Genomic DNA, 72089 nt, shown 5'->3' with positions numbered 1-72089 from the left:
TCTAGCACAGGTTCAGATTAATTATGACAATTTAGACACCATCCTTTTGTAATTAAACATTTGCTCAAAACATTAGCCAGAGTGCACAACTGTGTCAGACAACCGGTTGTCCTTTATTTAGAAAGATATGATTTTGTTTTCCAGCTCTTTGGAAGTTCAAGAATCTTTATGGCTGAGTTCAGAGGCAGGGTCAGCATCTGTTTGCTCCCACCAGTCATCTCACCAGCCCAACTGGGAGGCGGCTGCATAAGGTGTCCTCCTGACACCCTCTCCTACCCGAGAGGTCCTACGCTCCATTTGCTGACCCGTACCTGTAGGCCTGTGTGCAAACATCCCAGTACCAGGAGAAACAGAGAAGTAAAAATGCAGTCAGGTATTTTGGAGAGCATCCATTGACTTTGCCACAGATAACATCACAGAAGGGTGATGATGAGGTGATTCAGGGTTAAGAGTAAGAGTCCTGGCCTTTGTGCTTTTCCCTGCTTTCCATCAGTAGCTACTCATGTGCAGTAGTATCTGTGATCCTCACAATCTTTACCATACCCTATAGGTTAGGCTGTATTTAGGCATTACTTTGATTAAGCAAAGGTTGTTGCCTTATCCTGCCAGACAACAGAACTCCTGGAGCATAATGGACTCCTGACCTCACTTGGAGTACTGTGTGCAGTTCTGGTGTCCTCAACATAAGAAGGACATGGAGCTGTTGGAACAAGTCCAGAGGAGGGCCACGAGGATGATCAGGGGACTGGAGCACCCCCATATGAAGATAGGCTGAGAAAGTTGGGGCTGTTCAGCCTGGAGAAGAGAAGGCTGCGTGGAGACCTCATAGCAGCCTTCCAGTATCTGAAGGGGGCCTACAAGGATGCTGGGGATGGACTCTTCATCAGGGACTGTAGTGACAGGACAAGGGGTAACGGGTTCAAACTTAAACAGGGGAAGTTCAGATTGGATATAAGGAGGAAGTTCTTTAGTGTGAGGGTGGTGAGGCACTGGAATGGGTTGCCCAGGGAGGTTGTGAATGCTCCATCCCTGGCGGTGTTCAAGGCCAGGTTGGACAGAGCCTTGGGTGGCATGGTTTAGTGTGAGGTGTGCCCATGGCAGGGGGTTGGAACTTGATGATCTTAAGGTCCTTTCCAACCCTAACTATTCTATGATTCTATGATTCTAATCTTTTCAGGTTAAAAATTAAGCTTCTTCCAGAAGAAGACTATGTTAATTGTATAACATTCAACTTAATGACAAAGTGTGACCTAGCATGTGAAAACTCAGGAAGGATTTGAGAAGGCAGGGCTGCTTGGGTTTTGTTCTTTACAGAACAAATTAGCAAGTCTCTATTTGTTTTTTTTTTTTTTGCTTTAGAAAAAGTTTAAAATTTGCTGTGGTAAATTTGCTTTATCCTCTGAATCACCCACTCTTCTGAAGATGACCACCCCACTCCAAAGGCCACTGCCAAAGGAGAGGAGCCCCAGTGGTGAAGGTTGGTCTTGTTATTACTTGCTTTGCTAGGAACATGGGAGCTGATTAGCTGTAGCACAAATGTGGTTGCTAGAAAAGGCAACATTTTCCCTCGACTAAATTAAAGGCAGAACCATGAGAGCTTCTGAGCTCATCATTTGCACTGTCCTTTCTTGGCTTTCCAGAAGACATTTGGTCCCAGTAACATTCTGCTCTGTTATTAGAACCACTTTCCGTGCAAAATTGATACATGTCACATGCAGGTTTTGTCTTCCATTCTATTTCAGCCTATGAGAGAGGAATCCCAGCTGGCTTTTGGGTGTTGATCCTGAAAGGTGCACACCTCTAGGGTTCAAGCTCCACAACTATAGCCCCATGTCCAGGTCTGGGGGACTTCAAGTAGCATGAGAATCCTGCACTTATGCAGCTGAATTGGTATCAAGAAGTCAAAACACTGAAATAACTTTGGACACTCAGGGACTTCATACGACACCATAGGATATCAACATCACCTTAATTCATTATATTCCTATGAAGTCCAAAGCATGTCAGTTTTGAAAGACAAGACACAAACTCAGAATTTGCCAAAAATAAATATGAAGGTTTAAATAATTCCATTAAACTGTTTGCTATTGAAATTTTTTCCTTTTCCTGTGAAATACTAGAAAATCATAGAATCAGAGAATCACAGAATGGTTTGGGTTCGAAGGGACCTTACAGATCATCTAGTTCCAACCCCCTGCCACAGGCAGGGACAATTTTCACTAGACCAGGTTGCTCAAAGCCCCATCCAACCTGACCTTGCACTTGGAGACATAGATAAGACCGTGTTTTCTGGTGGAAAAGTCTCCTACTGACAGGCAGCTCCCTTCACAAGTATACTTCAGGCAAATAGTGACATCTCAGTACCTTGCAGCAGGTGTTTTTTGGCTTTGTTCTCATAGTAGCTTGGAAGATTCCTTGAGATTTACTTCGAGGCTTAGAACTTTTTTTGGAAATTCATTTGCTAAAGCACATTTTCTCAACTACCTGAGAAGATTCAAGGTTCTTTTGTGTAAACAGCGGAAAATGACAGCAAGGCACTGCATGGGTCAATTCGCAATCCTTTTCTAGTCAACAGGAGGTTTACAGTTGACTTCAATAGAAGCAAACTTAAACCTTTTAAATCAATATCCCAGTTTGCCATGGACTAAGTACAAATAAAGCCTTATTAAATTGTAAAAGGAATTTAGTTAATTTAATCAATTCACTAAGTTAAATGATAAAAAATGTAATCAGAAGAGATATCTTTTTAAAAAGCATTATTTAAATATATGAACTTCTTTTGGAGCCTGTTTCATATAAGCAAAGATTTATCAATATTAATCAATGATATATTCACCTATGATGACTGTGAATAATGTGATGTTTAATATTCCCTAAATTTTTTAGATAACCTTAGTGAAAAGTCATTAATTATAATATTTATCTGTTACTTGAGAAAGAACATGATATAAAATGACAACTCAATTTTCCTCTTTGACATTTCAAATACAACTAGGTCACATTAATCAATCAATAATGTGCTTATCATACACTGTGGTCAATTATACCCCAACTATCAGTGACAGTTTTCTGGCTTGCAATCTGGGCACATATACTGTCATGACAACTGCATTCTTTTTAGCCCTTTTGTATTTTACAACCAGAGCTATTGCTTAAGGCACATCGTAAATGTGTGAAAAGGGCATCAGATACTTCAAAATCCCAATTGCACTTTGGTACTATTAGTGTATTTCCAAAGAATAAACTTTCAGTGCACTGAAATCCAAAAAAAACGTGTAAGATCCCATTCACTGAAGAGAAAGTTACATGTAAAATAAAACTGGCATTACCACAAGTAGAGCACTTGCATTTGCTGAATGCAGGGTTGCAATTACAGCTCATGATTTTAGTGAAGTCATAAAGTCATGAAGTTATAGTTGAGCTTACTTCTTCGGTTTATTGCATCATGAGAATCTTTTGGGGGAGTTGTAACCATATAAACTATAATTATTAATGGTATCTTTATGAAAGACATTATAAATACTGTTTGCCAGGATATTATTTATATTCTGGGCTGTCTGTAAAGATGAGTCAGTATCTCCCATATGAACTTTGACACAGTTTAAAATATAACTTCTCACCTTCAGACAAGTCATATAAATCGTGACATTCCTGGGTTCATTAAAATTATTCTGAATGAATGACACAGTCATAACTGTTATGATAAAGTATTTCTCCATTGGAAAATGCTGGTTGACCAGTAGTGAAATTGCTTATTTCAACAATGCCTTACTCTAATTTCCCTTGAAAAATATTTTCTGATAAGGAGCAAAAGAACATGTGAGATTTTTTCAAGGGGACTATTTCATTTTTCTTTTTAAAAAGAACTTCTATCAAAATATCGAAAGTGAGTTATTAACACAACATGAAGGATAATGATGGGAGAAGCAACTGCAAAATATATTATCCAGAATTCTTATTTTAATTTCATTTCACATTAGTGAAATCTGAAAACACTTTTAGAAATACTTGCTCAGAATAGGACTTGTTTTAAATTGCAGAATTTCCCATGAAACAAAATATGCAGTTTTTATGAGGCCACAGGCTCAGTCAGGCTAAAGACACAAGTACTGGTTATGAATCTTATCCCTCCTGCAGAGACGATGGCTTCTGCGGTGCTGCCCTTCATGATTACCTGAAAATACAAGAGAATGTGGCCTTTCCTATATATATATATTTTTTTTTCCATCTTTCTGGGGAAAAATCCTGTTTGCTCCAACTGGAGCACTGAGAAAGAAGGAGATGTGTGAGTTCTCAGCCTTTCCAAGTGTGTGTGAGACACATTTCACATCTTCTTTTGTTAGTGCCAGCAGCAGAATAAGAAAACAAGATGAGAGTAAATTTGAATATCAAAAGTCATTCTCTGGTTTAGCCACTATTAAAGCCTGTCACACCAGTTTCCCAGCAGTAATTGGCTACCCTGTTCCAATTCAAAAGGAAGAGTATCTCATAGGTGGTTGAATGACGATCCTATCAGTTGCGAACTATTCAGGATAAAAATAAGGAAAAAGGAAGAACAAAATGTTGTACACATTTAGCAGTTCAATAGTTGTTGTTTACATTGTTTTTACGTAGCATTTTGATGTTGTTATACTCATTGGGACATTTAAAGGGTAATATAGTAATAATTTATGAAATAAGAGAGTCTGATATGCAACAGTATTCCTAGTGGTGCATTTCGTATCATATTAGCAATACAAAAACCATAAAAAGCTGACGGTGGCAGTGAGTTCCCACTGGGACATACCCCATTGCAGTAATATCCATGTCAGCATTTTTGCTTTTTAATCACAGCCTTAACATTCAGTGTTTTTCTTTTAAAAATCATATAGGTCTTCACTCAGGAGCCCAAATCATTTAGACGGTATTCCTTCTCCTACGTTAAAGCCAAATAATGGAAGAAGTGTCCTTAGTGCAGCTAACTTTCATTGATGAAGACTGATGTACCAACATTATCTCTATGTGCAGTCTGTAAAGAAAAAGTCTGTTCTTAAGCCATAGCTTGAGTCCTAGTTGATGCTGCAATGGGACACAAGAAAGGCTAGGAAGCATTCTGATGGCAATCTGAACATATATTTCTTTTGCTCTCAGAAACATGATGTTATGCTGCCAGTGCACACATATACATGAAAATCGCTAACAAAACTTGGCCTTTCAATATTCACTTGATTTAGTATACCCAAAGCAAATTTTGGCAAGACCCAGAAATTTCGAGCTATTCTTAAAAAGCTGGAAGTGAAAATGTTGATGAGAAGGGTATGCTGAGTGCTCAGCTTGCAGGATTGGACTTAGTGAAAAATGGTCTTCCAATCCCCAGAAAAAATGTCTTCAGAGTTCAATGTTTTCCTCATCAATTGTAAAATTCACTCTGGTTAAGTCTCTGAGACTCAGCATTGCCTGAAGTGTGGTCAGACTGCCAGTCACAGCTCTTGAGCTGGGGGGCAGAAACCTTCACATACAAAGCCCTGTTCTGACTTCAGCCATGCTTTGAAGGAGAGACATAGTATGCCCATAGGAGCAAAGTGCAGGAGTAGGGCTTTAGTAGGTAGGTGATGCACAGTAGTATTGGCTGTGCTTCAGAACTGCCTTATTTTCTCCAACAATGTCTTTACAATTTAATCATCCTGGATCTAAAAAATAACTGATTGTACTGTTGAATCTTCAGTTTCATTTTTTACACCATTCTCAGATTTCCATTATATTACCATCTCCCATCAGAGAGATCATCTTTGTCAAGGTAAACCTAAACCCACTGGTCATGACAAAAAAGAATTCCTATTAACAAGTCATCATCTAATCATATTAGGATCTTTGTATCCTATTATCAGCTTTCTTATGAAATACCATTTCTTAATGACAGGGATTTGACTAATACTTTGTGAACTCTATTAACATAATTTGAAAGCTACTACCAAGTGTATATTTATAGAATAATGTGTCATCATTTTCATGCTTACACATAATTCTAGCTTGTGATTTGATCAGATGTGAATGTTGAAAGTTAATTTTCATCATATCAACTGACAAAGGTGGGATAGAGTTATCAGCACTTTGCACTGCATTAGAACATATTGTCACTGAATTCAGTGGGGCCCCAAAGGGAGTCAAATTTCTTTTCTCTGTGCCCACAAAATTTGTTTTCTGAATGACAGCGGCAATCCATCCATTTAGCATTTTCTTTGAGGGCAGTGGTACAGCTTGTATATGCAATGCGTAACCTTTACTGTATTTCAGCTGGTTTCATGGAAGCAGCAGGAAGACCCCAGGCCCCTTCAGTCCCAGTTTCAAACTCAATGCCATTTATCCCCTTCCTGGTGATGATCTTCCTAACACCTTTCCCTCCTCCCTAAAAGAACAAAAAACATTCATTTATTTTTAGAAATAGTATGGGAAATGGTATGGGAAATTTGTATAGGATATAGTAATTTTGGAGCTATTTAAAAGATATATATAAATTCTGCTAAAGAGTAGATACCAACTCACAGAAACAGAATTCTAGACTACCTTTTCATAGGTGGACTGACACCGTGATTCTGAATGAAGGAAACAATTGATTTAGTAGGTTTTTCCCAGTTTGAAGAACGAATGTGGACATGTCTATCTGAAATACTATACACAGACTCTCAGAACTTCAGAGAAAAATTTATAGTCGACAGACTGTGCAAAAGACAAACTCACACTGGCAGAATGCTGAGCACTAAGGTCAGGGACTGTCCTTTTGGTTTGTGTTTGTACAGCATTTACCATGGGCTAAGATCAATGGCTGATGTTCTTAGATCTACTATCACAGAAATAGCAATATATTTTTACCAAGTACAATGCCACAGAGTGAAATAGGTAATATCATAAATTACAGCAAATAGAGTAAAATTGTCAAAATAAGTAAGTTATCTATTGTGCTTCACTATCATTGCCATCTTTGTTATGGAAATCCATGTAAGGGGATAATGCAAGCACAGTAACATCAATGGAAGTCTTTACTTTGATTTCCATGAGCTTTGCATCACGTTTTTACTTCCTAATTTGCAACATCTGATAATCCACAATACAGCCCACAGAGTTACTAGCTTGAATTAGTGAACTTCTCCTACCTGATTGGTTTTAAACCAGTTTATATAGGCTTGTCCTTTTAAGCTGTTAATACCGTTGAAGATTACTATGGTATTACTACAGTCCACAGTATTTCAAAGCTTACAGCGATCTTTCTCACCAAATCCTTGAAAAGGATTTGACATTTTCAACACCACTTCTAGGTGTCTAAGAACTATCACTTGTGAAACAAGTCCCTGAAAGCCTGGACTAACTGTGCTAAGTGTCAGAAAACCGTGTTTAGTCTGCTGAAAGAGCTAAAGCAGGAATTCAACTATGCAGCATAAAAAGGGGGAATGCTACCCAACTTCAGGTAGCTGGATAAACATTTCAGTTAATTAAGCTGTGAAACTGTTTTCTTGATGTAGAGGTTCTGGTAGTGTCACTGAGTTCATTGCTTAAACTCAACCTGCATTTTCTTTTGCAATTCATTGACTTTAGTAAAGAGTTACCTTTTTGAAACAAATAGTGGTTTTTTTTAGCACACATGAAAAGAACCCCTTTAATAAGTCTGTGTTTTGCTCTAACTGCACAGGGAAGATAGATTAGTGTTATAAATTAGTCTGCACAAACAGAATTTATACTTTCTTGCTCCTTAAAACAAAATCAGTGCATGGCTAAGGAAATAGTCTCTGAAAGGGTGCAGCTCCAATTGCTCAGCCAGTGCAAAAGGGATTATTCATAATCCCAGGTCTTGCTTTGAAGAGTTTAGCTAATGACAGTAGTCTGTGTGAGCAGAAAGGGAAGCAGAGCACCATCTGCTGTACAGCCCTGCAAACGTTTCAGAGCAAAAAACGCAAAAAAAACCCAGCCCTACCTTAAGCTTTCCAAATAGTCAGGACATAAGGAAGGCCACCATCATCTAAAATTGCATGACCATGAGCTTGAGATGGACACAGGCTAAAACTGAAGACATGAAGAGCCAGGGTTCAGAGTTAGCCATCAAAAGCTATAGGAAGGAAACAAAGTAAGAAGCGTTGTTTCTTCATAGAGATAGGCATGGCTCTGATTTTTAGAAGTACAGAATTGACTGCCTATATATACATGCTACTATACTGACATTCTGTTTGGCAGACTTGCTAGCTCAGGCTAAAGCACCACTGCAAGAAAATGCCCAGAAGTGTTAGTATGCCTATACCTCAGGAAAAAGGAAAATTGTTATGCTCAGGGGCCACTGTCAGAATCTTTGTGCCATTTCCCATCATTTATAAGCAGCTGGCAGCCATTTGAAGGTCAGCCTTTTGGGGGGCTTTTATTTGGGAAAGTTTAAGTTCTTTGCGGGGATCTCAAAAAGCAGATCAGGTTTGGGCATGCCTATCACACTCTGCAGAAGATGCAAGTGTTAAGAGAAGAGATGCCAGTGACTCCAGAAGCACCCAGCAAGCCTGAGGGCAACCTGCCATCCAGCACATCCAACATGAGCCACTGTTAAATGCAAGAGTGATGGAAAGTGATTGATTTCTGTCCTATGAATTACAGAATCATAGAATCATTAGATTTGGAAAGGACCTTAAAATCATCTAGTTCCAAAACCGCTGCCATGGGAGGGACACCTCACACTAAACCATGCCACCCAAGGCTCTGTCCAACCTCACCTTGAAAACTGCCAGGGATGGAGCATTCACAGCTTCTTTGAGCAGCCCATCCAGTGCCTCACCACCCTCACAGTAAAGAATTTCTTCATTATATCCAATCTAAACTTCCCCTGTTTCAGTTTGAACCCTTTAGCCCTTGTCCTGTCACTACAGTCCCTAATAAATAGTCCCACCTCAGCATCCCTATAGCCCCCTTCAGATACTGGAAGGCTGCTATGAGGTCTCCACGCAGCCTTCTCTTCTCCAGGCTGAACAGCCCCAGCTTTCTCAGCCTCTCTTCATACGGGAGGTGCTCCAGTCCCCTGATCATCCTCACAGCCCCCCTTTTCACTTGCTCCAACAGCTCCATGTCCTTCTTATGCTGAGGACACCAGAACTGCACACAATACTCCAAGTGGGGTCTCATGAGAGCAGAATAAAAATACTCAGCAGAGGTTCAATTTTTCTTCCTGAAGCAGGGGGAGGACTCATTATTAATGCATGGGTAGGAACTTCTTAGCCTCAGCAGTGAACTTCACATGGCTCTTATTTGTAGGCAGCAGCTCAGGACCTTCAGGCTAGAAGATCGACAGCACAGCAGTGGTACTCACAGCTTGTGGCTGGCCCAGGCAGGGCACACTTTCAAAAAACGAGCCCAAAAAGTGTTACACTTTGAGAAAGATTAAGAAACCGTGAGACCAGAAGTCATAGGTCGTTTCTTAGCAGGTGAATCCAGAGATAAGTCATAAACACACAGGCTACTCAGACAAGCATCTAGAGTATTAGCTCTGAGCAATGAGTAACCCATCAATTTGAGTGAGGAAAGCTCCAGACCCAGAACTGCTGACCCAATCACAGAACACCATTGTTGACCCACCCTGCCAAGAAGCCAATGTAAAATACACCTGGACTGATGTCCAGCATGCATCCAGCTCCACACTTGCCTGACTTCATCATCTGGCAGAGCAGAAAGTGTTACTCCAAGGGCACACCCAGAACCTCTCTGGAAGGACAGCCTACAACTAGACAATTTGCTTCACTATTTGTGTTCTGCTGTTAGGATTAAGAAAATTAAATTCCCTGTGAAAAGCTGCAGAAATCCACTGCAAACATCCTGCCTCATATTTAATTTTGTGGCGGGGGGAATTTCCAGCCCTCTGCTTCTCAGAGCTGCAACAAACATGAAGCCCAGCTGCCAGTAGCGGGCAGCCAGATGTGCTGCCTATTTTCAGCCCACGCCTGCTCAGAACCATGGAGATTTAATATGGAAGCCAATATACAATATATATATATTGTATAAAGAAGCCAATATACGCTCATATACGAGTGTCATAGCAACTGTTCTACTTCTTTCACCTTTCTGTGACCTGGTGGAAAAGGCAGGCAGTGCTCTGGTCACTTCAGCCCTGCAGCTCACTTAGAGTGGTTTCAGTGATCCTATGAGAAAGGCTGATTCAACTTTCCCTACTTTTAAGAGCAGCAGAAATGTTTTGATTGTTTTCACTGAGCACTAAATCACATCCTTGATGGGCAAGGGTAGTTTATTGCATTGACCAGCCAGAAGAAACATGAGGCACTTCAGACTCCTACTCCCAGCAGAAAAACTGTGCTTTGTCACTGTCTGAGACCTTCTACAGGCCTCTGTAAATACAAAATTAGAGTTCCTCGCATAACTTATTTCATATCAATCATCAGCAAGTCAGGCAGCTCTAATAATAGCCCAAAGTGATCTACAACCCACAGCTCGGTCCAGTTTACAAAAGCGCCTTGATAAAACCCTAGAATGGGAAGGTAGTCACAGCCTGGAGGGCACCCTTCACATGATGGAGCTGCAATCACCATCCCAATTTGGATGGAGCCGCTTTTGTGCCATTTCCATTTCCTTTGTGGGCTGCTGCTGTTTCAAGATACTATGTACATGATGGTTGGTTTTACTCAGAATTGAGTCAGCCTAGCATCTGAGATTGTACAAAGCAGTAAAAAAGTTGTCTTTTGCCATGAAGAACTGGCAAGCGAGGTTGATGGCAATGCACAGGGAGAGGCTGAAACAAATGAAGAGCAGAGGTGCTGGCCCACGGGACAGGACAGCAGGTCTGGGGATCATGCTGGGGCTGCAGCCACACACAGACCACACTGGGGAAGCCACAGGTGAAGGGGTCAGGCAGGCAGAGAGCACTGAAGATGCTGGCAGGGGGGGAAGGGCCTCCGAAAGTCCAAAAGGAGCAACCCAATGTGGAAGTGGCTCAGTCAGCAGTACCTCAAGTGGGTCAGAGGTGACAAGGGAATATGTAGTTAAATCCAGAGAGATTAAAAGGAAAAGCAGCCTAAGACAAGCAGTCAAGGGAAGACTAACTGCTGGATTTCACTTTAACAGTTCATCCGTCAGTGGTTGTAGCAAAGATAACTAGAAAAAAAGAAAAGCACCAAAACCAGCAAATTTCACCCTAAAACTGAGACTCCAACATGTGAAGCAAGGAGAACATTTCAGCACCCTTCTGTCTCTCCCTCTTCACAGAGTCCCTTCTTGGGGCTCATTAAGTCCCAGAGGGAATACAGGAAAAGCCATTCTTCTTCCCCAGGGAAATGCAGCATTGTGATCAGTCACACCAGTCTGGGAATTTGGATTAAAACCTTTTTCCCCTTTGTTCAGGTAACCAAATCAAAGTATTATCGTTCAGTTCAGCCTGTAGCTATAGAGGCTAGAGAGGGCTAGAAACTTCTTCTTTCTCATCGCTGTTGAATTGCCATTGGTGTCATTTTTCTTAGTTTGTATCCCCTCACTGGAGTCACTGACCAGTTGGAACTGTGCTCCGCTTTACCAAATGCTTTATGGGAAAAAAACCCCACTGTGAAAACCTTCTTTAGCAAAATGAAGTCTTTGGGCATCAAAAAATACGCTCATGCTCCTTCTGTTTTATTCCAGACCACAGGAATGTGTTAATTTCATGAAATAACAGACCTAATATTATGTAAAATTCATACGTGTTTCTATAGGAAACTCAATCTCGGACCAACTAACCTCTCTTCAAAATACAGATGAAAGAGGAGTTCAAAGAACACAACTTGTAGCAGTACTCTTAATAAAACAAATTTAGAAGGCATTTAGAAGGCCTGAGATAAACACACATCTGATGCTGCTGAAGTTGCACTGTTGTGCTCTCTTTCCCCTGGGCTTTTACTGAATCTAGAGCTCCTCGGTGACTGTAGCAGTAATGGTGTCTTAAAATTAAGACCAAATGTGAAAGGAATGCAAAATAGTTTGTGAGTTCTTCCTGCCTGCAGAACCCATTGCATTATTAAAGGCTGCCAAACAGTCTGTATTTAATTCCTGTTCAAGATTTCACCACCTCCCAAAAACCAAAATTCTGTTCCTTTTTCAACTAGTGCCCAAGAGACATTTAAGAACAAAACTGCTTGAAAACTGAAGGAGTCATCGGGGGCTTTATGAGAGGCATGCCACTTAATTTCCTTAATTCCGCCTATTTCTCAAAAGAGCACAACATCTAATCCTTCGCCTCTCCCATGTTCTGTACCGTTCACAAATGTACCCCATTGATTTTCAGTCTGCAGAGTGCAGGGTAAAGATAAACAATAACATTATATAGAAAATATTGATTTTAAAGCATTGATCCAAAGCCCTAGGGTATCAAGAGATTAGTTACTTGTAAAGAAAGTACTAAAGGTGACTTTTGGCTACTTCATTATTGAGAAATGCAAAGTAAATAAACCCTGCTATTCAAAGCAGCAAGGTACCAATACAAAATAAGCCAGTTTGGCAAACAAGAGAACAACAGAAAGAGACCCAAATAGGCATTGCCAGCAACTGTTAGTGACAAAATATAAATGCTACATCTCCCTGAGAAAAGAAGGAAGAAAAACCTCACACTTAAAACTGAGTGTTTTATTGTAATCTCCAGATGAAAAGGGAACAGCTCAGAATAAAGCTTCGTGATGTGAGATCCCACAAGGATGTCTTCAAGCATATGATGGACCAGATAAATAGGACCATGGGGCTACAGTCTGGTGGGCATCACTGCCTCCTCCTGAAGTCACCAGGAGCTGGGGACCCTCTGCACTTACTGGTGTCAGCCCTGGGGAGAAAAAAACACCTGACAGAGCCAAAGGAAAAACAACCTTTAATTGACCAAAAAACTACTTCCACAATCCCCTTATAAAACTCAGGACTGGAAATAGTGAGGAAGGGCTACTGCAACTAGACCTTGTTATCCTTTAACATAGCATGGCGGGTTGACCCTGCACCAGGTGCCCACCAAAGCTGCTCTGCCACTGCCCTCCTCTACTGGACAGGGGAGAGAAAATACAACAAAAGGCTCATGGGTTAAGGTAAGGCCAGGGAGAGATCACTCATCAATTGCCATCATGGGCAAAACCAAACTCTGCTTGGAGAAGTTAGTTTATTGCCAACTGAGTCAGAGTAGGGTAAGGAGAAATAAAACCAAATTTTAAAAACACCTTTCCCCCACCCCTTCCTTCTTCCCAGACTCAACTTTACATCTGATTTTTCATCCTTCTGCCCACCAGCAGTGCAGGGGGACAAGGAATGGGAGCTGTGGTCAGTTGCTCCTTCCTCTTCAGGGGAGGACTCCTCACACTCTTATCCTGCTCCAGTGTGGGTCCCCCGTGAGGTCATGGGTCCTGCCATGAGCCTGCTCCAGCATGGGTCTCCCACAAGGTCACAGCCTCCTTTGGGCATCCCCCTGCTCCATTGTGGGGTCCTCCATGGGCTGCAGGTGGAGATTTGCTCCACCACAGACCTCCATGGGCTGCAGGTGAAGATCTGCTCCTCCATGGGCTGCAGAGGCACAGCTGCCTCACTATGGGCTGCCCCATGGGCTGCAGGGGAATCTCTGCTCCGGTGCCTGGAGCACCTCCTGCCCTCCTTCTGCACTGACCTGGGTGTCTGCAGAGCCACTTCTCTCACATATTCTCACTTCTCTCTCCAGCTACAATTGCTCCTGTGCATTATCTTTTTTTCCTTCTTAATATGTTATCCCAGAGGTGCTATGACTGTCACTGATGGGCTTGGCTTTCGCTGTGAGCAAGGCCATCTTGGAGCCGGCTGCATTGGCTCTATCAGATACAGGGGAGCTTCTAGCAGCTTCTTGCAGAAGCCACCCCTGTAGCTCCCTGCCCTGCAACCACAACCTTGCCATGCAAAACCCAAAAGGCATCTGCTTGTTCAGTTTTGTCCTGGGTTAAACCACAGCAAGTTTTAATGAGTCTTGCTTTTTCAAGATTTCCCCTTTTTTTTAGGCCCATACTGATGTCAGAAAGAAGTTCCAGATTTCAGCTGCAAAGTGAATGTGCGACAAGAAGAAAAATGACCAGAACAAAAGCAGCCTGTGGTAGAGTGTAATCTCTTATCAAAACATGCCTTTCCTTCACATACAGCAACCTCAACAGCATTTCTGTCTCTTTCAGTTGAGTCCTTTAAGTGATGGAAAATGAAGATAGTTTACCCCTAAACAGATGCTCTTCACAGTCTATTTGTTGTTTATATTCACATCCACAGTGTGCCAACAGTACAGTCATGCTTAAACTCAGAAACCTTTAAACATCTCATTCTCCCTGCACATGGCATAATTCTCCCCCACGTGGCATAAACTGGTGGGAGAACCTGCCAACGTTGGCCCAACAAACAATGCTGAAAGCAAGGTCAGAGCTGGGAGCGGGCAGATGCTGAAGGTAATTACACAAAGTGCGCTATCAAGATTATACAGTTACTGCTAAGAAACGTTCCTCTCGTCCTCCATCAACTATTCACAAGCAGGTTAATGCTGGGAACAGCAGTTCATGAAGCCCAGAAAACTGGGGAAAACAAGACTGGACCAACCTCCTGTCTAAAAAATTCCAGCTGAACAACTGTGCTCAAACAGCACTCTGTCCAGCAGCGTTACAAATCTGCTATAAATCTTTATGTACAGAGCCTGTGCCAGGTTACAAACATGGACTATACAAGCAGGTTCCACCTTTGCTGTGTCACTGCAAGTGTGATTCACTGCCATGTGTGATTCAGGAGGATGGCCTTAGACAACCTGCTAAAATCAAAGCCGTTTCTGTGGCAGAAGCAATGAAAACTCATTTTACAGGAGCAAGGAGTCCAAGGAACTTTTAATATTCAATACATGTAATGTCTTCCGCTGGGGCGTGGGAAGAAACATGGAAGGACCATCCTTCAGGAAGAATAGCATTCATACAACCATGGATGAGGTTTTATCCTCAAACTTTATCCTAGAAAAATACAACATACAAGAGATTAGCCACAAGAGTCCCCTTCAGCTTTTTCCTTCAGACCCTGAATTCAGATTTCACAGTGGTTCAGGATTTCTAAACCCAAGAGCAGATGCCTTTGAGCAAACGTACTACAGAAGCATGGAAGAGAATAAAACTGTTTCCACAGGCAGGCACAAAGCCAACAATGACCGCCAAAATAACTTCTACAAAGTCACTGGAAAAGGTCCAAGTTTTTAGATTTTACATACATCTTAAATCAACATGGTGAAGGTTTCCCCGGGGACAACAGATCTCTGCCCAGACACTAAGCCAAAAACTTAGATCACGTTTTATCTATGTGCACCAGTGTTTCTCTTGCTACTGACACAGGTATTTCTCGCCGCAAGTGAACAAAACCACTCCAATTACTTGGACCATCCTGTAACCCCTCTACAGTATGAAGATGCTTTAGTTTCAGGGACAAGACATTAGAGACTGCTATGAAAAGGCAGAAATTGTGATGATTACACAGAAAAAAAGAGGAGGTAGAAGAAAGAACATCATGGACACACAGGGCATTTAGGATACTTAATTCCTCACCTTCTGTAACACCCTCAGGCTGAGAGACTGGGTGGAAGCTTGTGTCAGAGAGTCTCATCCTAGAATCAGGAAAGTGCCTGAGAAGTCTCAAAGACAACCACAGGCAAAAGGACCTTAACATACCAGCTTAGAGAGAAACTGAGATGAGGTCACCCCCATATGGAAAATCATCTTTAGAACATTGTTTCATTACCCATTGATGATCTGATGGTGTAAAACATCCCTGCTCCTCACAGGACTATCTAAAACTAAACCGTATGACTAAGAGTGTTGTCCAGATGCCCCTTCAACTCCAACAGGCTTGGGGCCATGACCACTTCCCTGGGGAGCCGGTTCCAGTGACCAACCAGTCTCCCAGTGAAGAGCCTTTTCCTAATGCTCAGTCTGAACTTTTGTGATCATTGTTAGATCACCTTAAGGGTTAGTAACAAGAGTAACTAACACAGAGTGGATTTTTAAGATATATTAGCTAGTAAAAAAAATATACTTATATTTATACTTGCATCAGAAACCCTATCACAGGATGTTTTCCTGCTCAGTCAGGAAAGAGAACACATATCATTTACTACCTAGTGATTTCCCTTAGACTAACTACAGATCAACACATAGCGATTAAATTATTCAAGCAATAATTTCAAAGAAATATGTTTCAGAAAAAAAAACAACTTTCTTTCCTGGACATGTTCACAGGTAGTTGGAACAGCAAGGAATAAACCTTAAATAGATCCAGCTTTGACTGGGATTCACGTCAAAGAAGTCCACATTGTGACACTTGCTTCTGACCTAACATCCCAGGTTCTATCAATAGTGAAAGAAAGACTACTTTTAGAGTACAATTTATTTGATTTACATTACATGCCTACCTTAGAATGAGATGAATCATGTTGCAGAATTCTGTAAATCCTGATTTTTCTTTCATTTAAATGGCAGTCTACCATCATTAATTCAGAGAAGCTGGATGCTATGAATGCAATATAGGTCTTCAGTAAAGAAACTATAACATTTCCTTATGCATAGACTCCTTTATTATGTAGCACCAAAGAATATATGAAAAGCAATACCTGACATATTGTAGAAATAACAGCCAAAAAAATTTTTCTTCCATTAAAAAGTTATGAGTGCCAATACTACTGGAGAAAAAAGAATTGAGTGGTAGCTAAATTTTACATGGAAAGAACAGAAATAACCGTAGGCTACCTCAGAACAGGTTATCCAATATAAATATACATAAGACATTAGGAATAATTACATATTTCTGTATCAATACAAGGTTGCAATTTAAGGAATTGTCATGTCAAAAGTAATCTTGTACAGGCCAGTTCAAGGACACCACAGGCAAAAGCTAGGGTGTCTGATGTAAAGAACTCTCTGACTGCACCATTATCTGGATTTTTTATTTCACTGCAGGAGAAATGTTTGTATGGAAGGAACACTTCCATTCTTCCAAAGTTCATCATCTGTAATTTGCTGAGATATCATAATTAAACTGTTAACTTTAAGGAGAAAATAAAACTGCAAGACACAAACTCTGCTCTGATGCAGGAACTGCCTGTCCAGCAATGTTTGTCCGGGTTGCAGTCTGAAGAGAATGGGCATCAGGTTCATTCTCTGAAGCAGTTTGGGTTTTCAACAGTTTTAACAAGAGGCAACGAGCACAAACTGAAAGGAGGTTCCCTCTGAACATCAGGGACCTTTTTTACTGTGAGGGTGACTGAGCACTGGCACAAGTTACCCAGAGAGGTTGTGCAGTCTCCATCTTGGAGATGTTCAAAAGCTGTCTGGACGCAACCCTGGGCAGCCAGCTCTCAGTGGCCCTGTCTCAGCAGGAGGGTCACACCAGATGACCTCCAGAGGTCCCTTCCAACATTAATCCTTACATGATTCTGTGATTTTTTTTGAAAGTTCTGGGGCTGTTTTGCTTGTTCCTAACCTGAATTTGGTCTCTGCTGCTCAGGCTCTAAGATCACTACTTCATATTCATTGTACCAGGTATTTCCAGGAGACTTCAACCACCCTGACATCTGTTGGAGTGAAGGTACGGCCCGGCACAAGCAATCCAGGAGGTTCCTCGATTGTGTGGAAGACAACTTCCTTCTGCAAGTAATAGAGGAGCCGACAAGGAGAGCTGCCGTGCTTGACCTCGTGCTCACCAACAGGGAAGGGCTGGTTGGAAATGTGATGCTCCAGGGCAGCCTTGCTTGGAGCAATCCTGAGATGGTCGAGTTCTTGATCCTCAGGACGGCGAGAAGAGCGTGCAGCAAGCTCACTGCCCTGCACTTCAAGAGAGCAGACTTTGGCCTCTTCAGGAACCTGCTTAGTAAGGTTCCATGGGATATAGCCCTAGAGGGCAGGGGGGGCCCAAGACTGTTGGTTGATATTCAAGGATCACCTGCTACAAGCTCAGGAGTGTTGTGTCCCAACTAGAAGGAAGTGCAGCAGGAGGGCCAGGAGACCTCCTTGGATGGATAAGGAGCTGCTCAGGAAAATTCAAAGGAAAAAAGAGGCTTATAGAAGGTGGAAGCAAGGACAGGCGGCCTGGGAAAAATACAGGGATGCTGTCCGGGAAGCAAGGGACCAGGTGAGGAAGGCTAAGGCCCAGCTAGAATTGAACTTGGCTAGGGATGTTAAGGATAACAGGAAGGGATTCTATAGGTACGTAGCGAGTAAAAGACAGACTAGGGACAACGTAGGCCCCCTTTGGAAGCTATTGGGAGAACTGGCTACCCGGGATTTGGAGAAGGCTGAGGTTCTGAATGACTTCTTTGCCTCGGTCTTCAATGGCAAAGTCTCTGACCGCACCACCCAAGTCTTGGAAGGCAGACACAGGGACTGTGAGAATGATGACCCTAGGCCCACTGTAGGAGAGGATCTGGTTTGAGACCATCTTAAAAACCTAAATGTGCACAAGTCCATGGGACCTGATGAAATCCATCCGCGGGTCCTGAAGGAGCTGGCGAATGAAGTTGCTAAGCCACTGGCCATCGTATTTGAAAAATCATGGCAGTCAGGTGAAGTTCCTGACAACTGGAATAAGGGAAATATAACCCCCATTTTCAAGAAGGGGAAAATGGATGACTCGGGGAATGACAGACCAGTCAGTCTCACCTCTGTGCCTGCAAACTCTTGGAGCAGATTCTCCTGGAAGGCATGCTAAGGCACACGAAAAACAACAAGGTGCTAGGTGACAGCCAGCATGGCTTCACTAAGGGGAAATCCTGCCTGACCAATTTGGTGGCCTTCTGTGATGGGGCTACGGAACTGATGGACAGGGGTAGAGCAGTTGACGTCATCTACCTGGATTTGTGCAAAGCGTTCGACACTGTCCCACGCGACATCCTTGTCTCCAAATTGGAGAGACATCAATTTGATGGGTGGACCACTCGGTGGATAAAGAACTGGCTGGATGGCCGCACGCAAAGAGTTGTGTTCAATGGCTCAATGCCCGGCTGGAGATCGGTAACGAGTGGTATCCCTCAGGGATCGGTGTTGGGACTGCTCTTGTTCAACATCTTTGTTGGTGACATGGACAGTGGGATTGAGTGCGCCCTCAGCAAGTTTGCTGATGACACCAAGCTGTGTGGTTCGGTTGATACGCCGGAGGGAAGGGATGCCATCCAGAGGGACCTCGACACGCATGAGAGGTGGGCTGGTGCCAACCTGATGAAGTTTAACCATGCCAAGTGCAAGGTCCTACACCTGGGTCGCAGCAATCCCAGGCACAGCTACAGGTTGGGCAGAGAAGAGATTCAGAGCAGCCCTGCAGAGAAGGACTTGGGGGTGTTGGTCAATGAGAAAATGAACATGAGCCGGGTTCAGTGTGCGCTCGCAGCCCAGAAAGCCAACTGTATCCTGGGCTGCATCAAGAGGAGCATGACCAGCAGGTCGAAGGAGGTGATCCTGCCCCTCTACTCTGCTCTTGTGAGACCTCACTTGGAGTATTGTGTGCAGTTCTGGTGTCCTCAACATAAAAAGGACATGGAACTGTTGGAACAAGTCCAGAGGAGGGCCACGAGGATGATCAGGGGACTGCAGCACCTCCCATATGAAGACAGGCTGAGAAAGTTGGGGCTGTTCAGCCTGAAGAGGAGGCTGCGTGGAGACCTCATAGCAGCCTTCCAGTATCTGAAGGGGGCCTACAGGGATGCTGGGGAGGGACTATTCATCAGGGACTGTAGTGACAGGACAAGGGGTAATGGGTTCAAACTTAAACAGGGGAAGTTTAGATTGGATATAAGGAAGAAATTCTTTACTGAGAGGGTGGTGAGGCACTGGAATGGGTTGCCCAGGGAGGTTGTGAGTGCTCCATCCTTGGCGGTGTTCAAGGCCAGGTTGGATGAGGCCTTGGGTGGCATGGTTTAGTGTGAGGTGTCCCTGCCCATGGCAGGGGGGTTGGAACTAGATGATCTTAAGGTCCTTTCCAACCCTAACTATTCTATGATTCTATGATTCTATTTTACATCCTTGAAAAGTGGATGCACCATTTGCCAACATCAGTCATTCAAGTCTCATAAGCTACCTTCTTCTCTGTCATGCCTTCAATCAGGATATTAAAACATTAGATGCTGAGAGGAAGGGTTCTTCCTTTTTCTTGTGCCTTTGTACTGATCAACCTACACATGCACAGCCAACTTTTTTTGCACCAAACTAAGATGATACGGGTAGGGGGCATTCATCTTTTGTTTAATACCATATCAGAGCCTCTCTGAACCTTGTAGCATGACCCCAAAGGAAATAAAGGGCTGGGGTATCTCCTCTTTTTGACAAGATGTCAGACTCCAACACATCTTCAAGACATTAAGATGATATTATGGTATTTTGCGTTTACAGATACGAGCAGACCTGAAAAACAACGCCTGAAAAACAACCCCTCATGCCCATTCACATCTCCCTTTCTCCTGAGCACTGACTGTAGCAGACTTGAAATCTGCTCATTTTTCTGGGGGAAATCTCCTATAATGAGATGATTAACCTGCTTCATATCCTGTGTGTGTGAACACACAAGGTCAAAGGCTGGAAGCAAAAGCATTATCTTCTGGAACAGTCAGGGAGAAAGTTGCACCAAATCTTGAGGTGAAAAGATGCAGAAAGCAACTGCAAATAAGCCAGCTTTGTCCAGTACTCCATCTGGCAGAGAAGCATCTTGCAGAGAGACACAAAGATGATGCCAAGTGAAGTTTCAGCAAGATAAAAATAACAAAAGGTAAAAATTAAAATTACTAAATTATGTAGGAATTACCATAATGTCCAGATTGCAAAATTGGGAAGTATTATGGGGAGAATAAAAGAAAAAATCCCTGCAGCTGACAGAATTAAGGACTAAGAATACAATGCCATAATTTCTGGAATAAATTAAGAACAAAAGAAATAAAACTAGATTCACTACTAATGACAGTGTTGTTGATCATGCAAAAGCATTCAATTAAGTCTTCTGCATTCAGAAATAAAATACATTTGTGTCACATGAGGATGTTGAAATACTTCCTTGTCCATTAGCAAACCAGAAGAAAGTTAAACAAACATTGACCATGAATAGATGTTTCCAAATCAGTGGAATCTAGACAGTTTAGAGTAGGAAATCATTACAGAATTTCCTGAAGAATGCTGCTGTTGATAGTCCCAATAAATCTTAGCATTCCCAGGAAATCTTAGAAGATAACCTCAATAATTTTAGCATTATTCAAAATACTAAGATACTTGTAGTCAAGACTATTCCAACATATAAAATATTACAAACATTGCAACACAATTAACTGGAAGAGAATTAAAAGAAAATACTACAATCAGAAGTAATCCATATATTTTCCAGGAAAAGAAAGCTTTTCAAACCAATCTGATATTTATTCCTGAATATATTCTTTTGTTCCATGAAGTTCAAATTACACAATGCAGAGAAAAAAACCAAAACATTTTGCAAGATTAAGTGGGCACTCTCAACAACTAAGGGCTGATAGAAAAGTATTATCAAAGAGCTGATTTCAGTGATGTTATAAAGGATGTAACATTATTAAAAGCTTTCATCAGTAATTTGGAAGTAAATACAAAGCCATACAGATGACAATACATGGCAAGATGATAAACAGCAAAAACAACAGCAGCTTTGCAGATGCATCTCCATTACTGTGGTGAAATGGCACTAGGCTGAGCTCATTTTAACAAAGACAGATGCTCCCAAATCAAGGACTGTTGATCTTATCCCAGGAATGGCAAGTAAAGTAACATGAGCATGCTATATACAAATACAGAAATTACTAGGAAAATTTTACCTGTGTATTAAAATTACCAAGTCCTTAACTATACTGAAATCCTGTATACCATCCTGATGCCCTTTTTAAGCAGGACTGGAAAATTGATGAAGGTAGAGAAAGAGCCACAAAACTTAAATGACACATGTTTTGGTGAAAAGAGTTCATGAACTGAATTTGTCTGGCTCATCCAAATCTGAGAAGTGATTTGATTACACCATCCAAGTATCTCCGCAAGGAGAAACTGCATGATATGAAGGAGCTCTTTAAGGAGTGAGGAGAGGCATTAGAAGAATCAATGGCTGGAACCTAATACCAGAAAAACTGAAATGAGACATGAGGCACGTACTCATCACTGTGAGAATGATGAACCACTGCAGCAAACTGGCAAAGGGAATTATTTTCCCTCTTCATGTCTTTAAACCAGGACTGGACACTTCTCTGAAAGGTGATTCAGCTGGACTAGTTATGCTTTAGTCAAATTACTAGGTTCATTACAGATTAACAGGGCAAAATTTAATGGCTTGTGATATATGATGGATAAGAGTAGATGAACTATCACACACTCCAAGGATTAACTCTATTAATTGATTTATCAGTGGTTTATGCTGCCATCCATCGCTATAGTATCTGAGCACTCTCATATTAAATCAATAGCAACAGTGAAATCCCTTGTGGACTTTGAGTAGCTTCTGAAACTTTTGCTTGTAGGAGTAAAAATTAGGGAAGGATTTTTGAGGTTTTCTAGAGGAGGGCAGGAGGTCTGTATTTATCCTTCTTGCTACAGACTGTATATTACTATATTTCCTTTGTGCTTAGATAGTGTTTCGACGCAGTGAGATAATGTTTTCAGTCAGGTACAGCGCTGCTAAATGGCTCTGTTTAAGAAACACAGTTATGTTTGTTCCTCTGATGCTTGCAACCTTGCCAGGAGATATCACAACAGAACTGTCTCAAAGCTCTGCTTTCCAGTGTTGTTTATGGTAATGGGCACTCACTTTGCTGATACCAAGACAAAAATACATGCCCAGAGAGCTGTAATTTAGATGAAAATGAAGAGTGGCAGCAGGCCCAACACACCATATAATCTCTTCCTTAAAGATTACATATTTTCGGAGACAAGATACCACTCTAAGAGGATAATGTGTCTGTTTGACAACAATTCTCACTCCTAAACAATCGGATTTTTGTATCTAATAGTTATTATAGCCTTACACTGTAGGATGCGGTGTCCTTAAAACACATGTATTTTGCAGAAAGGTATTAATTCAACCTTAGACTCTAAAAATTATAAAAACATAAAACTTTTCTTGGACAAGAGTTCTTCCCCATGTACTATTTGACAAATGTACATTAACAAAGCAACTTCTAATTCATTTTGAGACTCCCTCAGGTCTAACACACCAAAAAATAGAGCAAATTTTCTAGATGTTCCATTTTTCTTACAACAGCAAACTGCTAATGCTTTATTATTCACGTTAAATCAATTTTCATTAATTACTCCCTACCCTTCTGGACAAAAAAAGATCAGGTTAGGCAAACAGGATTACTACAAAAATAAGATACCCATCTAGTTTTTAAGCAATATCCTACCATTATTTGGTTTTGCTCAGTTTTATTCGTTGCTTTTATGGATCAGTGAAGAAGGTAATTCGCAAAACCATGTTTCAATGGGCCATTTGCAGCTGTTAATTTTTCCAGCCCAAACAACTTTACATACTGTGGACTCTCTATCGCATCCTGTAATGTCTCTAAAACTTTGTTTGGGCTTTTTGAAGTCATAAGTTGAATTTTCTGTCCATGGCTCAGAAAGAGGAGTTAACTGAATATCACTTTTCCCTCAGCAACTGTCCGGCACCTATAGGAACGGGGCAGAGACCAAGCTCCTCACTTCACTGCACACCAGGTGCCCTGGCACTTACTATTTGCTCACGTTGTTCTCCAAAGCCTTGCTGAGCCTGCCTGCCTCAAGCAAGTAGAATGGCTCAGATCACCACAGTTTAATTTTAGCGGCTTCATTGGCCAAGCTTTCTTCCTGAAAGCATGCCTCTAGTAAAAAGCCTTTCTCTCTACAGAGAAGTAAGATTAAAACTTTGTGATAGCCTACACAAAGCTGAAAGAAAAATTCAGTTTGCTCCCTGAGCTACAGGCAAGAAATACACAGCACTGCTTAGGAACTACTTTGGGTTAAGAATATGCTTATGTTCCCAGATGTGTGCTCACCCATTAGCACTGTGCAGAAAGCAGCATGCCCACTCCAGGGTGCCCTTTTGGCTGGAGATGGTACAGTTAGCTCACCACAGCCAACAGCTCAGTTCTCAAAGCATGTACTTGGTGGCAGAAGCAATACTGGCTAATGGGCATAACAGCCCCCCTGACCCAGGAAGATCACCATGAAAAGAACAGATGGAGTGACAAACTCTTGGAAAAAACAGGCAGCAAGGAGACCAGAGTGGAGAAAGGAATCAAGCCAGGAACAGCAACCAGGAAAGATGATCCCTGTGACAGGCAGTAACCCCCCATACAACAAGTTTACCCACAGCACTAGTGAAAAATATCAAATCAAAGTCAAATATAGTATATAACACACCCTGTGTAGCAAAAGAGGCTTTTATTTCTTGGGTTTAGATCTGCAATCTTGATTCACCCTGAAGAACACGAACCATAGCATAAAAATGTGAAACAAAACAATAAAACATAGCAGAATATTTTAAGTTTAAAAATCAGGAGTGCCAATAACACATCAGAAACTGCATGAGATCATACTTCTGAAGTCCCACAATATCCAACAGCAAGTAGAATGTCTCCTAGGCACCAGCTGCTCAGTGAGACAGAGTAGGTTAGCTTTAATTAAATTTAATTTCCTAGTCTTAAATCAGGAGTTAAAAACTGATTATAATGCTTCCATTTTCTTCTAAGCCTAAAAAATACATGCCCTAAATACTGATTAATTCAACCACAAAGATTTGCACTTTAGGATAACTTCTACATCTACTTGTGTGTTTCAAAGCAATTCATATGAATATTACAGACTGATTTAATGTGACTTGTTCTAGTAAAATGTGTTCACAAATGACTGGCAGAACATTAAGATTCATAAGACATAGACATAACAGAAAAAATGAACCTGTTGTACCCAGATCATAATTCTGAGAATGAGGATATGATATTAAACGACCTAAAGGAAGAACAGGAGAGAAAGCAACCTCCCAGAATATGAAGGTAGTAGAAAATGCATTAGGCTACTCTAATAAATTGTTCATCTCATTTGTTTTAATAATTTAATATGAACTAGATAAAACAGAAAAGCCATTTAGGAATAAACAAAAAGCATTTTCAGAAATCTGTGTTCACTGCTAGCAATAAGTGAGGAAATGAAGGGCAGCACAATCTAGCAGCACTTCTCTAAGTGGGGAGGAAGCCACACAAGTTCCACAGTTGTACCCCATGACCTTACAGAAAGAAGTCTGAAGTGCAGAAACAATCACTAGCAAACAAGCTTCACAGTCCCTTTCCTTCCCTAGCAAAATCCTGTTTGGTTTTAAGGGGACATCCATTAAAGCAAACTCCCAGTGTTTTGCTTTGCTCTGAAAAGGCAAACAAATCTATGAATTCTGCTGGGAAAAACAGCACAGAGGGAAGAAATGGGACTTTGAGTGAGGATGAATGTGTTAATGTGTCAGGAGAAGCTATCAAGTTTATTCCCCTCTGGCTTTGACCCAGGCGAAGAAATTTGGCTTTGGTCTTGTTTTTTTTAAGTGTCATGTGGAGGTCTAAAGAAAGCAGTGCAGGAACTAACAGGGAGATCTGAATGACTGCATGTTTTTCCCCTCCCTTTTAGCATGACCATTAGAAGATCACTAAAACCACTATCACTAACCAGCAGCAAAGGGACAGTTATTGCTGGTTTCAAAGAGTTCAGGTAGGGGCCTGCTAAGGCTCTACAGTGATGACTGATGCTGCCTTTCTTTGGAGTTCACAGTACACACAGAACCAGTCTTTTAGGAGATAGCTGCCTGTCTCTCTGCATAAGGGGTCAACACAGGAAAAGTCAAATGATTTGACTGAACCAAGGATGCTGGCCCTTACATCTACCAAATCAGAAATTAAGACTCAAGGATAGAAGGGTATTTAAAAACTGTTAAGATTTTTCAGAAATGGGTAATTCTCTGGTTTCTGCTGTGAAAATGTCTGCATTCCTATCTCACTATTTTATCCTTACAGCTCCAGTTGGAAACTAAAACAGGGAAATGAAATCAAGGCTAGACGTATAAGTGGAAGCAGACCAGGTCCCAGGTTTAAGTGAGGTGGCACCCAGATAAGGGATGAGCATTTAAAATCCAGATCTAGAAGTGTCAGTCACTGCTCTGATTAAAGGAACTTGCAGTCGTATAGATCAAGCAGGCAGATGGCAGCCAAACATCTATCATAAGAGAGGACAGGGACAATACTGATTCAGGGAAGAAACTACCGGTTGATCACTCATGACACATAATGAATTTACTAAATGCTCAAAAATTCCTCCTACCCAAACATCCTCAAATAACAATCTGAAGAAAATAAAGAATTCCAACCACAGTAGGATTACGGGTCCTCCTTTAATTACAGGTCTCTGCAATATCTCCCATCATTTTTATAAGCTTTAGAATGAAAGAAGAGCTTAGGGATTATTGTTTAAAAGCAGTGCGGGGAAAAGGGGGAGGGGAGAAGAAAAGAGCCTTGTAGAAATTTGCTAGCAAATATACCGGAAGATGCACATTTGTAAGTTTAAATGAGGACTCCAAAGAATTGAATGCAGCTGTGCATAAAGCAACTGCAAAGCTGAAGAGACACAACTGAATTTCTTCAGTGCAAGAATTTCTGATTATTTAATATTCCTTTATGAAACTTAAAATCTTAATAGGCCCACAAAGGCTTAAAAAAGCAGTGGGGAACCACAAATCTTAAATTTTATGACAACCTTGGAGGACAAGCTGTTCTTACATAGATCTATTAAGTGGTTACAAGAGAGAGATTTTGAGAACTACTTTAAAATGAGATTTTCTCCTCACTTCCTGAAGTGGAACATTCACCATTACCTCTGCAAACATCATCTGGTTTTAAAGCTGAGCAATAATTTCTAGTAGTCTTCTAGGACTACAAAGCAACTGCGTTTTACTGAAGACTTGGCAGTTAAACACAGAAAGCAAGTTGTGTTTCTCTGTAGAGCTAAACTTGAATCAAACAACATTTTTCTTTTTTTCCATGGGAACCTAAAGTGCATACATTTGTGTTTAATTTTTTAAGATTTGACTTGCTGGGTTCACGCTTTGCCTGCTTTGGCAACCTGAACAAGTAACTTGGCTGTTATTTGTGCAAAACTTTGTAAGAATTAAAGTTATTCTTCTCAAATATACAGATAAATTTAGCTGGTGTCCTGGGTTCAGCTGTAACAGTTATTTTTCTCCTTCCCAGTAGCTGGTGCAGTGCTGTGTCTCAGCTTTAGTCTGAGAACAATGCTGACAGCAACAACTAAACCATCAGTGTGTTAAGTAATGCTTACCCTTATCAAGGACTTTTCAGCCTCATCATCTGCCAGTGGCGATGAGCATGGAAATCTGGGAGGAAGCAGACAGGACACCTGACCCAAATTAGCCAGAGGGGTATTCCATACCACAGCACATCATGCCCAGTATAGAAACTGGGGGGGAGACACCCGGAAGGCTGAGATCGCTGCTTGGGTCAGACTGGGTATGGGTCAGCGGGTGGTGAGCAATTGTATTCTCTCCCCTTGTTATTTCCCTTATCATTATTATTAGTAGTATTAATTTTATATTATAAGTCAGTTACTGTTCTTATCTCAACACTTGGGGGTTTATGTTCTTTCAGTTCTGCCCCCATCCCGCCCAGAACAGGGAGCAAAGCGGGGAGTGAGCAAGTGGCTACATGGTTCTTAGTTTATGGCTGGGCTTAAACCATGACAGCTGAACAGAACTGAAGAGATGGAAAAGAAGATATCCAGAGAGATTAGAAACATGACAGAAAACCACTTCAGGTTCCTTTTGAACAATACAAGTTACAACATCACTTCTGAGTGTTTCTGTGCACAGAAGCGCTCAAACTGACAGCAAGAGCAACATCAGATACATCTAAGATCTGTTCCGAGATCCACAGTGATGAGAAGCACCTTCCCATTACTTTGTACTTCTACTGTTTATGCTACAGCAGATTCCACTTCCTGCTAGTGAAGAAAAAGCCATACCTTCACTTTATATTTCTCTGCAATGTATTTTAGCACACAAAATTACCGAAGCTATACCAAATGCTATCCATTCACAAAGTAGTGAAGTGGGCAGGTAAACCATAATAATTATGGTAATCATATTAGATACCATGGGAGAGAATGTTTTAATAACTATTCATAATAGACAACTTACTTTTTTAAAATTGAGATACAAACAGCCCAAACATTTAAATTATGCAGTATTCCACTTAATCAGGTTTAAAAAATGTGGAGTCAGTAAATGGATATTTTGTTAAACCTGCTTGATAGTTGAAAATCTTTTAATTTGAAACAAAAAACAAACAAAGAACTTAAGACTTCTAAGAAATGGAAATTCCAGGTATGTCCATATGTTTGGAGACACCTTTATAAACCAGGCAGGAGAAACCAAAAGTCTAGTGGTTTCCTACAGGTAAGTTAAAAAGTAGAAGACTGATTTTACTACTCAGTTTCACTCCATTTAATCCACCACAAATACCACCACATCCATAAACGTGAGCAAATAAACAATACTGCCTCATTCCTACTTTTGCTTAAAAAAAAAAAGAGGCTAATAATGCACATATATATAATTCATTACACTTCCAGCTTGGCCTCTTCCATGTTCTACCTCTAAACCTTCTAAGCAGACCCAGACCATTCCCTCCTCCCGCCACTACACTGCAGTTATTTCCTCTTCACCGCTGTCTAGATGGGAAGTGCAAACTGGGAGGAGGAAAAGAAAGAAGACTGCATTCTCAGTCATCCTATTATGGAAAGGGCAGAGTCAGAAACATGGAAAGCCTGTGTGGCTGAATACACCTAGTATGGACAGAAACATTGTACAAATCAACAAAAAAAGTTGTTTTCCAAACATTTTGGCAGAAGTTAATAACTTGACCCAGTTTAGGTCAAACCCAGCAAAAGGCAACTCCAAACTGCTTTACAAGCAGTTAACTGCTTTAAAAAGAGGTGATCCTGCCCCTCTACTCTGCTCTCGTGAGACCTCACTTGGAGTATTGTGTGCAGTTCTGGTGTCCTCAACATAAAAAGGACATGGAAGTGTTGGAACAAGTCCAGAGGAGGGCCACGAGGATGATCAGAGTAGTGGAGCACCTCCCGTATGAAGACAGGCTGAGAAAGTTGGGGCTGTTCAGCCTGAAGAAGAGAAGGCTGCGTGGAGACTTCATAGCAGCCTTCCAGTATCTGAAGGGGGCCTATAAGGATGCTGGGGATGGACTCTTCATCAGGGACTGTAGTGAAAGGACAAGGGGTAACGGGTTCAAACTTAAACAGGGGAAGTTTAGATTGGATCTAAGGAAGAAATTCTTTACTGAGAGGGTGGTGAGGCACTGGAATGGGTTGCCCAGGGAGGTTGTGAATGCTCTATTCCTGGTGGTGATCAAGGCCAGGCTGGACAGAGCCTTGGGTGACATGGTTTAGTGTGAGGTGTCCCTGCCCATGTCAGGGGGGTTGGAACTAGATGATCTTAAGGTCCTTTCCAACCCTAACTATTCTATGATTCTACGATTCTAAAATCAGAATAAGGAAAAATAAAATATTTTCTTCTAAACCTCTTTTCTAACCTTTCTAAATTAAAATCAAAATCTTACCAAAACAAATTGGACTGGCATTAAAAGGTGACCTTCAGTCTAAATTTTGACAAAACTACAAATAACTGGAAAGACATTTTCATATGGCTTGGTAACAGGCAGAGGTGCAAGTACCATAGATAATAAGGGTGCTTCGGTCTCATTAAGGGATAGCTGGCCTTTCATACCATCTACAAAGAGAGACAGAACTTCAAACAATTAAGACAAGACACCTTCAAATAGACCTCTAACATGAGACGCTGATCCCTCTTACACAGATACAGAAAAATGGTACAGAGACATCAAGGACTATGAAAACATTTATCCTAATTTAACCCGAATGTACATTTCCTGATGTTTACATTTTTCTATGAAACTTTACAATTTTATTAGTATTAAAGAAATTTATAATAAATAAATCAGTAAAAATAGGATTTCTGAAGTTTCATAATTTTTCAGGTCCTATTTTGTTGGTTACTTTGTATATCTACAAAGAAAGCAGTTTCTAAAACTAGACAGCAATATAGATTTCCTGTCTGTATCTAAGTTTCTACATATGTGTGCATATAATCTTATAAATCAGGTATTAAAATGTTTGGGAGTATAACTGGTTTCTATCACACTTGTCAGTTTCCCAGTCTCCTTACTGTCTCTAAATGTTTTGTCAGTCAGATTTGTTTTTAAAGGTGGGTCATCTTTCTAAATTTAAGACACAGGAACTACAGGACTAAACATTTATTCAAAACAAATACTCCAGAGCTACATAATGGAAGCTACTAAGCACTTGCTGTCTTTTAAGTTTTCAAAAGTGTTCATGAGTTTTACTTGGGAATGGATAGTCGAGGTGAGCAGTTTAAGTTTATATTAATGAAAATTATACAAAAACTATAGCACAAGACAGTACATTCTGCTACCTGTAATATGCTAAGTAAACATTGCTTGAAATTAGCACAAAGTAAGAATTTTTATCCTATGATAAGCTTCAACATTAACCCTTTTTGGTCTAATCCCCCACAAAACCTGAAATTTAAGTGGAAAGGTTGCTGCTGGTGTTCATATTCCATTTTTCCTAAAATGGCTTAGCAGGATTTAAGCAGTACCTTCACATGCATACAACATACTAAATTTAAAATCAAATCTGAACATTTATGCAAAGACAAACAAAAACACAGGCCAAAAGAAATATTTTTCACATACAAAACACACAGAACAAGTAAAAAAGAAAGCTGAAGACAAATTCATATAAAAATCAGTATTTATGTAAAAAAATAATGCACTGCATATTGTAAAATCAGTCAATAACAGTATTCACCTTCACACAGATTTCTAGATTTTCAGACTTCAAAAGGTGACATAGCAAAGAAAAGAGACCATAACTACATGTGAGGCAGACTGCTTCCTAGGTTCCATCCCAGAAATTTACACCCTGGGCCAGCAGGGAGATTAGGAGCAGAATATAAGCTCTGCTTACAATGGAGTGTGTTTTGTACTGCTTAAAGCATTCATCCACCTCACATGGATCTGGGAGTCAGAGCGAGCCCACCTTTGACATGAAAAGAGCCATAAAAATTCAGCTTCTAACACAGGATTGGGATGAAGGTGCAAGTCAGTGAGTGGATCCTCAAAGTTCAACACACAGGATCTTTTCTGGAATCAAAAAAACTCACTTTATGAAGACTTCATCTCAGTTAGACCAGTTATCCAAGTTCAAATATACTTTACAAATCAAATACATTTCATACGATGCAAGTTTAAATAGTATTTTACTGTAACACTTTATCTTCACGTTTTCCTCTGAAAAAAAAAGAAAGTTTGTACTACATAAACAAAACAATTTTTTTTTCCACTAAGAGAACTTAAGAAACTAAAGAAAGCCTGCTGTAAATCACTATCAACCTACTGCCAGTAATGCATTCATGTAGTTGAGGGTCTGCCCCAAAACTATTTTAAAGCCATGTTACTAAAAACTATGGTAACAGGATATATCCTCTAAGAAATGCATCTAATACACAGTCTGAGGGAGCATCAGAACTCTTATTACAGCTCTTCACTTTTCAGTACTAAATACTCCATAATAATCATCAGGTAATAATTCTTAGTAAGGAAATACAACAGCAACAGTTTTTCATTGGTGGGTTTTTTCCTACTTCCAAAATGCCCTATAAAGCTGCAAAACCATGTCATTTTTAAAAAGTATTATAAGAAAAACATCTTCAACCCAAATTTTTTGCTAAAATAAAACCAAAAAAGCCCACCAATCCTCAATTCTGCTCTATCTTTTGACCATGTTGAAACAAATGCTGTACATTAAAAAGTCTGTGCACCTACAGACAGAGAAAACTAGTATCACATACCGGTATTAACTTTTCAGAACATCGTATTTATAGTGTGCAGTTTACATTTAAGATATGCAAAACAAGATTGTCAAAACAGTACTTCGACATGTAAGAGATGAACACATAAAGGCACATACAGATTGTCAATTATTATATCACATTTCTTTGAAAAGAGTGTTTTCTGCACTTGTAAACAGTTTTGTTTACATAAAGGCTCACACCTTTAAAGTGAGGTTAGTGCTGCTGCCTCAGTTATTGCTACATTCACAGTTTAACAGAATTTTAGGCAATGAGGTACACTCCCAAATAGAACCATCTTCATTTCTTCTTTGTTCATTTGATCATTAGATAACTGAATCATATAGACTAAAACTACTGACTGTAGAAGTCAGTAACACCTAAATCACTATATTAAAGATAAACATTAGCAGTGATTAAACTTCAAAAGAGCAAAAAGTCAGCTTTGCAGAAAAAAGTTCCTGTTCTTCATGACAAGAATATTTTCTTCATTTTTACATACGCTAGTAAACTTTTATCTGGGCACAGTGAGAGCCAATTCAAGCCATATTAGAATTTTTGCACCTTCTGAGAAGTATGTTAATTCAGTCTCTTGATTTAACAGCTTGAAGTAAAATCACCTTCCCTTTGATCTTCTGGCATACAAGTCTCTTACGCTTTTTGTCAGCTGCTTTATGAACACTTCGTATACTCTTCCACAGTACGTATGCATGGTTTTCCGTAATTCCAGTTCTAGGGGCTGCAACAGGGAATGAGCCAGATCATCTCCAAATGAATACTGCAAGGAAGTTAAGGAAAGAAGATTGAAGGTCAACAGAATACAGAAGAATATCATTATTCAGAGCGGTTAAAGAGTTTTATAAAAATGCCTCTGAATGTTGTATTTAATAAACCTTTAGAAAGCAAGTACATGTAAGAACTCATCTTCCTGAATGCAATATTTGAAAAACACCTCTAAATCAAGAAATATTCTCTAATGCTTTTAATAACCTTAACAAGCGAGATCTTTAAATATAAGCAAATGAAGATGCTCAGACAGGAGGAAATCTGAAATTATCTTATTAAATTAAAAATTTACAGATCTAAAATAATTTCTAGTAATTTGTTTGTTAAACAGTAACTTTCTTGAATGACAGATAACTTTCAAGGAATACACTTCTTATCAAATTATAATGAAATAACAGTATGAAAAATGGTACCACTGAAGTTTCATTAAACTGAATGATGGTCGAACACATACTATGCTTAACATAGGGATGAAATAAAGAAGTCATTAATTCAACAGTGTAATAATTTTTATAAACAAATGATAAGCTAAACCAGCATTTCAAAATAACGTAATTTTGTTCATCTTATTACCACTGAATCAGCAGCGTTTTACATATTTTCTCTGCCATATTCATAAACCAAATAGGATAATAAATAAAAAGAACTATTTTTTCTTCTGTTTTTGACAATGCTCAAAGGAAACAAAGAAACCATATTTTTATGGAAACATATTCACTTTCTGTGCAATGAATTCTCAGATCCTCAAAAGTACTTTTCTTCATTTTTATATCCATATGACAACAAGTAATAAAGCACCATTAAAATATACTATTGATTTTTGAAGGTTATACACACACAATAGCCCGTTACATTAAAATGTGCATCAGCGCTAAATTTTACAGCTCTTCAGTGAGTATACTGATGCAGTGATAAATAGTTTATTAGATGCCTTATTTGCAGAATGAAAAGAAGGCACTGCACTTAATATTTAAAGGAACAGCAACATATTAACACACTGAATCTCTAGAAAAGGTCAAAACACAGTACAAACTAAAAATTACTTTCTACAATCCAAATCTAGCTACAATTACATGTTTAAATGTTGCCATAAATACACACAAACTACGGGAAGAAGGTCAGGGGCTTTTTTCCTGCATTTTAAAGTCTCCAGAAGAATGAAGCTTCTAGCAATCTCCAAATGCTCATACAAACAGATTACCAGATGTATTTATTAAAGGAATGGGAATAAAGCCTTTTAGGTAGACATTGACAGCTACAGGCAATGTTTTAGAACCCTAACCTACACATAGTCTACACGATGCTTCAGAACATGCTCACCTCAAAAACAATACACTGGAATTCTGTCTAAGCAGTAAATGAAAAGCCTGTGAAACACTTAACATCACTTAAAACGGGGAAAAAAAAAACCCAACTTTGTTGCAATCAAGGTATCAACAAAACCTACAAAAACACATGCAGCACTTTAAATAAAACAGACCAAAAAAAGAAACTTTTCACAAGTACAGTGTTGAAAGCACTTACATTTTTTATCGCTTCATAGACAGCCCTAAAAGTTGGCTGTTTTTCATCATGGTAAACACCTCTGTTTCCATGAAGAATAAATATACCCTCTTCTTCGGCTTCCTTACAATTGCTTCCATAGATGCAGTGGTCAGGGCGATAATTCCATTGGCAAGGAAAGACATAAAGACTTTCTGTGCAGAAAAATGAGAGCTCTGGATTAAATATCAAAATAATTTCAGGAAATACGCTAATCTTCCCCTTTTTTTTTTTCCTCAGAGCTGCTTATAAATTTCTGTAGTTATTTTGAAACCTAACAGTTAATTACACTCTAGCAAGCTCCAATGCTAAGTAAATATGTGAAGAAAACAAAGCAGCAACAAGTCCCTTTAATACTTTCACAAAAAGCCTGCTAAGAGCACTTTCCATGATTTTTTAACATCATAGAAAAATCAGCTTTGTAATGTTTGACTTTGAACCAATGTGGATTTACCTGGATTGTGGAAAAACATAATGTTCAACAGGTCCTGATCACCCCAGGTTATGTTCAACTTGTACTTCTTCAGCAGTGGCATAAGAATTTCTCCCCACTGCAATCGGACTGGTGTCATATCATTCTATTAAACAAAAAGCAAAATGACACACATTCAGGACAATTACTCCTATTAAGATGGAAATGCCCTACAGAAACGCAGTAATATGCTTTTCAAAATTACAAATCTCAAATGCACAGATTATTTCTTCCTTTTAAACAAATTTGCACATCTAAGGAAAATAGTTACAGGCATTTCCAATATGCTTTCCCTCTCAATTATTATAAGGAAAATTATATGCATCTCCTACTTCTTATTTAACTGTCACATTATTTTTTTGTATCCAAGATTTCCCTCGAACATCTTAAACCAGGAGTGCTAAGAAATAGCAAGGGCTTTTTACACAGCAGTAGGATCTAACACAAAAACTGTAAGTAATGCATCTAAGTAGATGAGCACATTTCATGCAATTTATCACAAAGTGCTAATATACACAGGTTTTAAAGTTAACTTCAAAAAATCAAAGCAGATCAATATAAAATTAATTATTCAATAGTTTCAAATACATATAACTGAAAAACACTGGCTACAAAGCGGTGTACAAAAAATAACAGAAATCCTTCAAAGGTTTTCAGAAGAATTTTCATTGAGTTGAACTGATTTTTTTAGTTACTGACCTTGAACTTCCACAGAAAAGGCATAACTTCTCATTAGCAAAATGCAGTAAGACTCTAAATTAACCACTGTTACTTAATTCACAAATTCTTGATTCAGTAAAATCACTTCAAAGGCAAAGGAGAGAGTTCTTTGAGGTTCCAGCTGAGGAGGTGGTACTTGGAATAAGTGGGCTCACACTGAACTCTGCCTTACCAAGGTGTTACCCTTGTCAGTGTAACAAGGTTACACATTCTAAAGCTATTTCTCATCTTTATACCATATTTAAGCTCAACTAGAACAGAAAACGAACAAGGCTGCTCACTCTGTACCTCCTACATCAGTTGGGAGAGTGAGGATGGAGTAACACTAAGTCCCAAAGACAGAATATTCCTGAACAATTACAGGAGTGTACCTTTGATGCTTTCCAACCAAGAGGAAATATATATATATATATATATATATATATAAAAATTAGAACCCCAGTGTGGTTTAGGATCTGTACACAGAAACACCATGTTAAGAAACAGAAAAGACTATCAGGCACAAAATACTCAGTTTAGAGCTATAGAATTTTAGAGTTTTTTAGAATTCTCAGAGTTTTCCACTGACTACCTTGAAAGTGAAAAAATTGACAGTTTGGATTTTAGTCTTTCCTCAAATCATTTCAGCCATCAAATATAAAGCACTTTCAGAATTGAAGACTTAAAAAAAAAAAAAAAAAAAAAAAAAATGCTGTCGGATTTTAGACAAGAATTAGTACAAAAATGATCTATAGCTTATTTTATGTAAGAAGCTAAACATGATATTACAGTCCCTTCTGTCCTAAAAAATTTATGACTGTGATTGCTTGCAAGTATTAGATGAGAGCAGGCATAAGAAATGCACAAAAGAATTCTCCTCTAGCAAGAATTATCATTAGGCTCAGTGCTACGTGACTAAACAAAAGAAAAACATGGCTTAACACCAAGCTGAAACCTTCCAAAAAGCAAATCAATCACACTGAATCTCAGTGGGTAAAGATTACTCTCTTACCTGAACCTTGCCATCCACAGAATTTTAGCCTGAGGCTTAAATTTAGATTCAATGCTAAGAATTAAAAATAGAACTAAATTAGCTCACTGATACTAGGATAATCATAGGAGAATATGCAGTAGTAAATAAAAGTTTTACAGCAACCCATAGAAATATGACTTTATATTTTTAAAGTGATTATTTCATACAATTTTTGTTTAACTTGTACTGTTTTAATAGCAGTGAAACCCAGAGTATACATATCCCAAGGAGATGCAAGGCAGTTATAGCACTGCCAAATGTCTAGAAGCAATACTACTTGATAAATGGTGCTATCAGATTTAAGAATTGGAAACTGCGATACTTCAATAAACTCTGCATAAACAGAAAAGTTATGTATTAATTTATTAACACTGATGTGTAAGGAAACCAGTGAAGGAATTGCATAGCAAGAGAAACAGTTTGAATAGTTATACAATCTCCTTCTTTAAAATTCTATTGCAATTTGTAGCAAAGTCAGTGTGAGAGGTAGACTACTCAAGTTAAATCAAAATTGATGACAGAACTGCTTTTCAAAAGTTACTTAAGTAAATATGAGAAAAATAACTCTACGACAGGTTAAGGATTTCCAGCATATAAACCTTCTCTCCAACAGTCAACAAGTTTCAAAGAAGGATAAAGAGGTTTAAGAAAAAGAGGCCCACAGTGGTAATGGGCATTTCTGTGATGCCAGTAAGCTGGTACAGACAGGCTCTTATTGAACCCTCAAAACTCTATGTTTTTTGAATGGAAGAAAATGTATAAGAACAAAATATACATAAGGACATTAAGATATTCTCCTGCATAGTGGGTTTGTTTTCTGAGGAGGTTTAGATACTCTGCTGTAATTAGTTTGGCCATTACTGACTGTCCCAGAAGACTTCTGCCTGGCCAAGGCTAAAGTCAGACTTAAAAGAGCTGTTATATATGGCTTGTAGCAACCTAGTATTACCCTTCTCTTAATTCTAGTAAGAAAATATAAAATGGAGGAAAAATATTCATATCATGCAACAATATCTAAAACTCCAGCTGTGTTCCACAAAGAGTTGACCAATTTAAGGTTTCTTTTACGCCAAATGAGAGCAAGCCCATTGGGCTTATATGGATAAGACGACTATCTTCTTGCATTAACAGTGTAGTGCTAATACTTACTAGATGTTTTTTTGTGAGATAATTTGCTTCACTAACCCAGCAGAAAGATTTTTTTTTTTCCCTACTGTTACCAAACTTAACAAACACCAGAGGCTAGGACAAAGTAAATAAGAAAAGCAGAAAAAGCCCCTGGTAAGAGATAGAAGCCTTACTTTTAAAAGGAGTTAGCTCTTGCACAGGCTCACCTCATTTCCTCAATCTATAGCCTTAAGCAATACTGAATGGTCAAAAAAACCCATAGTGCATAATGGCTTAGGTCACAAAAACTCTCTGAACTTCATGTTTTGGGCTTTTTTTTGCCTGAAGTATATCCATGAATCTTTCCTTTGCATACGCTATCTGGAGTTATTTTGTGTGCTGCTGCTTTGATTTTCTAAGAGCTCTTTCCTTATTATGACTGCTCACATCTTAGGCACCACAACTAAATTTCTTAATAAATTTGCTCAAACTCATTGTTCCCTATTCACAAAGCATCACTGGTCTAGGACTTCTTCTTAAAACACTGTATCTGTGGTATTTGCTATATCTGCTCCAGTCTACATGTACAGAAAAATTTTAGAAGTCGTTATCACCTCTTCCATCTCCTAAATACTCCTACATGCTTTACATTCCCATTTTAACTGCTGCTCAGCAAAGACGACAGGCACTAACCATCAGAAACTCATTACTGATTTTAGTCTTACGTCCAGTTTGCACTTTTTAATGACATTACATTAAAAAACAAGTGTGTGCATGTGTCTGTATCTGTATATATGTATACAGTCGTGGTTTAAACTCTGTCAGCCAGGCAGTCTCGCTCACTCACTCTCCCCCCTTCTCTCCTCCCCCCTGCTCTTGGAGGGATGGGGAGGAGAATCAAAAGAATGTAACTCCCACGGGTTGAGATAAGAACAGTCCAGTAACTAAGGTATAACACAAACCACTGCTGCTATCTCCAATAATAATGATGATAAGGGAAATAACAAGGGAAGAGAACACAATACCACCCGCCGATCTATAATACCCAGCCCGACCGAGCAGTGAGTCAGCCCTTCCGGATAACTCCCAGTTACCTCCTGGGCATGACGTGCTGTGGTATGGAATACCTCTTTGGCTAGTTTGGGTCAGGTCTCCTGTCTCTGCTTCCTCCCGGCTTCTCCTCCTCCCTGGCAGAGCATGAGGCTCACAAAGTCCTTGGTCAGATTAAACATTTGAGGAGTAACTAAAAACATCGGTGTTATCAGCGCTGTTCCCAGGCCGAAAGTCAAAATCACAGCACTGCACCAGCTACTAAGAAGGAGAGAAAAAATGACTGCTACTGCTGAACCTAGGACATATACACATGTGCTTGTATACAAAGTGCATATATTCATAAGGTGTATATACAGACAGTCTCAAAATACACAAGACAAGTAAGATAGATAGGACCAGGAGTGACAACTTCCATTAGGCACTACAGATAGACAAGTAGCTAGGATGATCATATAAAATGAATAGACCTGATAGCCCTGAGAAGATAGAGGCTTGAATAAATAAGTGGATAAAAGAAGACTTAATCCTGAAACAATACATGGAACTACAGGTTTTCTGCAACTCAGGTGAGCACTATAAATACTGGTTAAAGTCTCCAGTTCTTTTTATTTATTCATCTTCTGGTTCCTCCTGACTTTTACAAATCAATGTGACAACAAAAGAAAGATGCTTAAAGGCACCAAACAGCTCCAGCCTGTCATTGCTTCAGCCCAAAATTACAACAGACAAAGAACCTACAGTTTTAAATCCATCACATTGAAGGAATATCCTGATTCAAAGTTTCCACTATTCAGACAAGTGCTCTAGCCACCCAACAGTCATACACAAAGGTCTATAGGCAGCTTTTTAAAGATACAAAATTTCCTAGAACTTATATACTCTGAGGAATTTGTTGAGTCTCTTGAATGAATATATACAAATTTGACCTTCCTGTAAGTAAATGAAGCATTTTCTAGTTCTACTGTATTTGACTAGAAGAGTTAACGGGACACAACATGGGAAGCTTGTGCATCTCAGGGCCTTGTGATGCTCCACAAGCTTGTGGGACCACACGCTAGGTACTAGGAGAAAAACTTACATGGTTCCCCTGCTGAGTGCTTTCCAAGCCAACTTCTCAATAATCAATATTGTATGGCAGAAACTCATTTCCTGCTTAGTTATTACCCAGGCTACACTATCTAGATATGAGAGAATGATAAATCAAGCACTATCATTCCTAAGTTTTACATAACCTAGTAGCTCCCTAATTAGACATCCTCAAACTGTTCTGACTAGGCTAAGCATGCTACTACAAGCCTGATATTATAGGACACTACCCCAGTTTGTCCAGTAGGTGGAAGGGCTAAGTCAAGAGCATGAACCCAGCTCATGAGGTAGTCTCCCATATAAAATAATTCTGAGTCTTCCAGTACCAAAAAGTGTCCACTGATAAATACGTTGGTCACTGTCAATAAGGTCTAAGAAGAGTCTAAGCAAGCCAGTCACACTGGAGTATCTATCTCCACAAATTCAGAGCCTGAATGAACAACAAACATAATACTTGCCAGAAACATACAAAACAGAGGCAGAATACCTGGATGCTTAGTTAGGTGCTCAGCACTTGTGTGCAAGGGCCTGAAAGATACAGGGGTAAGGTTTTAAAATCAAGAAGGGTATCCATTTCAAAACGCCTCAGCTGAAGCAAAAAATCCATATATGTCAAAAACACCATGCATCTGAACATTATATCTGTGTTTCTTGCTCAACATAATCAGACTAAGACTCCAGGGAAGACTTACAGGATCATGAAAGCAGGGGTAAAAAAGGTATAGGATTAGAAGGAGGAAGATAAAATTAATGCAAGAAATAAGTTCTTAGCAACCACGCTAAAAGCTGTACACAGTCAAAAATTTAAAATGTAGCAAAAGGCACAGTAAAGCCCTGAGAAGGATTCCAAAGAATGATGACTAACAACTAAGGGCAGAAAATGCTGTATTTCTAACACTTAAAACAACTGAAGTGAAGCAGACGAATGGCTTAATTGCCATATATATACATATATATAAAATCTTTTGTTAACTAAAGCCATCAGAAAGGGCTTTGAATCATGTGCCTTGCTATTGGGAAGCTTTACTCTGTTTCTGCTTGCACAGCACTGGGTTGCTCACTCCAATCTCAGTTCCTTCCCCTTAATTGTGTGAATGCTAAGCCTGCAACTCCTCAAGCAGACTTGCTTAGTACACTACATACTGAACAATTCAAGAAAGAGCATCAATATTAATGTTTTCAGGACAATTCAAGACTTCTTTTTGTTCTGATTCCTCACCACAGGAAGTCCAGTGGCCTACTTAGCCAGAAACATCATGTTATCTTATGCTGAAGTTTGCCAGTAGGATCCTGAGAAAAGCATATGGATTTGTGCCTTGTCTTACAGTTGAGGAAAATGCTCCAGCCCTCTAATATCAAGAAAAAGCAAAAAAATTCCATTTTGAATTTCTAAATATTCATTAATTATTTCACCTACTTAAATCTATATATCAAATTCTAAGAAACCATCAGTCACAGGTGTTAAGGAGAAATGACTTTATATTTTCCTCTAGAAAACTGCAGTTAATTGGAAGATAATTTTAGTATCCTACATTATCTATATACTGTCAAAAATTTTAATTCCAATTTTGGTAAAATTGCATACAGTTTCCAATAAGTTGATAATTTCAGTTACACTGAGAAGCCCAACCAGAATTCTGGCAGTTTTTATAAAACACCTACCTTATCTCAGAGTTTACCCCACTAAAAAAATGACCACACAGAAATGCATTGTCAGAGGTTAAGATAGACAGTTTGCAGGCCCATATTTTTCTCATTATGCTTTTCAGTATTTTTATTTCTCCAAATACTATAAGCAGGAAAACACACAAATAACAAAGTAGACAAGATTCCACTGATATACACACAGAAGCTTTCTGTTTGGGAAACTACAGCTACATAGTGTAACTTCCAGAACTTCCTACTTTAACTACAACTGAGATAATCCATTCTCCATTTATCTTAAATTCTCTATATTTCCATAACAAAAACACGTAGCAAGAATGTTAAGATAAAAGCTAAATGTTTCCTAAGTTGGAAATTGGGGAGAAGCAATGTCTACCGCAAGTTTATCAACCCTGGCAGTGTTCAAGGCCAGGCTGCACAGGGCCTTGGGCAACATGGTCTAGTAGAAGGTGTCCTGGCCTGTGGCAGGGGGGTTGAAACTATATGATCTTAAAGGGTCCTTTCCAACCCTAACCATTCTATGATTCTAAGTTTATATTGTCCCTCTTAAGGGTGTACCTTCCAATAGCTTTAGACTGCATCATTACTTTTCCCTAATCAAACTTCTTATACAGAAAAGTACTTTTTTTCCCCAGCATAATCACCCAGCACTGCTTTGTTACTTGTGTTTCAAGTACTGAAGAAAAACCTTCCAATCTGTGAAAGAATGCCCATCTCTGCTGCTGCATGCACTGCTTTAGTATGTCCATGATGAATTTATTTATCTACAAAAACTATGACTTCAAAGAAAATCAGAAGATCCTTAAGGTGATAATCTCCTAGGTTACAATGTAGAAGATGAAAATTTGGAAACCGCAGTTAAAATGGCTTACTAAATGTTCTAGCACCACCTCCTGGTCACACTTTTACACTCATTTTTAAAAGTCATTTACAGTATATGTTAACTGTTTTCTGGGATCTCTACAGTGAAGAAAAAATACCAGAGTATCTACTGACAAATGTAATTTACAGCAGACTGTCTAAAAGTCACAGGATCTCTCAGAACTAAGAAAAATTAAAACAATCCAACACACTTGAAATACAGGAATTCCAAGTCTTACAGTGAATGACATTTAAAAAACACAAGCTAGATACCATTTTAAACACAGTGTATTTTTAAAACATTATTCCAGTTACAAGAAAAATAGTTTGAAAAATGCTGTCTCCCATGAATTTGAAACAGAATCAGAATTAAAAGATGTAAAACCACGAAAAATACAATAAAGGCAACACGCATACCTTGAAATACTTCCTTCTGAACCGTGTCATATTCATTAACATGACTCCAGAATTTATTCCAGTTACTCCATAGTAGGGATGTCTAGCAAAGCGATTATACCACCCAATACGAGGCTCTTCATGTTCCGGTGCCATTGCAGCAATTTGTGTGGAGTTGAACTTTCCCAGAAAAGACCAAATATCATCAACAGGTCTCAAAAACAGGATGTCAGTGTCAACATACAGTAGTGAATCCACATTTTTGAGGATTAACTGTGAGGGAAAGAAATTTAAAACCAAACTGAAGTTTTATTGAGTTTATCTTCATGAAGCAGAAGTTGCCATTACACAATGAAGCTTGATACATTTGTTGTATGCAAATAAATTCCCTTTAGACTGACGGTTTGCAGTTAATAAGTTTGTCATCATTCCCTTTTTCTCATTTTGGAAAATTTTTGTAGAGTGAAAATAAGGTTTCATACAGAATAGTAATGCAAAAGCACTCAGTCTGTATTTTATATCCTGGGGCTCCTCAGAAGTAAGTGACAGGCCAGGTGAAAAATTACCATAGCAGGAACTCCTACCTTCCTCCTGTTCCCCCACTTTTTAATAAACAAGGGAGAGGTGTAAGGGAGCCCCAGATGAGACAATATTTGGGAGACAGTTGACATTGTTATAGTTCAGCCAGCCTTAGATTTCTGAAGTATCCTAGATGAGCAAAGAAAAGGCTGCACAAAACACTGTCAACAATAGCCCATTTCTCATTTCATTCTAACACTTTCCAGGTGTGATAAATCCTCACCTCTGACAGGATGACATGACCTGCACCTCTCACTGAGGATACCGTGCCATAATGCAGTAAAGGAGAAAAGGACTTTCATTCTATAACGTATTAGTGCCACGGAAGAAGGGTTAAATTCAGAGGGTTTTTTCAGGATGTCACAGAAGTAACTTTTAGGAGGAGTAGTAGTCCTTAATTTAAAACTAAGCAGAAACCAGATTAACAAGACTGCTTGATGCCTCGATAAAGAACTTCTGTATTGTCCTATTACAGAATAACTTACTGGCAAGAATAGCCTCTGTGAAGCACATGGCTTAAATAATTTCTTCCATTCTGTTGCACTCTCAGTTGGAAATGTTATCGGATATAATGTGTAATTAACTTTTCCTTCATAGGGGAAGTCATCAAGCTATGTGAAAAGAAAAGATCATGAAAATTACTTCAGTTCAACTATATTACAAAAAAGAAATCAGCCCCCATTCAAATTGATAATTGAACACAACTGCAAAGACCTCTCTTCAATAACAGAAATGCTTCCTGAACTACAAGAATCTGTCAACTATTCGAAATACTTGAATAGAAAGTGGCACCTGCAAGCCACTGTGAAGAAAACATAGATCATATACAGAAGTAAGAGCAAGTAAAATAAATTAATATTTACAAAAAGTAGATACATCAAATGAAGCTTTTTACCCTCTTACCTAGTTTTTACAGGAGAAATATCAATGAAGTCTCTCAATTTCAAATAACCTTACCCACCTTTTGCCAGTTACTGTTCACATGACATTAGTGTGCATATATTAGTATGTATTATATAGTAATGTAACAGTATGACATTTTAAGCACAAAAATAGTAAACACCTCCACAGCTATACATTAGTCAGCTTGTAATACTGCTTCTCCAGTCATAACGTTATATTCATTAACTGGAATTTACTAAAATTAGACATAACCATTTTCAAAGGCCAATGTTTCACTTTGTTTAGCCAATGTAAGGCTGACTCATATGGTAAGCACAGGGACGAAAAAAAAGGACAGAGCTCCGTTTTCTCTTGTAAAACCAACTTTAAATAAGCTCACACAAGATAATTGGTTTGTGTTTAGAACACTGTGTTTGTATTCAACAGATTCAAATATTTAACAGATTCAAGGTGACAAATCAGGAAGTTTTGATCTGTCTCCACAAGAAGCTTTGATATCACCAACTGGCATTTTTATGCAGGAAATGAAGATTTAAAAATCCCCATCCAACATTACAAAAGACTTGCATATTACCTTACTTATAGACCTGTGCGTTTCTGTCACTATATCCAACAACTACTGCCCAAGAAGCAGAGAAAGTGTTATATATTACTCAAATTGTACTACAAATTGATTAAATAAATTATTTGGGTACTTACTATGTCTTTGAATCTCTCATGCAACTGGTCCTCAGCAAAAATATGAAACTGGAGAGGCTTGATGCTGAAAATAATGGCTGATCTCAACATAGTAACAGTCTCTTCCAGCCTTTCACCACAGGCAACCACTGCTAGATGCATTTTCTCAGAAGGATGTGTCTTCATATAATCATATCTGACACAAAGAGATTTTTTCATTTGGCATCATTTCTAGCACAGGCGTAAAGAAAAGCTCTACCATTTACTGCAGCATGTAATTTAACAAAATATTTTTTATCATATTTAAACCAGCAAAGGATAACTCAAACAGAACATACAAACCACAGCATTACACCTCATATATAGGCTTACATTTAACCTGAACTATTCTCATATTCACTCCCACCATGCCAGCCTATGAGGGGAAAATAAAGTATGGAAGAGCTGTACAGAAACTAAACATTTATTTTCTTAGTAATTTTGCCATCCAACACTAGCAAGGAATTCCATCCAAATAGTTAAACAACAGTTAAAAGAAAGATCACATGAATTTACATCAAAATGTGAAAGACATTAAGTCCATGCATGAGCTCATTTTCTCCTCTTTCCCTGGAGCAATCCCAGGCACAGCTACAGGTTGGGCAGAGAAGAGATTCAGAGCAGCCCTGCGGAGAAGGACTTGGGGGTGTTGGTCGATGAGAAAATGAACATGAGCCGGCTTCAGTGTGCGCTTGCAGCCCAGAAAGCCAACTGTATCCTGGGCTGCATCAAAAGGAGCATGACCAGCAGGTCGAAGGAGGTGATCCTGCCTCTCTGCTCTGCTCTCCTGAGACCTCACTTGGAGCATTGTGTGCAGTTCTGGTGTCCTCATCATAAAAAGGACATGGAAGTGTTGGAACAAGTCCAGAGGAGGGCCACGAGGATGATCAGGGAACTGGAGCACCTCCCGTATGGAGACAGGCTGAGAAAGTTGGGGCTGTTCAGCCTGAAGAAGAGAAGGCTGCATGGAGACCTCATAGCAGCCTTCCAGTATCTGAAGGGGGCCTACAAGGATGCTGGGGATGGACTCTTCATCAGGGACTGTAGTGACAGGACAAGGGGTAACGGGTTAAAAAACAGGGGAAGTTTAGACTGGATCTAAGGAAGAAATTCTTTACTGAGAGGGTGGTGAGGCACTGGAATGGGTTGCCCAGGGAGGTTGTGAATGCTCCATCCTTGGCAGTGTTCAAGGCCAGGCTGGATGAGGCCTTGGGTGATATGGTTTAGTGTGGGGTGTCCCTGCCCATGGCAGGGGGGTTGGAACTAGATGATCTCAAGGTCCTTTCCAACCCTAACTATTCTATGATTCTATGACTCAATACAGAGATAGGTAAACACGATAAATATAGCAGAATTAAACTCAACAACAAAAGTGAAAAAAGCCTGACTTTTAAGGAGTTCTGCTAAGAACATTTTTGAATGATCTAGGTGCTTTGTCTTTTTTCTGCCCTTTTGTCAAACCCTTCTCCTAAGCACTGGCAAAACGTAAAAAGCTTTCTTCTCTCCTTCCATCCTGCAGGAGTACAACTTGGATTAGAAAGCTGGGAAATTAACAGCTCAAATGGCCTCGTGGGATGTCCTGGTGGCTCTCAGTGGTTCTGGAAAGTCCCTTAGGTACTGTGATCACATGCATTGCCCGTGTCCTTGGAGCTAAACCACTGCAAGGTGTGGGGACTGGGAACTTCTTTATTCCTGAAGACAGCTGCTGTCCAACAGTTACAGTGAGAAGTGCCTGGTATGTAGCATACAGGATACATTCAAAAGTTATTTCATTATTTTAATACAACAGGCGAAAATGATGATTGGGTAAATACCATCAACTAAACGCAGTGGACATACTAAACCTAAACCCATCTACTCCTGGATTTCATAGATTTAATTAGTCAGAAAAACAGTCAAATGTTTTAAACATATGTCAGCTCAAAGCCAATCCTCAAAACAATATCCTATGCTTGAGCTAGTTGCACAGACTATGGGAGGAGGGGGTCTAAGAGAACTCAAGAGTATCCAAAGGTTTAAATTACAACTTTAAATCCAAGTTATTCAGACAAAAAAGAAAAAAAAAAATGAAGTTAGAAAATACTTCCCCAACCTACTAACAGTACAGAAATTCTTGGCAAACATACCAAGTATTCTTAGAAGTTTGCCAAAGAGAGAGACAATTCAAACAGAAATTAACAGATGTGATTCTTAGCAACTAATCTCCACCTAATTTTTATGTAACTAAAGCATTTAGATGTGTACAAGTCTTCCTTTAAGTTGATAAAAGATATTATGCAAATATGCCTTTTTTTCTTTAAGGCATGGAATAGTGACACACATTGAGTTCCATGAGACAAAATACAAGCAAAGTTATCACTGCAAAACTGCCGGAGTTTAATGCCATAAACAATAGCTACATTTAAAAAACATTGTGTTTTGGAAGAGTTTAACGCCCTGGAACTAAAAAACTCCAGCATCCCAGGGATTTAAGATTAATAAAGTTTTAATTAGAACATGCAGTCTGTCTTAAGTCAAGGTTTGGGGCATTATGAAAAATTACATGGGTGAAAGACCTCATAGGTAAGTTTCAGATCCAAAACAGGACACCTAAATGAAGATGCTGACATATAAGATTGTATCCAAAGTCTCAATAAAGCCAATGGAGATCTACTCAGCAGGATACAGAGCATAAAAAGCAATCTTATTTCAAAAAAAAATACCTAGGGCTTGATTCCATATTGTCATTTAATAAGCTCTAGAACATCCCACCTGACCTCTGGGTGCCAGTCCAAAAGGACTGGGTGTCTCAAAGATCATGTATCTACTAGTCCCAAGGAGATGTGTAGGATAGCCAAGTTCTGCTCAACTAACAGCAGCCATTTACTTCTCAGCAACTTAATGGCTAGTCACCTGGATCATTCTCTATGCTCTTTCAGTTTCAGTGAATGCTTAAGACCTACTTGACATAGACACCTATACACAGACTTCTGTATTTGGATGATTTAATCCACAGACTGAAATCTTTTCTAAGTCTTGCAGAAAAAAACAGGGGGAAAAAAAAAAAAAAAAAAAGAATAAGAATTAGTTTAGGTTAACAGGAAAAAAAAAAAGTAAAATAGAATCCTGAAATGTAACTAGGCATGCCCATTCAGACCTTTATTCATAAAGCTAATTTAAACATTACACCATGCAGTAAGTAGCTAATGTGAAAAACACAAAGCAAGCTGACTGTGATGAGGGTAGCTGAAACCCAGTAAGCAGTACACTGCTGCAGTCTGAACAAGCTGCAAACAGCAGATTAGCCTCATTACTAATCCACTGAAAAGGGAATTACAGTAACTAAGCCCTGCAGTCACGAGAGCTTACAGGGATAGTGCAAGGTCATGTGATAAATAAGGACACAACCTACACAAACTGCATAGCTGAAAGCCAAGTTCCTGAACCACATGTATGGCTTTCCATGAATAAGGTATGATGAAAAGGATGCCAAAGCAGCTCTACAACACACTGAGATTCAAAGACTATTATTTGCTTATTTCTACATCGAGTGACATCTGTGAATGAAAGAACACTTCAAGCCATACAACAAAAAATAGACTGATCATATTATAATGCTTTTACAGTCATTTTGTTCACACAATCTGTTCTATGAGTTTCTGACTTCATTACTTCAATTTTTTAAAATCTGTGCTTAAAAATATTTTTTTGAAAAGGCAAAAAAAATATTTAGAAAAAGCTAGTAACAACGGAATTTCAGCTTGCACAATATGAGGAACAGCTGGACTCAAACCCAAACAGCCCACAACACATAACTTTATGCTTGAAGCAGATGGAGCCATTGGAAAGAAAAGTCTATCATTCCCTCTGGGGACTATCTAAGAAGGGCATGAGAGGTCTCAGAGACATATTATGGCAGGAGAAGTTAATGAAGCTCCACAACGGGTTAAAACTTACACAGGGAAGTTTAGGTTAGATCTAAGGAAGAAGTTCTTTACTGTGAGGGTGGTGAGGCACTGGAACAGGTTGCCCAAAGAAGTGGTAAATGCTCCATACCTGGCAGTGTTCAAGGTCAGGTTGGACAGAGCCTTGGGCAACATGGTCTAGTGTATTGTCTCCCTGCCCATGGCAGGCAGGTTAGAACTAGATGTTCTTAAGGTCCTTTCCAACACAAACCATTCTATGATTCTATGAATTGTAGTTTTTACTCAAGACTCCATGAAGAGACAACCTTTAGTGATTATAAACTACATTCGACTTCCCTGCATGCATACCACTGGCAATCACAGCCTCCTTTTTAATATTCAGGTCTCAGAGCTGCTCCTCTCCCTACATATACATCTCTCTCCACTCCCAGAGGGAAATCATTGGCCCACCTTCATCCAGGGACACTACTCACCTCTTACAATAATCCTCTGCTGCCAGCATCTTTCATTACTTTTTCCTCTTCCTGCTACTAGAAGTAGCATAAAGTTTAAGTTGTCCAGCAGAGATTATCATCTCCAGCTCTGCAGTCTCACCTTCAACATTAAACATGCCCGATCCACTTGTCTCACTCTGTTCCTCCATATTATGCCTCCATGACTTTGGTCCTTCCCCTAATTGCTTTCAGATTTATCCGCTCTTAACTATATCCTTCTCTCCTTCTTCCAAAATCTTCCAGCCTCTCTAACTCTCTTTCCCATCTTCCCTCCACTGCTCTCTGCTGTAGTTAGTCATGCAACTGCCGCAACAGAGGTCTCAACAGAAGACAAGGACAGGAAAACCTTGTTCATCTACACAGCCCTGGGTCTTGTATAACTAAGATTTTTTACACAAGATTATTCAGCAAGACATTTCTTTCTTTATCTTTTTTTTTTTAGCAGTTCAGAAGCTGAGTTGACCACGAGCAAAATAAAACGCATTTTACCAGAACTGTGGCTTGTCTGAACCTGAACAAGTTTTGTGTCACGAGTATCACAGGTTCGGTATGAGAGCAATACCATTACTGAACCTCAAAGTCGAGGTTCTGAAAGTGTTAAGACACTTTCCTAAAAATCTTCAGAGGCAACACAGGAAACACAAAAATACAAATGAAGATTTCTTTATGCATATTTCTAAATACTAGTAGCCTGATGTTTTGGTGTGGCAGTACTTAGTGGAGAAGCTGGGAAAAGCAACAACAGAGTGAAACAGAACCTGTATTTTATTAAGGGTTTTGAACAGGCTAACAAGGAAAACTTGACAGCCCTCATTTCTAAAAAAAAAGAAATCTCCAATAACGTGGGAGTCCTCGCTCCTGCAGGGGGAAAACAAACCAACCAACCACAAAAAACCTTACACCAAATTCCAGTAATTAAAATGGCAAAGCAAAGAATGCACCTGTAATCCAATAGAAGTTACTGAGCAGGAAGCCACGACAGGATTTGAGTGTTTAGGGACAAACAAGAGAACTTGATTTGTCTGAGGATACTAATTATACAAGTGGCAGGGACAGTAGAAATAAATGAAATAAAACACTTGAGAGAGCACATGACAAATACTCCCATGAGTTTAGAAAACACATTTCAGATAATTCACTTTGACACTGTGACAGCAAAAACATACACTTTAAAACAAGCTGCTCAGCAGCAGCGTAAGGCCAGGTACAAGCCTTGCCCTGAAGTATTTTGTGTTGAAGTGTAGACCTTCATTCTGCAATGATTAATTCTATTGTGGGGTTAATAACCTCTGACAGAGGAACATAGTTGGATATACTCAATGAAGCTGCTACAAGAAGACTTTCCAGAACCTGTCTGTCAAAGCACTGCCTTATGCACATCATGACACACTGTATATTAAACTAGCATTTCTAGGTCAATTAAAATTATGAAGTAATAATTTGGTAGCAAGATTTAGAGGTGTATTTTGACAGGTTGCTCTCTTCTAGAACTTTCACTGCATCCCAGCTGAACTCTGGGGGGGGGGGGAGAGATAGAGAACCCAAACAGTACTGATGCTAAAACACTCATCAATTCCATGAAAATCTTAGCTCTGCCCTTTAGACTTGGCACAAGGCTCCACAGCAGGGGATCTCCTGTGTAAGTTTAAAGTAGGGCTCTCCTGTTCCTGTTCTTATGTAACACATTGAGAGCACAAGAGAGAGGGTACTAAACCCCCAGGAACACCCAGACATAAGGAATCCTTTACACAACTCCATCTAATCTGTGATCATTAAGCCAGTCCCAATCCTAGCCTGCTATACACTGAGGTCACAGCACAACACCTGCTTCTGCAGCATGCACAGACTGCCACATGCCAAGCTCCAACCCTTCCAGGGCAGCTGCAGTGTTACAGCATCTAGTGTGACCTGGGTACCAGGTTCAAAGAGCTGCCAGTGTGTCTGAGGATAATTTCATTTTTCTCTCTGCTTTTAAGCCACATTCAAATACAGTGGCACTGTCACTATGGAAAGCCACAAGGAAACCATAGTCAGCCTTAATTCCATGTTACAAACTTTGTGCCTTTTTCCCATCTGTTGATGTACTACTAACACACTTCAGGATCTACAGAGAGCTCCCTGCTCAACTTCCCTGGCAATCAAGCTGTCCTCTCCTTAACACTTCCTTTACATGGCTTGGGAAGCCAAGGAAGGAAAGGTTAGCATCCAGGTACTAAGAGAGCAAGAGTGGTATGAGTAACTGAAGCAATAAATTCACCTCAGTTGTCCTTTCAAATTTTACTCTGGCCCATTGAGGAGAGGAATTACCATTTTTAGTATAATTGCATTTGGTTTGAACAGTATAAAAACATTTGTCCTTTTCTGAGAAAACTGCTGCTAACCTGCACCACTAGTTTTTATATACAACCACCTCCATATTTCATAATGGTAATGCAAGGATTATTTTGTAGCTTACAAAAAAAAAAAAAAATTTTAAAAATCATTCTACATCAAAACAAGTTTTCCTACACTCATTCTGACAGAGCAACAGCCTTGCTTTTCTTTGATCTTTTCTCCATATGGTCTGTAACACATATGAGGGATGCAATATTCAGCTTCCTAAACATGGTTGCTTAATAAAGTCTCTCAGTCCTTCCACAACATCATTAAATTTTCCTTGATATTATAACCAAATGGACTAAGCTGCCAGGCTCAGCTGTGTTAAAGTTGTTTACATTTACGAAAAGAACAAACAGAAGCCTGCCGCAAATGTGTTTTCTTCTTCAGTATGAAAAGCTACCCGCATTATCAGTGCAAATATTTCACACATGCAAGCTTTTTGACAATTAGCATGGAAAATGCAAATTATATCCATTAAAATATGCAAGGAAAATATTTTCCTATAATCAACCTGCATTATTTCAAACCTGGCACGACGTACCTCAGAAAAACAAATGGTAGCTGTGTAAATACAAAAGAAATGGCTTATTTATTGCATCCTTTTTTCTTTTAATGCTTTGTGTTTGATCCAAATCAATTAATCAAACCAAATTGATCATTAAGGAGCCTAACTGAGCAGCCTTTAGTTATCAGAAAAACAAACAGGCAGAGTGAAAAGGCAACAAAGACTACACTGATTAAAATGTAACCGTTAAACCATTTCCACACATATATTAGAAAGAGGATCAAGGTAACTACGGAAATCATCCAGATTCGAAAGTGATGAAAATTCCAGGTTTTTACTCAACTTCTTAGCTTTCTGCTACTGTACTGAATTAAAAATAGTTCATAATCAGAGCTTAGTTCGTAAAAGTATGCTAATGACACTAGTGCACATGATGTTCAAGTGTCATCTATTCAATTAAACACTCAATTAGAATATTAGGTTTGAAGTTACAACATATTAGTCATTTAAAATTTGACTACAGAAGTCCCAAGCCTCATCTTTCAATGAGCTAACTAGTTTAGAAGTCCTGCTTTACAGGACTGTCAAAATTCATCTCAGGATATCAACACAACCTGGACTTCAATACACTCAGAAAACGGTAAAACTTTTCTTTTTTCCATAGGTAATGCAAATTAAAACCCACTTAGAAACAACACGTAACAACTGAAATCAGGCAGGTCAGATAGCCATAGTAATGACACCCGAGAATGTCTTATTAATCAGTCTCAGTTGGAAATAAGCAAGCATACCAGCTAAATGACACTCAGCACCTTGAAAAGTGTATTATAAATGATACGCATCATCTAAATCATGCAAAACCTGAGCCTCATGTTATCTTTATCAGCATTTTTTAAATTCTTGATAAAATCTATGCCCTGTGTGTGAAAGTGACCTCATGCTTCCTCTACCAATGTGAAAGCTAACAAATATTCTGTACCAAGAGCACAGCACAAGACATCCTGTCTCAATAATGTTGATAATCAGAATGGTGATAAACGTGGGGGCAGAATAGCTCCAAAATCCTTCCTACATAGACAAGAGATTTTACACTGATACTTGAAGAGACAAGATCCTTATTATCCATTATTAGATTTAGCAGCTGTTCAGAGCTCATCTATATAAAATGGTGTTGAATTAGCTATAGCAAGAGTCATTCTGAAGCCTATATATACACCACTCCTAAAAAAATTATAGATTACTCTATAGGTGTCCAACACTTCTATTATACTAATTTGAGTCCTACAAATCCACAGAAGATTATTGTCACTTCACACTTTATACACTTACAGGCAGTCAGAGGAAATGACACAGCAAACTGCATTTCAAAAATGTCTACGCCAAGTTCTTTCTCTCATGGACGAACAAATCTCTGTGGTTCTGATATCCAGGACAAAAACAAAAAGCCAACCAGAACTTTAAGTCAGAAACAGAGAGAAAACAAGCCAAGTTTTTTTCAAAGAGAAGAATTAAAAATCCAAAAGCTGAAGGACTACCTTCCAATGCTTGAACAACTGACGTGGTAAAGAGAAAGGAGACATTCTAATACCGAGATGAATTTTATGAATCTGCTATTGGCAAAGAAATTCTGGCTACATTCTCTGCTCTTCTGAACAACCTAAATTTGTTAGTTTATTGAAAGAGCAAAAACAGAACACCAGAATCTCCATTCACAAACTGATTTATGATCCGGATAAACAGTGTTCTCTTTTTGTGAATTAAACCAGGCCAAATACAAGATTCAAATAAGTGTTAGTGCAGTTCAATGACCTGACTCTGCCATTTCTATTAAAAGCAAACTAATTGGAATTCCCATTATTTTGTTGGCATGTCTACATGCAGTGGAGTTGGCTATCTTAGGTTATCCACCAAATATATAATTCTTAGGTTTTTCTCATATCCCTATCCCAGTCTCTTCAGAATCCAGCTTTATTCTGCACCTCACTACAACAACCGCACTTAAAAAGAACACAAACGTTTAGCCAACCCAGGATCAAATTATTCGGAATAAGACACTATGGCAGAAGTCTCATTCCTTTCTATTTCAAAAGATACCCAACTTGGAATGACAAAGTCACCTGTTCACAGAAAAAGCTTTCAAGAGGCCATATCTTTATGAAGAATCTTGAAGTGGCCCTACATACACAATCTCAGAAAACAAGAATGCTAGACTTCATTTCCTGTGGTTAATAAACCTGCAGGGAATTAAGTTCACTCCTCTTCTACCAAAAATCTGTCTCCAAACTTGAGAGTACGTATCACATTCAAAGCATAAGATGATACCAAAGGTCTAAAAAACCCTTCAGCTTCTCAGTGCTCCTAGTACCATGCACATCTTTTGAGTCAAACAAAATTATAGCTCATACCCAAAGCTGAAACCGAACTGCAACTATCTTCTGTGTTATTCCAGCACATACAAGGAAATGAGGCTTAGATAGGAGGTTCAGACACTGAGAAATTGTAACTGCTTGCTGCTATCCAAAGAGGAAGCACTTTCTCCTCCTCTCTGCCACAGCACCTCTGAAACCAACTAAACTTACTAACAACAGGCAAGAAATTAAAATGAACTTTGAAGGAGGCAAGGGGGGCCCCCTCTGAAGTTAGAGCATCTCACTGATGAAATCAACAAGCAGAATGAGCACAATATACAGGATTAATTTAATAGTAATATATTGATCATCAAACCCAACCTGAAATGATTAATCTGAATGCCACATCCCCATTACACATATAAGCAGCTTTTTTTCCTTTTGGTTGCAAAATGTATAAACATGAAATTTTGCAAATGTTAGGGGTTCACAATGACAACTGTTTCAGCCTGAAAGAAACTACACTCATTGAGTAACAACATAATCAATGTATCCTTCAACAGACTTGTCTTCAGAGCCACATACGGCATTTTTAACAAGATAATACAAGTTACAGGTTAAGGTATGTGCAAAGAAACTGCATGGGGCTTCTCTTCTTCTGGTTCTAAAGTCCTACCTCCCTTAACTCTGGCAGAAAATCCAGAAAGGAAATTTCCTGTTTAGCGCATTACACTGTATTGTGGAGAGTTCATAGACATCACCAGAGTCAGAAGAGAGCGAGACCCTCTCCTCCCTCACCACTACACAACTGGCTCAGATGTCCATGGATAAATGAAGCTTACAATCACATCCTGTCCCTCCACTAAGCATTGGCTAAGCCACTATGCCCTCCAACACAACAGCACTAACATTTGATTTACCCCTCTGTGCTAAACCTCATAAACTAAACTCCCAACAGCTATCCTTTAAGGAAAAGAAAAAAGGTTAATCTTTTCAGACAGCTAAATCTGCCAAAGGAAAAGTCATGTGAATGCCTATGGATTGACACACTGGCTACCAAGGGCAGCAAGAAAAACTTGACAGTCCCAAATTACAGGTGCACTTCACTAACTGACTAAAAGTCAATTTAAGCCACCTCTTTAACTTCCTGGCAACTGATGACCTTAAAAAGCACTGACAGAACACAAGCAGAGAGGAACAGGGAACACACCTGAAGTCTTCCACAAAAAAAACGATTTTCAAAAATACACTTTCTTGTGAAATTACACCTTTTTATTTCCTTTGCTTACCTAGAAATATTCAAGTTTCAGACTAAGAAGAGATAACCGTACCAAAGGACAATCAATGAAATCCTAAATATACGAAAAATTGATTTACAACTTTAGTTATGTACTCAAGAGAACTATGCAGGTTAGAAAGCATATCTGTCAAGTGGCTTGAGGCTTCTTCCATTTCTTTTCATGCTACTTCCATAATCTGACAGCCTAAAGCATCTGAACAACCACATCAAAACATACCAACTTCTTGTTAAAGATACAAGTTTAAGGACACAGTCTATGCTCTAACGTAGTGTAACTTAATGCACATTCCAAACAGTTGTTTCAGTGCTTTTGGATTAAGTACCCTCCTCAAATTCTGTAAAACATGTAACTTGAATAAAGAAACTTCAAACTTAACTACAAAACGTATCTGCCAGTTTTATTGAAAGTTATATCATGGGTATTACTGCAAGTTTTATATATCAAAAATAATTCATCAATAACTTTTCAGACAATATTCAGATGGACTTTTTAACAATGTTAGCAAGGCTCTATTTAATGAAGCAACATAACTGGAAAAAAACCCTACTCTTTGTAACAACACTTGAGTCTACAGTTTTATAAATATAATAGAACAGAAGAAAGCCCAGCTAAAGGCAACCATAATATACACAGGTGAAATGCATGTGAAGCAATCAAAGTATTTTGCTTTGTTACCTTGCTAAATAGCCAAAAATACTCATGAGCTACACCTGCCTGCAATCAAATAATGAAGTACTATTTAATAATAGATCCTACCTAAAAGCAGCTTCCCAAAAGCAGTTCATTCCACAAACATCAGAGGGCAGCATCCAATAGGAATTCCAGAAAGATACAGACAAATTCTTACACCTAACAGGATAAGACAAAAATAACCTATGTAAGTGTTACTGATTTTATGGTAAAGTTAAAAGGATTATTTTCTAGCTCTAACATAACTTGAGTAGTTAATTACCTGGCAGAAGACTATGTGACAGAACTTGGGTTCTACAAAAGAGAAGCTACTAGGTGCCAACCAGAAGGATTCTTTTGAGGAAGACTGGTCCCCATCCTTTAGCCTTTCCTCTCCATGTATTTTCAGAGTGGAAAAAACAAAGGGGCAGGGATTTCTGAGGGTAATTCTATGTTGTTGTCTTAGTATAAGGCCACAGATAATACAGTGAACGGCAACACTTACTGCTGGCAAAAACTCCTTCACCTTTGCAATGCTTTTGTCTACTTCAAGCAGAGGAACACGCAGAGAATTTCTTTTTCAAAGTTACATTGTCTATTTAAACACAATCCCTATTCATCCATGACCCTATTCAGTGGAAACCTGCAAAGCTGATTTTTAACAAAACACGGCTTTGCAGCACCAACAAATTCCATTGTTTCATAACAAAATATTGTTATGCAATAACAAATTTGTTAATGCAATACCAAAATAATCACCACAGCTGGCAATTTTCCTTCTCCATACTAATGACAAGACTTATAATTTATTGACTTGTGCTCCACTAAAAAAGCAGGTTTTACTATAGTCCACCACTACATTTTATGCAACAGTAATATAGGAAATATTTTAAAAGAGCAACAGAAGTGTGTTTCAGAGGCTCTGGTGAGGAAATCAAGACTTAAAATCTTAAAGGAGCAAGTACAATATTGCAAAGCAAGGCGTATATTCGAGTGACCTCCTTTGCTTCCCCTTTTGCACTGGTGACATAAATGCCAATAATATTAATACTCCTTTGAAAGTTGGTATCTGTAAGTGAGAGGGATGTGCAAGAAGAAAACCCCCAAACAGCGTGATGATGAAAAGGTATTTAAGGACTACAGTTCAAAACTCTACTGGAAGTTGGCTTTGCAAATTTGAAATGAATCAGCATCATCTTGGTGGGATGACCTGGTACCTGTAAAGGCTAAAGTGTTCAAATACCAGACTTACCAGAATAACGTAGTATCAAAAATAGCAAGCTGTATAATTTCTTCTTTTAACACTTGAGAAAAATGACCTGGTAAACAGTGTTTCACAAAAGCTCATGAAGTGCTATGGTTCTTTGGACTAGTTCTTTGGTATCCTGCATGTGTTTGCAAGATTAGTCAAGTCATTCTATCTCATTACTTAAGAATGGTCTCTACAAATAGATATCCAGGTACAAAAAAGGATAATGTAGATTGTGACCAGAATATCTGCAGTCCTCTGAGGAAAGCAAACAGTATAAAACTGCAAGCTTTCTCTGCCAGATTTTTCTCACATTAATCTTCATGGCTTTTGAAGTTTCTTAAAAACTCCAAGGCACATTAAGATCTTGTGCTTTTCTGAAAAAGCATCTTTACAATCTCCAGTGTGAAGCATTTTGAATTAACTGTCCCACTGCTTTTAGGATAAATTGACTCTCTCTCAGAAACAGTTTTCTGGTTTGAAAGATTATTATTATTATTATTATTATTATTATTATTATTATTACAGGGGATTCCTCTTCCAGCTGTCAAGAGCTGTGTTTTTCTAGCTGCCTTGAGCTACTATCCAATCCAGACTACCAAGACAAGAGGCAAGCTTGAATTACTGCCCAAGTCTTTTCTCTGACACATCAGGCCTTTCCGATGCCCCATTTACCACAATAACAAGGTTGTGAGCCTTGGATATGATTCATAAATTTTGTGTTTGAAACAAAAATGTTACTGGGACACATTTATGTAATTTACCTAATGTTAGACTAAGATTTTTTTCCTGCCATTTTTCCTGAGAAGTCTCTCTCAGCTGCCCATATGGTACCCATATTCCACAAAGCTTTCACATACAAAGGATTAAGAGGCTGGAATCATTGGACAGTATTTTCTTCTTGTAGTTCACAATAAAATCATTCAAAATGACACTCATGAAGGTTTATTTTCATTTGAAATAAAATCTGAGGAAAGCTTAGACTACAAATAAGTGTCACAAGCGTTTTACAAAGCTAGAGAGATGCACTGTATCTGTTCATCAAACGGGAACAGTCATAGTTACCTGAGCAAGGTTACTAGTCAGACAGGAATAGTCACCTCCAACATCAGGGAGGGACGTTTTGCTCACACCTATTACAGGTTATGTGATTAAAGGCCAGTCTCCACCAACAGAAAGCAGAAAATAATATCAGGTGAGGGAAACCCAGGCACACGGAGCACCCTGACCTAGCCCCAGTGCAGAAGAGCAGTCAGTCCATGGGCCAGGCAGAAGGCCCACCAGATGAGAAAACAAGCAAGGCCCTTCAAACCAGCTTACCAGATGCCTACATAGGTGTGAGGCTCACTGTGGGACTAAGGTGGACTGGGGAGGAATGAGAATGCAAAAACAGAGAGAAGAAGGTCCAGTTACATGTAAACCTACGGCCAGTCAGTACAACTGGCTATGTTGCATGCCTGATTATCAGTCTCCTCATTAAACCCAATTTGTTTTCCTGGGTGCTGGTGGGCTGCATTCCATGTGCACATACATGTGCATGCACAGAGGTGGAAGTGCCAGCGAATGAAAAGATGGCTGCAGATCAGAGGGGCCCACAAACCTGCAGTGTCAGAAACCGGAGAGACCTGTGCGCACAGTGTGTAGGTGTGCATGTTGCTACATATCATCACTAGCAAAGTATCAAGCCAGACTAGCCCGCAAGTAAGAGCAAGAGGCTTGGGAGCCAGGTATCATACAGGTCATAAGGCTGGGCCAGACTGCAGCAATCAGAAGGTCTGAGCTACTTGAAAGAGCCTCTCAACCTAACCACAAGAGACAAAGGTCTGAGGGATGGCTACGGGAAGGATCAGAAGGTCTAAGCCAGCCACTAGAGAGGCTCTGAGAGTCAGCTAAGGCTAAGGCCATAGGTCTGGACCAGCTATCCGAAAGACCCACCTGCTTGAGGCACTCCCATGGCCAACTGCCACAAGACTAATGCCAGTAACTGCAAAGATCCACAGTGTACTCATCTGTGCACATCCAAGATGGTCTGAGTAGCAGAACTGAACTGGGGCTGCAAGCTCCATGGGTTTACACGCTCAAGCCAGCAACAGAAGAGATCATAGGATCCTGTTCCTGGATAGCCTGAGTGTCTAAGGCTGGTTACTGGAGGGAACCACACTGTACACAGTAACATATTTTTCTTTAAAAGCCTTTCACCCCAATCGGGATTCTTGTGTTGTTTGTGCACTGTTTTCCCTATGGCCAGCTATGTATATATGGACTGAGGACATGGATGTCCATTGGGAATAAATGCTCAGCTTTGCTACTGGCTGGACCCAGGGACATAGAGCTGCAGCAGCCTCTCCATCAGACTACTAGGTTGGACAACTCCTAACACCAATGACTGTCAAAAACATAAAAGAAATAAAAGGGTTTTAGAATCACTAGTATAAGACAAGCATTCTCAAAGATCTGTTTGCCAGTTCAAGTTTCTCTCTAATTTAGCTTCAACACCCCTGACAGTAAAAATTTTAGCCTTGCAGACATAAAAAAGGTACCTATACTGTGACCTGAAAGGAAAAACACTTTTCAGAAGGGACAATTTTGTGTGCAAACTACACAGTAACACACAAGTCACACTGATGAAGACTGAGGCCCTGTGCTCACGCAAGTCAAGTTTCAACCATAAGGAAACCCCCAAACACCAGTGCTTTCGTTAACTGCACAGGTGGGCTTGCTATTAATGGAGATCACAGTTTCCAAGTATACTTTTCAGTCTGTGTGTCATCTTTTATCCTGCTGTAACTTCACAGCAAATTTAGCACTATGCCCAAAGGGAGAATTCCAGTCATGACTATTGCCTCCCTGTCAGTGCTGCCTTAACAATCAAAGTCTAATCAACAGCAAGAAACAACTGACAGATAGACTGGTGCCTCTGCCACAGCACAACGTGCAGAAAACAGCAAGGATGAAATTTTTTTGGTTCCTTCCTGCTTATCATCACAGAAGTGAAAATTTGGGAAGACTGATGCTCAATTCAACTCTCAAATGTACTGAGAATTTCTGAAGAGCTTTTCCTGAACACCTGCAGCAGTATCACAAATTTCTTATAATGTATTTTGTCAGAGAAGCAATGGCTTTATGAGATAGGAAACAGCAGATGTAATGGTAAATATCTGATACAGGACAACTTTTTAAGTGGAAACATCTTGATAATGTTTCATTAATTCACAACATTTCTATGAAAAATAGTATTTGCTAGTCAACTTCACTGCTTGACAAATTCAGCAGATTTTTTTAAACAAAGTTTCAACTTTCAACTTCCACTTGGAGTATTGTGTGCAGTTCTGGTGTCCCCAGCATAAGAAGGACATGGAGCTGTTGGAACAAGTCCAGAGGAGGGCCACGAGGATGATCTGGAGGCTGGAGCACCTCCCGTATGAAGAGAGGCTGAGGAAGTTGGGGCTGTTCAGCCTGGGGAAGAGAAGGCTGCGTGGAGACCTCATAGCAGCCTTCCAGTATCTGAAGGGGGCCTACAAGGATGCTGGGGAGGGACACTTCATTAGGGACTGTAGTGACAGGACAGGGGGTAACGGGTTCAAACTTAAACAGGGGAAGTTTAGATTGGATATAAGGAGGAAGTTCTTCATTGTGAGGGTGGTGAGGCACTGGGATGGGTTGCCAAAAGAAGTGGTAAATGCTTCATCCCTGGCAGCATTCAAGGCCAGACTAGACAGAGCCTTGAGTGACATGGTCTACAGCGAGGCATCCCTGCCCATGGTGGGGGGTTGGAACTGGATGATCTTAAGGTCTTTTCCAACCCTAACTATTCCATGATTCTGTGATTCAAACTGTTCAATGTTTCATTCTTTTAAAAGTTTTACTCCTATTTTGAAATGCTTAGACAGTTTCTAGACCAATTTCTTAAGGCACACGAATAGCTGAGAAACTGCTGGCAAAACTGCTGGCTAAGCTCTGACAGACAGAAAACAGCTGCGTACAGTGCAAGGGAAGAATGAACTACCTATTACAATGAACCCCCTCTGCTGTCTAAGCTTGTGGTTATACTTCCTACACTTTTCCACACACTATGATCCACTTAACTCTCCCTTTGCCAGGACAGTTAGAGAGCAAGAGAGAGAGACAGTTCGATACCAGTGTCACACGTTAACAAAACTGCATGGCTGGCTGCGTGAAAATGCCAAACTACAGCATAATGGAAAAAAACATTTCATTGTAATAGGGTCAAATCCATTGACCTCACTGAATTCACGGAACTGACGACAGACTGATTCCTGCTGTACTTCCCAAACTTGTCATCAGGATAGCACTTTCCCTGGACCTGAATAGAAAGATGAACATTATCTGTATAAATGAAGTGGTAGTATTGATAAAATTAACTGAAGATTCACTTCTCATAAGCACAACCTGCTAATTAACTGATCTGAAAGCATGTGGAGAAAGACTGACTTGACAGGATACTCCACTGACAGCAGATTATAGCACTATTCAGGCAAACAAAACCCTTCTTGGCTAAAGAAAAGAAAATCACTGCTGAGTGCGTAAATGCCTTCAGATGGCAGTTACAGTTGCTTTGCTAAACTGTATTTTAAAGCTATCAGTGAAAATAGCTGAAGCAATTCATTACTGAGAGTTACTATTAACACATATGAAATGTTAAACTTCAAGAAGGATTAGAAGGTTACCCAAACATAATTTACTCTAAAAGGTTATGAACTCTTTAGGATATTATACGATCACGGGATGGTCAGAAGTGTGCATAAAACAGCTATGTGGTTATCATGCTCAGACTCCACTAAAGAAACAGCTGAAGTATAAAAGCTGAAAACCCCCAACACATTCACAAAGATGTGTGTATCAATAACACAGGTGAGTGTAACATGATTTCATGCTAGAGAATAACTGAAGTATGGATCTTAAGAAATATTCAGTGGAGCATTTCTTAACCGCCACAGGACAGAATTTTTCCTTAAACACAGTTTTTAGGGAGTGTTCGAAGGGACTGACTCGTACCTGAGTTTTGCACAAAAAGCAGATAAAACTTCAATAATTTATAACAGGATGATGTTCATCCTGAGCCTTCAGTTTGACAGAAGTCTATAGATAAAGAATTCCCCACATAGGTGTCAACAGACTGATTTTACAAGAAGATAGGCTCTCATGAAAATGTATGCACAGGAATTATTTGTGGCACTCAAGACCTCTGGAAAATAACCTTCTCTGTTTGTGAAGCTTTTCCACATTGAAACGCTGGGCAGATTTATATCTCATTTCACCTCACTGTAGCAAGGGAGAATCTTCTTGTACCTCCATGGGGTTCTTGCCTACCAGTTGCTTTGACTTACAAACTACACTTTATACAAATACTAGAATAGCACAGCTTTTAAAATAGGCTTGGTTCTTTTTTTGCTAACCAGGAGCATGATGCACCTGCAAGTAATTTCAATGTTTACAAAATCAAATTCTTTATAGATTGTCTTTTACCCAACAAAAGTTTTTTTTCATGTAAATTGCGTATTTTCTTTAGTAAAACAAATATCATACATACGAATTTTTCCAAACATTTTTATTTAAAACTGATTTACGAGAGCAGCGAGGCACTGGTGAGAAGCTGTGGCTGCCCCATCCCTGGCAGTATTCAAGTGATATAAGGAAAGCAAGTGCCTGGAAAATATAGGGTTAAGATACTTCTAACTTAACTTAGGTCTAAGATAGAGAACAATGTTTGTGTTGTAAGTCTGTGGTGTCATAACAGAACTTAGTAGTCTTACCAACAAGAGTGAATTATTTCTTACCATCCTTCTAATTATCAGTTAGTTTGGAGACAGTGACACTCAAACATCTGCTAGCTTAGGATACTCCTTGTCTGCCCATCCTGTTCTGCTTGCAATAAATGTTGTATGAAGGTCACACTGTTCTAAATCTTTGCCAGCTATAAGAAACTTACAGATAGGGCTGGTTTCAGCTAGTTCTGTGACTACTGGGGCACCCAACTGTGCCAAAGGTGAAAAGCGCACCCTAAGGAAGACTGCTTACTTCATCTTGAAGACCCCTGCCCATGACCATCGGAGGGCAGTGCGCAAGCACCAAAAGGGAAGAGACTTATGACAATAAGTACCTAAACTAATTGCAATATCCCCTCCGCTCTCTCTGGAACGTAATGAACATGCCTGTTTGTGTGAAATAAATATCTGCTTGCTTAACCCCTCGGTGTGCAAGTTAGGAGGAGCAATCCCCCTTGCACCAGGGCCCATAATAAACATACCTGCTTTATAACTCTGAGTTGTAGAGTATGATTCCATGCTTCACAAGGCCAGGCTGGACAGGGATTGGTGCAACCTGCTCTAGTGGAAGGTGTCACTGCTCATGGCGGAGAGGGGGGGGTGGACCGGATAAGGTTTAATGTCCCTTCCAACCTGAACCATTCTATGTTTCTGTGATTATTAAGCCAGTGAAATCTCACATAAAACTGTTAATTCCAGTTATCATGTTTTCAGGACTAGCAGATTTCAGCTTCTCATAGTAAGTTTTTAATCATAATCTGGACATGAGAAACAAGAAGCTCACATTTTTTCAGGCCATAATCTGAACTAAAACAAAAGCATGGAGGGAAAAACCCCAACATTCTCTGAAGTAGTTAGACCAGTCAAAAGCTGGGTTTCACATTTCAGCTGACTCCACCCCTAGCAACTCAGAATGCTGTTTCATGGTGGTTTATGATGATTAAGTCAGAGCTCTGTCATCCTGCCATCCTCCATAACTCCTTTGCAGCAGCAACAACACTTTCATAATTACATGATGAGCCTGTTCAGAGTGCTGAGCTGGCCAAACCCTAGGCAGTTTTCAGGCAGGTCAGCATGCTGGATCAACACTTCTTGTGACCAAAGGAGTATAGGCTGTGTAAGGAATGCAGGGTGCCAGAGCATGTCCAGCATTTGGAAGGAGGGACAGTCACCAAATCATCACAGCTTTAAACTGCTACAGGTAGGCTGGCCCAGAAAGGCCTGGTCCTAATTTCTCCTCTAGCTTTAGCAACAGATTTCTTGTCACTCCTCCTTTCCTGGCACTAGCATTCTGGTAGCCACAGATGAACAAGATCATGAAGCTACAAATCTAAAGGAAAACTAGTACTTTTCCATTCTATAATCTCACTCGCTGCTTGACCACATGAAAATTTCTGCAGACAGGAAGAGCAGGAAACAGAAACACACAGCTATGCACGGTGTGAGCTGCTCAGATTTACACCACTTTAACTGCAGAACTGAAATCACAATTCCCTCTGAGAAGACTGAAGTATCCCATAGCAAGTATTTTTGTTTGAAGTTATATCTGGTGATCATTAAGATATCAAGTCTCAGAAATGAGCAACAGCCTGAAAGTTTCTCAGCTTGGAAGAAGAAAATCCACCCCCCTCACTTCACCCACCCTGTTCCAACAGGGCAGCAGCCTGACTTCAGCACAGGACAACCGCAAGCCGCAGACACTTCCCCAAGCAGTGGGACAGCCTCCCCGCTCTCTATCTCACCATTCCCGCAGCGGCGCAGCCACCCCTCCCGCTGCGGGTGCAGCCTGCGGCCACCGGCTACCCTCTAACACCGCTTTTAAAGTTTACTTTGTTTGGGTTTAAGGCTTTTTCGCCCTCAGTTCCGCGGCAGGCGGCATGCCGAGGCAAACACCGGCACCCCCTCGCTCCCTCCCAAAGCGCTTCCTCGGCCCCGCGCCGCCTCCTCCTCGTAGCCCGGACGCTGCTGGACGGCGCCGAGCAGCCGGGGGCGCCCGCGGCCACCGCGGGGGGCGAGGGCGGGCTCCGAGCCCCGCTCCGCCCGCGGGAAGGAGGGAGGGAGGAAGGAGGCCAGCGCGCTCCCGCGTCTCCCCGGCCCTCCCCGCAGGAATGCGGGACAACCACCGCCCGCCCGAGCCGCAGCCCGGCCCCCACTCCCCATTACCTGCTGGCCCCCGCCTCGCCTCGGCCCGAGCTCGCCGCCGTTTCCCGGCCGGAGCCTGCCTGTCGCCGAGCGCCGTCCGCGGCGGGGTCTCGGGCCTGCCGCTCCCGGCCGGCGCCGGCCTCCTGCTCGAGGGAGAGGGCCAGCTGGCTGAAGCCGTACAGCAGCGAGCAGACGCCGCAACCCAGGCAGAGCAGGGCCACCCGCGCGAACCGCCGCATCCTCCCGCGCCGGCCCCGGCGCCAGGCGGCAGCCGGGGCTCCACCGGCAGCGAGAGACCCAACGGACGCGACAGCGAAGCCAGCCCCAGCATGCGAGGGGCGGGGCTGAGCGAGAGCAGGGCGGAGCTGCCGGGGCGGAGCCAGGCCTGAGGCGCCCGCAAGGAGCCAGGTGCCGCCGGCGGGGCGGGGCGGTGTCGCTGTGGTGGTTGCAAGTCACCGTTCGATTGCCCCAACCGTGAATAAAGCTGGAAGTGCCCTTTTACCGGTGCTCGTCACCCAGGGGGACGCCGGTGCTTCTGCTTCCTCCAGGAGGAGCCGGCTGGGCCCGGTGTCCTGGGTGGGCCGTGGGGAGCTGCCGTCCTTGCCCGACTCCCCTGTGTTCAGCCTTGTCTCGCCAGCTGCTCAGGTCATCTGAGAACATGTCCCTGGGAGTCATAGAATCAACCAGGTTGGAAAAGATCTTTAAGATCAAATCCAACCATTACCACAGGACTGCCAAATCCGCCACTAAACCGTGTCACTGAGGGCCTCACTTACACGGTTTTTGAACACTTTCAGGGACAGTGATTCCACCTTTTCCCTGGGAAGGGCATTCCAACACCTGATCACCTTCTCAGTGGAGAAATTTTTCCTAATATCCAATCTAAACCTTCCCTGGCACAGCTTGAGGCTGCTACCTCTTGTTCTATCACTTGTTGAGAGACCTGTCCCAAGTGGAGGCAGAGGCCATTGTTTACAAACTGGAAGCCCACAGGCTCAGTCCACAGGCTAGCTTGCCTTGTCCTCATGAAGGGCAAAGTGAGGCTAAGACCCCAAAACTGACACTTTTATTTTCCCCACTCAATGTTTCTGTTGCGGTATCTTTGACCTTCCCATGTAAAAGCTTCACTGCCTCTTCACAAGGGCATTCCCTCACATTCCTTAGGCAGCTGGGGTTACACAAGTGTCCATCCTCTTTGCAGAGGCACAATCCGAACATGCACATCTTTCTGGACTACAGCCCCTTCCCTCCTCCAGCCTTGGCACACAGGTACAGCACCCCAGCCCAGGGAGCTGCTGGATGCTGGGCTGGGTGGATGCTAGGCCGAAGAAGCTTAATGACCTCGGCTCACTAAGTCATGCTTCTGGACAACCAGAAGTAGGTCTGGGAGGTGCACTGAGGAGAAAAAATAATGGGAGTGTGGTCTGCTGGGCAGGGGAAATGGTCGGGTTTCAGCTCAATCCAATACAGTATCCTACCCCCTCCTTGGCCCAGTCTGCTGAGCAAAGCCTAACAGCCTAACCCACTATTGCCAAGGTAAGTACTTTAAAGTCATCAGTCAGTGCTTCTTCCTCAGCTCCTGACATCAGTTTGGGGGGATTTTTAAAGAAAAATTTGAAATTATTTTGCTTTCTTTTTCATCCTCACAGCGCATTTGGCTCACGGTCTCTCTACAAACTGGGAACATCCTGTTTTAAAATAAGCAGTGATATCCCCACTTAATCGCACGAATTCAAGATCCTGCCTTTTAAGAAAAATGCCAAAATGATTTACTATAAAGCTTAAAAAAAATAGTTCTGTTGTAGATTCTTAAGGCTGTATGTCATACGTGAATGCCCATAAAACCTGAGCCGTAGCTTACTGCTGCTTTTGGCTGTGTTTAAAAGAAGGGGGAAAGCAGAATGCCAGCTGGCAACCCTAGTAGCTAGAAGAGAAGTAATGCCAAAACTATCCTGCCAAAATTGTTCATCATCTCTTCCTCAAAACAGAAGTAGAAATGAGGAATAAAACAAAATCTCATAAAATACAGGATACTCACCTCTCTCGGTGGTGCAGATACCAGGATGATTACTAAGAATTACAAGCAGGGAAATTGGGGCTGAGAAAACACATAGCATCCAAGAGCAGTAAGGAACTAGGGAAGATGAGGAGCAATGATGACAATTCAGGGCCAAAGATGGCAGGTAATCATGCGAGTCATAAGTGAGGGACAGGGTTTGTAAGGACTCTCTAGAAATAAGTTGCTTCATGAATTAAGGGAAATTTATGTTAGCAAGATCCATGTTGGCATGCATCATGGAAAGAACCAGCTCCAAAAGTGCCACTTAAATTCTTAGCTGGGCTTTCTGCCCCTCTGTGTTCTGTCCCTCCATGCCTTCTGCCACAATGTATGAAATTGCCATGCAACTTCCCTGATTTGTGTTTGTGCTCAAAACCTGGCTCATTGCTCTCATTGAGTATCTGCCAGTGTGTTGTGAATTCACACACTGTCCCATTTCACAACCCCTTACCTATATTATCAAATCTATATGACAGGGAATAAGTAATACAGTAATATGAGACTCAGAGTGGAGAGATACAATGGAGTCTTTACTGACAATGAGCATAAAAGCAAAGACCGGTTAATCCCTACTGAGGTGTGACACTTGCCTTTTGTATTGAAGAGCATTCCAGTCAGGGAAAATGAGGTCTGAAGGGTGTTGCAGAGGGAGCAGGAATGAATGTGGCAGCTAGGCAGCAATAGTGCTTTCATGCTTCAGAAGAAGGAAGTATATACTTAGATGAAAAAAGAAGAAATAAGGAGTCCTAAAGAGAGATGACATAGGGGAGAATTTGAATTATTTTTTTTTATTATTATCAATCATACCATTTCTCAAGCAGGAATTTTCAGGATTCTCTTTATTCAGTGCTGTCCAATAACGCCTGAATAATTAATGAGTGATTATCTGCAGTGCTCCAAAAATATAACAGAGGCAATGGCAGAGAGAAAGTGTCTTTTCTTAAAGGTATCTGATGGCTTGGGGAAGAAAAAAACAGATAAACTTACACACACACAAGCCTTTTTTCACACTGCAGAATCTGTCCCTTTAATCTGTCAGTTGGTCTGATAAAAGATAAAATGTTTCTCAGTACAAACTCAGCCTTGTGAATAACAAAGATAAGCAAAAGCGATTGAAATGTCATACCTAGGCTAGTGTATCACTGAGGAAAACCATCAGATGGTATCTCATTTACCTAAGCTTTTAAAATTCTTTACAGAGAAATAATTATGTATCTTTATTACTCACTATAAAGAGTTAATGAACAATATATAACATTTTATGCTATAATGTTTACTAGTCCTTAATAAACTTAACGCATGAAGAGCTACAATCAGCTGCAAGGTTCTCCCCATTTATTACCAATGTTAAATATTGATATCCTTTTCTTGACTGGAATTTAGTTACTCAGCCATGGTAACCTTTGTATCTGTAGGATTCAATTCCATATACTATATCCAGAAAATAGCTGAGATCCAGAAAATCTTGGTGAAATACAAATGTTAAGTAAGTAGTTAGGACAACTGATTATTTAAAAGAATCAGCATCTTCTACCTCTGCAAGTGTGTTCACGGGTCATAAGAGCAGTTACTGTGTGCCAGAAAATTAATCTGAAACTCTAACAAGTCAATAGATCAGGAGATAAATCAGATCGATTTTTTAAAAAAAGAGACAATTATTCACAATTATGGAAGGGGATTCTCTGCAACAGAGAGAACAAAGAGAGAAATCAATTTCCACTCCAGCTTTCTGCTAATTAAAAACCCCAGTCCCAATCAGATACATTTTTATCATTCCTTCTGGTCTTGTTCTTTCAGGACATTAAACCATTAGTTAAGTTGGCAGAGCAATAAGATTTTGTGCTGACAGATTTGTGTCAATGCTGCCTCGGATGCAGACCAGTTAAGGGTTTTTCAAAGGCAAAGACACTTCCTTTGATGTTCACATGCCCTTTCGTGCAACCTGCAGTGTCAACATTTAACTATGATAGATGGCAAGGTTGGATAAGCAAGGAGAAACTGTTCGACTGCCATGTGTTGTGCATATGGTATCATCAGACTTCTTAGTGCAATGTCCCTTCTCTGTTGCTGCCAGGCATCATTTTTCTTTCCTTATTATTTTTTAAGACAAGGACTTAAAGACAAGAGCTTGGTACAACCGCCTCCCACTCTTATGGTATCTACTCTTCAAATTTCCCTACATCTGCCCCCAGTGTATAAAAATGTTAATACAAATTCTCAAAATCAATTTTTATTGATGACCAAAATATTATTGCCTTTACCCCATTCCTTCCCTTTTTAGCTTTCATGGTTTTGCATTGTAGTGTGTGTTTAACCTATTTAGACCATAAGCAGGAATTTGCAATTACTCATGGTATCAGCAACACAAACATCTAAGGACAATAGTACAAACTGCACTGTGAGCAGTTTGGGAAGTGGTGTGATACTTTGCAGAATGCCTACTTTCTTCTAATCTGAGTCGGTTATTTCTTCATCAAGAGTACAGTCTACTTCAAAATTTAAGAGATTCTCTGTGAATTAAAAAAGCAGAAAGCTTTCCAGGAGCATAAAGAGAATTTTCTTTTTATATCTTTTTCTGTATTTTTGTGTTGAAACATATTCTTTTTTAATTTTTCTGGTACACATTTATAAATATGGAGCTCTAAAACATCAGTCCAAAAGGGATTCTTAGTGTTGGGCTTTTGTTTCTTTGCCTCATCTAAAATTCTCCAAGGACTGTACCTGGCAGGGTTATTAGTGATTGAAGGACTCCTGGAAGGAGTCAGAGCAAACTTACCTACTTATGCAAATATGTACCAGGTACAAAAATGTAGAAATAAGGCAAGCAGGCCTGGCTTTTGTTTGTTTATATATAACTATACTCAAGTTTAAATTTCCTTATCTTGTCCTGCTGTTGCTTGCTACAGCATCAAGTGCTTTGAGTCCCAGGACACCCAGGTCAGGGCCTTTAGATTTCTACAACATTGATCTTTTTCTTGTAATGGAATAAATATTTACTAACAGTAATCATATGCAGTAACAACTTTGCATTATGGGTTGAAAGTTCTATTTTTAAGATGAAATATATCAAATAATCTGGAAATAATACTGTATTTTCTGTATTTTCCACTTCATAGTAATAGTGCAGACTCTACACAGTCAATTTAATACTACTTGTAGTAAATGTGCTCATCCTAGTCACTTCTTTGAAGACCCCTAGAAGTAATGCATTAACTCAGGAAATCTTTAGACCACAGACTGAAAAACACTGCCTTTTTTTTTCAGTTTTGTAGGGGTTTTTTTGGTGGGGTTTTTTGGGTGGGGTTTGGTTTTTTTTTTTTTTTGTATACTTGACATAAAAGCTTTATACGTTTTATTTTTTTACAGTTTCAAAGATTTAAGAGAGTTGGCAGGGACTGAGAGCCATTCACCAGCTCAGGCCAGGTGATGCACTGGAGGAAGTGAACCAGGTAGTCAGTTGCCCTTATTTCAAAACAGGGGCATAGCCTGGAGTGGAAAAGATGACAGACTATCGTTCGGTAAGGAGAGGTTTTGGAATGACCTGGGCAGTCAAACCATATGAAGAGCTGATTTGCTTTGTCAATTCCTAGCAAGCCACTTGCTGTTTTACCTTTTTATTTTGTTTATCTGTACCCTGCTTTTGCTCCCTGTTCCTCTTCAAGTAGGGCTTAACATTGTAAACCCATGTAAAGACATGTCAAGGATAAAGAAACAAAGTGCTTATGTTTGTCTCTCCACATCCTTTTCTCCACAGGTTGCTTTATTTCCATAATTACTTATTCAAAAGCCAGATTAGAGCAGTCAAATGTGCTAGCTGTTTAAAGCACTTAGTGCTTGAATTATCAGGAGGAAGAGGTAAGACATTAGTATTTTCTTTTGTATTGACTGCTCCTTTTAAAATTGAACAGCCATCTAAGAAACACCTAAGGTACATAACAGGTACCAAGTATCCTTGTACTTGGTCAACACTCTTAGTCATGTCTGAGGTTCACAGAAGTAATTATGGTGAGAAGGCAGTTTACCTTGCATAGTCCTGTACCAGCCCCTGGAGTGTGCGGACATTATACTGATTAGAATACTGGATTATACATTATACTGATTGGAATATAATGGGTTGGAATATATGATCTTTAAGGTCCCTTCCAACCTAAACCATTCTATGATTTATCTAAGGTATCATTAGAATTGTATTCTCAAATTATTCCACTGCATGAGTGGCGGCCGTCAGTGAGTAGAGATATCATGTTGTACCAAACTTTGCACCTGGAATATCTAAGGTAACTTCAAGTCCTGCTAACTCGTGACTGCATTTACACATTACTCAGCCTTCCTTTTATCTGTAACTTTAGAAAGATTTATTTTTTTACTATTTTTTTTCCGGGTCGAGA

General features: G+C 40.0%; 1 protein-coding gene across 1 annotated transcript; it reads right to left on the bottom strand.

Annotated features, from left to right (window-relative positions):
- Positions 1–32581: 32581 nt before the first annotated feature.
- On the bottom strand, positions 32582–65881 carry GXYLT1 (glucoside xylosyltransferase 1; the record flags this gene model as incomplete). The annotated part of the gene is made up of 8 exons (XM_080636356.1): positions 32582–32743; positions 34276–34448; positions 34748–34871; positions 42687–42938; positions 43730–43855; positions 44847–45021; positions 56553–56645; positions 65664–65881. 8 exons carry the CDS (start codon positions 65879–65881, stop codon positions 32582–32584), a joined length of 1323 nt encoding a protein of 440 aa, XP_080492482.1.
- Positions 65882–72089: the final 6208 nt, after the last annotated feature.

This window comes from Psittacula echo, assembly GCF_963264785.1.
Source record: "Psittacula echo genome assembly, chromosome: 1".
In the NCBI taxonomy this organism is placed as follows: Eukaryota; Metazoa; Chordata; class Aves; order Psittaciformes; family Psittacidae; genus Psittacula; species Psittacula echo.
Note: the sequence above shows the minus strand (reverse complement) of the source record. Positions and strands in the feature narration are given on the sequence as shown.